We start from the raw sequence: 72089 nt of genomic DNA, 5'->3' as shown, positions 1-72089 counted from the left end.
ATTCTACTTTCTACTCTTATGAGTTTGACATTTTTAGATTTGATATGTAAGTGAACATCATGTGGCATTTGTCCTTCTGTGCCCGGCTTATTTAATTTATTAATAGTATAATGTCCTTTGGGTTCATCCATGTTGTCACAAATAACAGGACTTCCTTTTTAAAAAGGTTAAATAGTATTCCATTGTAATACATATCATATTTTCTTTATATATTCATACCATGATGGATACTTAGGTTAGATCCACATATTGGCTATTGTGAATAATGCTGCAATGAATCATGATGTCTCACATATTTCTCTAACATACTTACTTACTTAAATTCCTTTGGGTATGTACTTAGACATAAGATTCCAAGTTCACATGGTGGTTCTATGTTTAATTTTTTGAGGAAGCTGTATGCTATTTTGCATAATAGCTGTACTAATTTTTATTCTCACCAACACTGTACAAGGGTTTCCTTTTGTCCACATTCTTGCATTTGTTACTCTTTTTTTGTAAGAACCATTTCAATAGGTATGAGACAATATGTCTTTAGAATTTTAATTTGCATTCCTCTATTAATGATATTGTGTATTTTTTATATGCTTGGCCATTTGTATCTCTTTTTTTAAAAAAATGTCTCTTCAGGTCCTGTTTTTTATTAGTTTGGTTTACAGTTTGGGTTATTTGTTTTCTTGCTATTGACTTGCTAACGTTTCTTACATATGTTAGATATTAACCTCTTATGAGTTGTATGATTTGCATATGTTTTCTCCCAATATGTGGGTAATCTCTTCACTTTGTTAATTGTTTCTTTTGCTACGCAGAAACTTTTGAGTTTGATGCAATCTCATTTGTCTATTTCTGCTTTTGTCGCCTGTGCTTTTTGGTTCATATACAATAAATGGTTGCTAAAACAAGTTTAGTAGAGTTTTCCCTCATGTTTTCTTCTAGTAGTTTTACAATTTTAGGTCTTACATTTAAACCTTTAATCCATGTTTGAATTGATTTTAGCGTATGTTGTGAGATAAAGGTCCACTTTCATTCTTCTGCATGTGGACATATGCTCTCCAGATACCATTTATTGAAGAGGCAGTCCTTTCCCTATTGTGTTGTCTCAGAACCTTTTTCAAAAGTGAACTGACTGTGAATAGATAGGTGTATATGTGGGCTCCTTATCTTGTTCCATTGGTTGATGCAACTGTTCCAATATCATGCTGTTTTGATTATTAGAGCTTGGTAATATATCTTGAAATCAGGGAGTGTGATGCCTCCAGCTTGCACTTTTTCCTCAAGATTGCTGTGGCTATTCAATGTCTTTTGTAGTTTCACATGCATTTTAGGATTTTTTTCTATTGATGTAAAAAACAATATCAGAATTATATTGAATCTGTAGACAACTTTGAGTAGCATGGAAATCTTACCATAATTACTTCTTCTAATCTATGGAAACATTCTACCTTTTTTGTGTGTTTCTCAATTCCTTTTAATAACAGTTTATAGTTCACAGTAAACAGATCATTCACCCACTTAGTTAAATTTCTTCCTAAATGTTTTAATTTTTGATGTTATTTAAAAAGGTATATTTTTCATAATTTCCTTTTTTATTATTACTATACTTTAACTTCTGAGATACAAGTGCAGAACTTGCAGATTTGTTACACAGGTATACATGTGCCATGGTGGTTTTTGCACCCATCAACCCATCATCTACATTAAGTATTTCTCTTAATGCTATCCTTCCCCTAGTCTCCCACCTCCGAGAGGCCCTGGTGTGTGATGTTCCCCTCTCTCTGTCCTTGTGTTCTAATTGTTCAACTCCCACTTATGAGTGAGAACATGCAGTGTTTGGTTTTCTGTTCCTGTGTTATTTGCTGAGAATGATGGTTTCCAGTTTCATCCATGTCCCTGCAAAGGATATGAACTCATCCTTTTTATGGCTGCATAGTATTCCATGATGCATATGAGCCACATTTTCTTTATCCAGTCTATTGATGCTTGTCATTTGGGTTGTTTCCAAGTCTTTGCTATTGTGAATAGCGCTGCAATACACATACATGTGCATGTGTCTTATAATCCTTTGAGTATATACCCAGTAACGGGATTGCTGAGTCAAATAGTATTTCTGTTTCTAGATCCTTGAGCAATCACCACACTGTCTTCCACAATGGCTGAACTCACTTACACTCCCACTAACAGTATAAAAGTGTTCCTATTTCTCCACATCCTCTCCAGCATCTGTTGTTTCCTGCCTTTTTAATGCTCGTCATTCTAACTGATGTGAAATGGTATCTCATTGTGGTTTTGATTTGTGTTTCTCTAACGACAAGTGATGATTTGTTTTGGGCCTCATAAATGTCTTCTTTTGAGAAGTGTCTGTTCATATACTTCACCCACTTTTTGATGGGGTTGCTTTTTTTCTTGTAGATTTGTTTAAGTTCTTCATAGATTCTGGATATTAGCCCTTTCTCAGGTGGATAGATTGCAAAATTTTTCTCCCATTCTGTGGGTTTCCTGTTCACTATGATGATAGTTTCTTTTGCTGTGCAGAAGGCCTTTAATTTAATTAGATCCCATTTGTCCATTTTGGCTTTTTTTGCCACTGTGTTTGGTGTTTTAGTCATGAAGTCTTTACCCATCCCTATGTCCTGAATGGAACTGCCTAGGTTTTCTTCTGGGTTTTTTATGGTTCTATGTCTTGTTTAAATTTTTAATCATCTTGAGGTAACTTTTTTATACGGTGTAAGGAAGGTTCCAGTTTCAGTTTTCTGCATATGGCTAGCCAGTTTTCCCAACACCATTTATTAAATAGGGAATTCTTTCCCCACTGCTTGTTTTTGTCAGGTTTGTCAAAGATCAGATGGTTGTAGATGTGTGGTGTTATTTCTGAGGCCTCTGTTCTGTTCTAGTGGTCTATATATATGTTTTGGTACCAGTAACATGCTTTTAGTTACCTTGTTGTTAGTGTATAGAAATGCTTCTGATTTTTGTATGTTGATTTTGTTTCCTGCACCTTGACTGAGTTCCTTTATAAGCTCTAATATGTTTTTGGTGAAATCCTTAGGGTTTTTTTTTATATTTAGAATCATGATATCAACAAACGCAGACAACTTCACTTCCTTTCTTGTTTAGAAGGATACTTTGCATCCTTCAAACCATCCTTTAATCCTTTTAATTCTTTTTCATGTCTAGCTGCTCTGGTCAGAACTTCCAGTATTAAGTTGAATAGAAGGAGTAACAATGGGAACACTTGTCTTCTTCCTGACCTTAGAGGAAAAGCTTTCAAGAATTCTATCCTCTTCAGTTTTTTGAAAGATTTTGTGAAGGATTGGTGATAGTTTTTTGTTAAATGTTTGGTGGAATTCACCGTTGAAGACATAAAGTCCTGGAGTTTTATTTGATAAGAGACTTTCTATTACTGATCAATTCTTCTTAGTTACTGTCAGTCTGTTCAAATATTCCATTTCTTCATGATTCAGTCTTAGTATGTTATGTTATATGTTTCTAGGAATGTAAACATTCCTTCAAGATTATCCAATTTTTTGGCATATAGTTGTTTATAATATTCATTACTGATCTTTGATATTTCTATGGTATCAACTGTAATGTCTCCTCTTTCATTTCTGATTTTAGTTAGTTGAGTCTTCTGTCTTATTGTTAGTCTAGTTAACAATTTGACAATTTTGTTTATCTTTTAAAAATTCAAATTATATATTTTTTATTTTAATCTGGTTATATTTCATTTATTTCTCCAGTGATCTTTTATATTTCATTTATTTTTCCAGTGATCTTTTTTATTTCATTTTTTTTCTGGTAATTCTGGACTTACTTTGTTCTTTTCCTAGTTCTTTGAGGTTTAACATTGGGTTATTTATTTGATAACTTTTTTTAATGTATGTAGGAACTTATTACTCTAAACTTTCACCAGAGGATTCCTTTTGCTGCATCTCATAAGTTTCGGTATGTTGTGTTTCCATTTGCACTTGTCGCAAGTAATTTTTAAAATTTCCCTTTTCATTTCTACTTTGACTTATTGGTTATTCAGGTGCTTATTCATTTGCAACATGAGCATTTGAATTTTCCAAATTCTCCCAGTTATTGATTTCTAGCTTCACACCATTGTGTTAAGAAAAGATTCTTGGTATAATTTCAATCTTCTCAAATTACCTAAGATTTATTATTTATTTACCTATTTATTTTTGGCCTAACATGTGGTTTATTCTGGAGAATATTTTATATGCACTTGAGAAAGACATATCCTCTGCTGCTGTTGGATGGGATGGTCTATATATATGTTTCTTTTTTTTTTTTTTTTTTTTTTTGGTCTAAAATGTAGTTCAAGTTATTTTTCTTCATTGATTTTCTGCCTAGATGATCTGTCCATTGTTGAAAGTGAGGTATTAAAGTCCACTTGTATTATTGTTTTAGAGCATATCTCCTCTTTTATATCTATTGATACAGTTCTATGCTAAAAAACACTGTTTGGTCAACAATAGACTGCATATATGATGGTGGCCCCATAAGATAATAATACCATTCATTTATTGTACCTTTTCACTTAAACATGTTTAGATATACAAATGCATACAATGGTGTTATAGTTGCCTACAGTATTCAGTACAGTAATATACTGTACAGTCTGTAGCCTAGGAGCAATAGGCTATACTATATGGTCTCAGTGTGTGGTAGGCAATACCTCAGTGTGTGGTAAATTTGTGTACGTAAACTCTGATGTTCCCACAACCATGAAATCACCTAACGGTACATTGTTCAGAATGTATCCCCATCGTTAAGTGATAGATGAATGTATTTACTTTGTATGTTTAGGTGCTCCCATGTTGGGTGCATATATGTTTACAATTGTTATCACCTTTTATTAGCCCATTATCACACTGTTATAAAGAACTTCCTGACACTGGGAAATTTATAAAGAAAAGAGCTTAATTGACTCACAGTTCTGCATGGCTGGGAGGCCTCAGGAAACTTAAAATCATGGCAGAAAATGAAAGGGAGTCAAGGTATTTCTTATATGGTGGCAGGAGAGAGAGAGAGCAAGAGGTGAAGTGCCACATGTTTAAGCCAGCAGATCTCGTGAGAACTCACTGTCAGAAGAACAGCATGGGAAATATCCACCCCTATGATCCAATTACCTCCCTCCAGGTCCCTCCCCTGACACATGGGGATAACAATTTGACATGAGATTTGGTGGTGACACAGAACCAAACTGTATCACACCTATTGATAAATTGATCCCTTTATTATTATATAATAACATGTTTGTCTTATTTTTACAGTTTTGACTAAAGGCTACGCTGTCTGCTTGAACTGTAGTAACTCCTGCTTTCTGAATTTCCATTTGTGTGAAATATCTTTTTTCCATCCTTTCACTTGCAATTTATGTGGATCCTTAAAGGTGAAGTGAGTCAGTGAGTTTCTTGTAGTCAGTCCATAGTTGAGTCTTGTTTTTCTCTTTCAACCACTCTACTTTCAAAATAATTGATAGGTAAGGACTTACTACTGCCATGTTGCATTTTGTTAATTACTTTCTGGTTTTGTTTTTCCAAAATAAATATTTTGTTCCCTTTTTCCTGTCTTTCCATCTTCCTTTGTAGTTTGTTATATTTCTGTAGTGGTATGCTTTGACTCCAAAGGTTTTATCTTTTGTGTGTCTGCTATAGGTTTTCGCTTTGTAACAACCATGAGGCTTATATAAAACATCTTATACTTTTAACAGGCTATATTAAGCAGATAACATTGTAATTTTCATCACATACAAAAATCTTACGCTTCACCTTACACACACATTTTATGTCACAATTTGATGTCACAATTTACAGTTTAAAAATAATTTTTATTCCTTAACATATTATTACTGCTATAGTAACTTTTAAAAGTTTTATCTTTTAAACTGCAGACTGTGATTTAAATCCAAAATATGTTCCTTCTACAATGTATATAACTTTAATCTCTAAAGTAAATGTAAACTTTTTAACTCTTTCTCTTTAAAACCAAGACAAATAATAATGTATTAATCAGGGTTCCCTAGAGGGACAGAAGTAATAGAAGAGATGTATATATAAAAGGGAGTGTTTTAAGGAATATTAACTCACATGATCACAAGGCTCCACAGTAGGCCGTCTGCAAGCTGAGGAGCAAGGAAGTCAGTCTAAGTCCCAAGGTTGAAAACCTGGAGTGTGATGTTTGAAGGCAGGAAGCATCTGGTACAAAAGAAAGATGTAGGCTGGGAGGCTAAGCCAGTCTAGTCTTTCACGTTCTTTTGCCGCTTTTATTATGGTTGCAATGGCAGTTGATTAGATTGTCCCCACACAGATTAAGTGTGGGTCTGCCTTTCCCAGTCCACTGACTCAAATGTTAATCTCCTTTGGCAAAACCCTCACAGACACAATCAGGAACAATACTTTCCATCCTTCAATCCAATCAAGTTGACATTCAGTATTAACCATCACAAATGCAGATTAAAAGAAAGATACATGAAAATAACTTATCCATCTTACTGAGAATGATAAAAATTAGTAGAACATATTTTATACTAGGTTTCTACTTCCCATTTTGTATTGATTTTTTACATAGGTTGAATACTGTATTCTAATTTTAAGATAAAAAAAGAGTATTTTAAATCACCTTGCTCTCTCTGCTTGGCTCTTCAATGTGCTATATAGGAGAGATGTATTCTTTGATTAAAACTAAAAGAAGAAAGAGATAAGGCTATGAAAGAAAGACTCTCATTAATCTGGTAACCTCTCTACTTTTTAGTGTATCTCAATTAAAATCACCTTAATATAGGCCTAATTACCCTCTTTTTAGAGCAAGGAATTTTAAGTATAAGACGGGGCACAAGAGAAAGCCTTACTGCTAGATTTTGGCACCTACAGAACAGAAGAGTGTTTGACACCAATACTTCAAATTGTCTTCTTTTTTGGCATTCTGCAATTAATTTTGCATTGAAGACTACATATTGTAAACAGAGAATAGGTGAGAGGTAAGTCTTTCTATTGTTGTAATGGGGTTGTAGAAATGATCACATCTTCTCAAATGTGGGAGTCCTCAGCAAAACAAAATTATAAATGATTACCTATGAAAAAGAATAATCTCAACATTAATTATCTTGAAATTACTAGTACCAATGTATATCTGGGAACATTTTAATTTTCTGGGGTATATGTAAGCCAGTGCAAAGACTCTCCCAATTAGAGGGCTTGTTTGATGCACAAATGCCTAAGCAGATATCTTTACTCTAGAAATAAAGGAAATCATTAAAGGCTTTTGAATGTAGAAAAAAATGGAAGGTGAGAAAAAATAAACTAATTCATTTTAATAATTTAATAATAGCAATGTGTTTAATTCTCATTGTGCATTGATTCAATTTTATCTACATTTAAGACAACTTTGTGAATGAGGTATTTTGATCCTTATTTAGCAGATGAAGAAATTGAGACTTGGATAAACTAAGTTGTAAATCATATCACACTTAATGCTAGAGCTGGGATTAAAACTATGTGAGTCTAAAGTCAAAGCCTCTCTTCTTATTTACATAATCATATTCAATGATAACACAATGTTGCAGAATAACTTTCTATGGGTCTCTGATATTTCTGCATGTTGAGGAGTAATTCTTCATGGGTCTTTAATATTTCTGCATGTTTTTCAAGCAACAGAACTAGTTATCTTTTATCCAGACTGTCTTCTCAAGGTGGATTATATAAACAACAGTGCTGGAAGATAAAGATAATGTGTCTCTCTGAAGCAAAAACATATGTTGACTTTAACTTCCAATAAATGTCTTCATGCAAGGCAGGAATTTGTATTTAATAAGTTTTGAAGATTTAGCTAAGACCCCAATTCACTGGAGGCATAGAATTTACCTGGCCAAATGTTATGGTTTGTGTCTCCACCACAACATTTGGGAAGCATTGGGAACCTATGGAAGTGTGAGGATCACACTGCTTGCTGTGTTTTGAATAATAAAGCACTATGTTTCTGACCGAGGAGTCACTAGTCTTCTGCCTACCTCAAAGACAACGTGTCCGGCTATCTTCTTTGCTAGCAAATAGGATAAAATCTTAAACTCTCCATAGCCATTGACAGATATTTTTGGTAGGATTCACAGATCTTAATTGTACAAAAAGATAAACGCACCCCTGAGTGGTAAGCACCTCTCAGATAAAGATATAGATTAAGATATAGATATATATTATATATAAATTTATATATATTAATATCATATATTAATATATATTATTAATTATATAATTATATATACTACATATATACTATATATACATATACTATATATTATATAATATATATTTATATAATATAGTATTATATATACTATATATAAATATAGACATATATTAGGATATATATATAAAGATATAGATTAAGATATAGAATGCCACCTTTCTAGTTGCAGCCTCACAATTCAAAGCCCCAGGGGAACCCCACATGTTGCACTTTTCCTCTTATCAAAAAATAGGCAGATATTTTAAGTGTGTGCAGTGTAAATTTCCGAACAGCTACATTACATTTTGGAATAAACAGGAAAATCCAAGGAATGATATTATTTAGAGACCTAAACTTACGTGAGAGAAAAATAAAAGGTAATGTAATGATTAAAAGTTATTAAGAGTTTGACCTTGTTATTTAGATATATGATTGGTAGAAACAGGAAATCCAGTTTTTGATTACGATTTTAGATACAGATGTATTGTGTTAAAAGAATAAAAGTCAAGTACATGCAAGTATCCCGAAGATAAGTGGAAATATACACATTGCATTCATTCATCAGCAAAGAAATTAGAGACTGAGAGACTGAGAAATAAAATGTAACTCTGATACTTAATGAGTGAGAGAAGGAAAAGAACCTGCTTCAAGGAAGTTGAGGTAAATGCAGTCTTAGAAACAACTATTAGTTTTGTGATTTGATAGTTGAGAGTAAGGAATTTAGGGAATGAGAGGAAGTTAAGCATAGAATGGTAAGACAGTAACTATAAAATGTTAATTCTTAGATACAAGTCATTTAAAAGGAGGAATATAGTTTGGAGTTAAAACAGAAGTAGTATCATTAAGTGTTACAACTGTGCTTTCTTTTTTTTTTTCAAGAGGGAGTTTTGCTCTCTCACCCGGGCTGGAGTGCCGTGGTGAGATCTTGGCTCACTGCAACCTTGGCCTCCTGGGTTCAAGTGATTCTCTTGCCTCAGCCTCCTGAGTATCTGGGATTATGTGCACCCACCACCACGCCCAGCTAATTTTTGTATTTTTAGTAGAGACGGGGTTTCGTCATATTGGCCATTCTGGTCTCGAACTCCTGACCTCAGGTGATTCACCCATCTCGGCCTCCCAAAGTGCTAGAATTATGGTCCTGAGCCACTGTGCTTGGCCCCACTCTGTGCTTTTTTTTGACAAATCAGAACAAGAAGAATGAGAACCATAGCACACAGGAATCAGGGCGGAAGGTAACTGAATATTTAAGTTTGGCAGAATTGGTTTTCAGCAGTAGTAGAAATGCCTTTGGCCTGAGGCTGGAGGGTAGAAAGAGGAAGTAGGAAAATTAAAAATGGGGACAGATATCACTTCCAATAGATTTGATTTCTCAATAAATATTTTAGATTTATCTGTTGCATTGAGGTAAGTGAATATAAAACTGAGAAAAGTGGGAAAGTTTTGGAATAGATACTGTGGTAGTATAACCTAATATTGATGTAAATATTATCAAAATCTTTTAGGACCTAATCGATATTAGTACAGTATCTTCGATTAGTAAGAGCTCAAAATGTTGATACAGCCTATGATATTCATGAATAAACATTCTGTATAAGAACAAAATATGCCAGATAATGAACTATCTATATCCTAGAGGAGAGTCAATTTTCATCCTTTTTCTTCCTCCAACTTCATACTAATGACTTTTAAAAAATGCTTACACAAGCTCATCAATATCATCACTATAAGTTTTCAAACCATTTCACCTAAGAATAGTTCTTATAAAATATATTTTCTATAATTTCTCTACATTTTTATTTTTCTGACCATTATTATAATAAGCTTTATCATTGTTAGATTATTATTAAGATCTAAATATGTATACAGTATATAACGTAAGCAAAGCTTGAAAAAAATCACCATTCTTCTAAAGCATTCCTTTAAAATCTCACATCCACGGAAGGAGAATACTGATATATCATATTATGCATTCCAGTGATGATGAACTATGTATATAAGTTAAAGACCCTATACCAACAATCTAGACTTATACAATTAAAATGTTGTAAAATATTTTATACAGCCAAATTCTGTAGAATTTTTTCAAGTAAAGGTGTTAAAAAAGTTTACTTTCAACTAAAAGTGTTAGCGGTAATAACAGTCACCACTACTGTCCTCTGTATGTCACCACATGAAGATTTCTTAGAGTTGCTGTCAGTTTAGATGTATAGAACCTCTTTTCCTTTGAGTGTGCAAAGCTGAATATTGTAAAGTATTTCTCTTTTATTTAAAAAATAAGACCTTTTTTTTTTTTTTTTTTTTTTTTTTTTTTAGATGGAGTCTTGCTCTGTCACCAGGCTGGAGTGTAGTGGCATGGCCTCAGCTCACTGCAACCTCCGCCTCCCAGGTTCAAGTGATTCTCCTGCCTCAGCCTCCCGAGTAGCTGGGACTACAGGCGCTCACCACCGTGCCCGGCTAATTTTTGTATTTTTAGTTGAGATGGGGTTTCACCATGTTGGTCAAGATGGTTTCGAACTCTTGAACTCGTGATCCACGTGCCTCCGCTGGGATTACCACACCCGGCAAAAAATAAGACTCTTTGAGTGGTAACAGGACACATAAGTAAACATAGACAGCCATAAACGGGTGGAATTACCTACATATTTTTTTAGAACAAAGACCAAGTGATTGAATTTTTAAATACGATGTTAGTAAAAATCTTTAGAGTCAAAATAAAGAAAAAACTCAGATAATGTTACTGTTGACATCGTTCCCGTTAATTATTCGCATTGTTAACTGAGAACACTGAGTTATTTTAATTGAGCAAATCTGGACTTGCATTATATATTACTGTCATAATATGAAAAAGAAAATATGAGATTTCTATTTTTTCTAATTTGCTTTTTATTTTATCACTTTTTCTATACATTATTTTCTGCCACATTTTCTATTTCTAAGAAAAAAAGTCTGCTATCACATGCATTATGTTTTCATGTTTTTTAAGAGCACATTCTTTGTTTTCTGAATTTTCATTGTTTTTATCATTCTTTCTTTCCTCCTCCTTTTGTTTTCTTCCTCCTTTCTTCCTTCCATCCTTTGCATATCAAAATTGAGATTATCCATATACATATACTTTGCATATCTATTTATATATATTTAATTTACATTTTTCCACATTCAGGGTATATGTTACTTTTTAAAAATCTATTCTTAATTTTTGTGACCGCATAGTAGATGTATATATTTATGGAGTGCATGACATTTTTTGGTACAGGCACGCAATGTGAAATAATCACATCGTGGATAATGGGGAATCCATCTTCTCAAGAATGTACCCTGCTGCATCCATGTCTCTACAAAGGACACAAACTCATCCTTTTTTATGGCTGCATGGTATTCCATGGTATATATGTGTCACATTTTCTTAATCCAGTCTGTCACTGATGGACATTTGGGTTAGCAAACTATCACAAGAACAGAAAACCAAACACCGCATGTTCTCACTCATAGGTGGGAACTGAACAATGAGATCACTTGGACTCAGGAAGGGGAACATCACACACCGGGGCCTATCATGGGGAGGGAGGAGGGGGGAGGGATGGCATTGGGAGTTATACCTGATGTAAATGACGAGTTGATGGGTGCTGACGAGTTGATGGGTGCAGCACAGCACGATGGCACAAGTATACATATGTAACAAACCTGCACGTTATGCACATGTACCCTAGAACTTAAAGTATAATAATAATAAAAAACAAAAAAAAACAACAACAAAAAACCAAAATATGTGATAATAATTTTGAGGATACTAAAAGTCACGTGGAAAAATAAACCAAAATAATTAAAAAAAAAAAAAAAAAAAGAATGTACCCTTTGTGTTACACACCATCCAACACACAATTTAAGTTATTTTAAAATGTATCATTAAGTTGTTAGTTACCATAGTCAGCCTGTTGTGCTATCAAATAGAAGATCTTCTTCATTCTTTCTGAAGATTGTCTGTTGTAACCATTAACCATCTCCCTCTCTCCAACAGCCTCACACTACAGTTCTCAACCTTTGGTAACCATCCTTCTGCTCTCTGTCTCCATGAGTTCAATTGATTTGATTTTTAGATCTCACAAGTAAATGAGAATAGGCACTGTTTGTCTCTCTATACCCGCCTTATTTCACTTAGCATAATGAGTTCCAATTCCCTCCATGTTGTTTCAAATGACAGGATCTCATTCTTTTTTATGGCTAAATAGTGCTCCATTGTGTATATGTACCATATTATCTTTATCCATTCATCTGTTAAAGGACACTTAGATTGCTTCTAACTCTTAGCTATTAGAGTGCAGATATCTTTTTGATATATTGATGTATATTTTGGGGGTATATACCCAGCAATTGTATGTTGAATCATATGGTGGCTCAATTTTCAGATTTTGAGAAACCTAGGAACTGTTATCAATAGTGAGTGTACTAACTTACATTCCCACCAACAGTGTATGATGGTATTCTTTTCTCCACATCCTTCACAGTATTTTTTATTGCCTGTCATTTGGATAAAATCCATTTTAACTGGAGTGAGATGATATCACATTTTAGCTTTGATTCACATTTCTCTATGATCCATGTTGCCAAGCTCCTTTTCATATGCCTGTTTGCCATTTGTATATATTCTTTTGAAAATTCCTTATTCAAATCTTTTGCCCACTTTTGACCAAATTATGAGATTCTTTTTGTTATACAGTTGTTTGAACTCCTTATGTGTTCTGGATACCAATCCCTTGTGAGATGGATAGTTTGCAAATATTTGCTATCACTGTGAGGGCTGCCTTTTCACTCTGTAGATTGTTTCTTTTGCTGTGCAAAAGTTTTTAACTTGTGATAACATTTGTCCATTTTTGCTTTGGTTGTACCTGCTTGTAGGGTATTGCGCATTAAATTTGTGGTCAAATCAATGTCCTGAAGATTTTCTCCAATTTTTTTGGTAGTAGTTTCATAGCTTGAGGTCTCAGATTTAAGTCTTTAATCCATTTTAATTTGATTTTGTATATGGTGGCAGACAGGGGTCTAGTGTCATATTTCTGCGTATGAATATCTGCTTTTCCCAGCTTCATTTATTGAAGAGACTGTCTCCCCAGGGTATGTTCTTGGTACCTCTGTTGAAAATGAATCCACTGTGTAGATTTGTTTCCGGATTCTCTATTCTGTTTCATTGGTCTATGTATCTGTTTTATGCCAGTTCCATGCTGTTTTGGTTGGTATCACCTTGTAGTATAATTTGGAGTCAGGTAATGTAATTCCTCCAGTTTTTGTTTAGGATAGCTTTGGCTATTCTGGGTCCTTTGTGGTTCCTAAGATTTTTTTTTTTCTATTTATGTGACAAATGTCATTGGTATTTTCATAGTGATTGCATTGAATCTGTAGACATTGCATTAGTCTGTTCTCACAATGCTAATAAAGACATATCTGAGACTGGGTAATTGTAAAGGAAAAAAGGTTTAACTGACTCACAGTTCATCATGTCTGGGGAGGGCTCAGGAAACTTATAATCATGGCAGGAAAAAAAGCAAACATTTCCTTCTTCACAAAGAAGAAGCAAGGAAAAGTACAGAGCAAAGCAGGGGAAAAACCAGTTATAAAACCATTAGATCTTGTGAGAACTTACTATCATGAGAACAGGATGGAACTGACTGAACTCACAATTCAATTACCTCACACTTGGTCTTTCCCAAGACACGTGCGGGTTATGGGAAATACAATTCAAGATGAGATTTGGGTGGGGACAAAACCAAATTACATCATTCTGCCTCTGGCCCCTCCCAGATCTCATGTCTTCACGTTTCAAAACATAAGCATGCCTTTCCAACGGTCCTCCAAAATCTTAGCTCATTTCAGCATTAACTCAAAAGTCCAAGTCCAATGTCTCATTTGAGACTAGAAAAGTCCCTTCCACCTATGAGCCTGTAAAATCTAAAGCAAGTTAGTTACTTCCTAGATACGATGGGGGTACAGAAATTGGGTAAATATACCCATTCCAAAATGAAGAAATTAATGAAAACAAAGGGGCTACAGGCCACATGGAAGTCCAAAATCCGACAAGGGAGTAAGTGAATCTTAAAGTTACAAAACAATCTCCTTTGACTTCATGTCTCACATCCAAATTAGGCTGATGCAAGAAGTAAGCTCCCATGGCCCTCAGCAGTTCCACCCCTATGGCTTTGCAGGATACAGCCCACCTCCTGGCTGCTTTCACAGGCTGGTGTTGAGTGTCTGCTGCTTCTCCAGGAGCATGGTGCAATCTGTTGGTGTATCTACCTTTCTGGGGTCTGGAGGATGGTGGCCCTCTTGTCACATCTCCACTAGGCAGCACCTAAGTGGGAACTCTTTGTGGGGCTCTGACCCCACATTTCTCTTCCACACTGTCCTAGCAGAGGTTCTCCAAGAGGTTCTCTGCACCTGCAGCAAACTTCTGCCTGGACATCCAGGCATTTCCATACATCCTCTGAAATCTAGGTGGAGGTTCCCAGACTTCAATTCCTGACTTCTGTGCACATGCAGACCCAACACCACATGGAATCTACCAAGGCTTGGGGCTTGCATCCTCCAAAGCAACAACCTGAGCTGTACATTGTCCCCTTTTAGCCACAGTTAGAAGTGAAGCAGCTGGGATTCAGGATACTATGTATCAAAGATGCATAGAGCACAGGGTCCCTGGCCTATCTCATGAAACCATTTTTCCCTCCTAGACCTCCAGACCTGTGACGGGAAGGTCTGGTATGCCTAGAGACATTTTCTCCATTGTCTTTGTAATTAACATTTGGTTCCTTGTTATTTAGGCAAATTTCTGGAGCAGGCTTGAATTTCTCCCCAGAAAATGGGTTTTTCTTTACTTTCACATAATCAGGCTGCAAATATTCCGAACTTCCATTTTCTACTTTTTCTTGAATGCTTTGCCACTTAGAAATTTCTTCTGCCAGCTACCCTAAATCATCTCTCTCAGCTTCAAAGTTCCACAGATCTCTAGGGCAGAGGCAAAATGCCACCAGTTTCTCTGCATAGCAGGAGTAACTTTAGTTCTCAAAAAGCCCCTCATCTCCATCTGAGACCACCTCAGCCTGGACTTTATTGTCTATATTACTATCAGGATTTTGCTCAAAGCTACTCAACAAGTCTTAGGAAGTTCTATACTTTCCCACATCTTCCTGTTTTCTAAGCTCTAAAAGTCTCTAGAAAGTTCAAAACTTTCCTACATTTTTCTATCTTCTTCCAAGCCCTTCAAACTGTTCCAGCCTCTGTCTGTTACCTAGTTCCAAAGTCACCTCCACATTTTGGGGTATCTTTACAGCAGCACCCCACTCTCTCAATACCAATTTATTGTATTAGTGTGTTCTTACACTGCTAATAAAGACATACCCAAGAGTGAGTAATTTATAAAGGAAATAAGGTTAATTGACTCACATTTTAGCATGGCTCAAGAGGCCTTAGGAAACTTACAATCATGGCAGAAGGGGAAGCAAACATGTCCTTCTTCATATGGTGGCAGCAAGAAGTGTAGAGTGAGGTGGGGGAAAAGCTTCTTGTAAAACAATCAGACTAGTGAGAACTCACTCACTGTCATGAGAACAGCATGGAGGTAACATTCCGCAGGATTCAATTACCTCATACTGGGTCTCTCCCACAGCACGCGGGGATTATGGGAACTACATACAATTCAAAATGAAATTTGGGTGGGTACACAACCAAACCATATCAGACATTTTAACAATATTAATTCTTCTAATCTATGAACATGGCATATTTTTCCTTTTTTATTGGTGTCCTCTTCAATTTTTTAATCAGTGTTTCACAGTTTTCATTATAGAGCTCTTTCCCTTTGTTAGTTAATTCCCAGGCATTTAATATATATATTCCTTTTTTTTTTTTTGAGGCAGAGTCTCGCTCTGCTGCCCAGGTTGGAATACAGTGGCATAATCTTGGCTCACCACAACCTCTGCCTCTTTGGGTTCAAGTGCCTCTCCTGCCTCAGCCTCCTGAGTGGCTAGGATTACAGGCACATGCCACAATGCCTGGCTAATTTTTTGTATTTTTAGTAGAGATAGGGTTTCATCATGGTGGTCAGGTTGGTCTCGAACTCCTGACCTGACGATCCTCCACCTTGGCCTCCCAAAGTGCTGGGATTACAGACATGAGCCCGCCCATCCCTAGGCATTTGATTTTATGTGTGGCTATTGTAAATGGGATTACCTTTTTAAAAAATCTTTTTCCAAATTCCTCACTGTTGGCACATAGAAATGCTACTAATTTTTGTATGTCGAGTTTGTATTCTGCAAGTTTGCTGAATTTATCAATTCTAATAATCTTCTTATACAGTCTCCAAAATTTTCTAAATGTGGGGTCATATTATCTTGAATTAGGGATAGTTTGACTTCTTCCATTCCAATTTGGATGCCCGACATTTCTTCCTCTAGTCTAATTGCTTTAGCTAGGATTTCCAGTACCATGTTAAATAGCACTGGTGAAAGTAGGTATCCTTGTCATGTTCCAGATCTCAGAGGAAAAGCTTTCAGTTTTTCCCTATTTAGTCTGATACTAGCTGAACATGTTTTGTGTATTGCTCTTATTATGCTAAGGTATGTTCCCTCTATGCTTAGTTTTTTAAGGTTTTATCATGCAGAGATGTCAAATTTTATCAACTGCTTTTTCATCATAAATTGAAATTATCCCATGGTTTTATCCTTCATTCTGGTTTTATAATGTATCACATTGAGTGATTTGCATGTGTTGAACCATACTTGCATCCCAGGTATAAATCCCCCTCTGTCATAATGAATGATATTTCTAATGTTTGCTGAATTCAGTTTGCTAGTATCTTGTTGAGGATATTTGTGTTAATATTCACCACAGATATTGGCCTGTGGTTTTCTTTTTTTGATGTATTTTTGTCCGGTTTTGGTATCAGAGTAATACTGGCCTTGGAAAATGAGTTTGGAAGTATTCCCTCATCCTCTATTTTTTGGAATTGTTTGAGTAAGATTTGTATTCATTCCTTAGGTGCTTGGTAAAATTCAGCAGGAAACCCAGCAGTTTCTGGACTTTCTTTACTGGGAGACATTTTATTATGGCTTTAATCTTGTTACTTGTTATTGGTTTGTTCAGGTTTTGGGTTCCTTCCTGGTTTTTCTTTATAGTTCGTATATATTTAGGAAATTGTTCATATCCTCTAGATTTTCCAATTTATTGGCATATAGTTGCTGATAGTAGACGCTAATGATCATTTAAATAACTGAAGTATCAGTTGTAATGTCTCCTTTTTCCCTTCTGATTTTATTTATTTGAATCTTCCTTTTTTCTTAGTTCAACTAAAGGTTTGTCATTTTGTTTAACTTTTCAAAAAACCAACTTTTTGTTTCATTGGTCTTTTGTATTCTTTTCTTCGTTTCAATTTCATTTATTTTTCCTCTGATCTTTTTCTTCTACTAATCGTGGGTTTGGTTTGCTCTTGCTTTTCTAGTTCTTTGAGATGCATATTAGATTCTTTATCAGGTGTTTTTCCTCTTTTTTTTTAATGTAAGCACTTATAACTGTGAGTTCTCCTTTTAGTAGTGTTTCTGCTATATCCAAAATGTTCTGGCATATTGTGTTTCCATTATCATTCGTTTCAAGACCTTTTTCAACCTCCTTCTTAATTTCTTCATAAACCCACCGGTCATTCAGAACATACTGTTTAATTTTTGTTTCTTTGTATAGTTTCCATAATTCCGCTGGTTATTGATTTCTAGTTTTATTCATTTGTGGTCAGAGAAGATACTTGATATTACATCAATTTTTTGAATGTTTTAAAACTTGTTTTGTGACCTAACATACAGCCTACCATTGAGAATGATCCATGTGCTGAGGAAAAGAATGTTCACTCTTTAGTCATTGGATGAAATGTTCTAAATATTCTGTAAATATCTATTAGATCCATTTGGTCAATAGTGCAAATTAAGTCTGATGTTTCTTTGTTGATTTTCTGTCTGGAAGATTTGTCCAAAGCTGAAAGTAGGATCTTGAAGTCTCCATCTATTATTGTAATAGGGCCTCTCTCTCTCTCTCTTTCTCTCTCTCTCTCTGTCTTTAGATCCAGTAATAATTTCTTTATACATCTGGGTACTCCAGTGTTGGGTGCAAGCATATTTAAAACTGTTATATTTTCTTGCTGAATTGACCCCTTTATCATTGCATAATGATCACCTTTGTCATTTCTTATATTTTTATCTTGAAATATATTATGTCTGATTTAAGTAGAGTTACTCCTGCTTTTTTTTTCTTTTCTTTTTTTTTTTTTTTTTTTTGTGGTTTCCACTGACATGGAATCTTTTTCTATCTCTGTATTTTTAGTCTACTTCTGTCTTTATATGGGAAATATGTTTGTTGTAGGCAACAGACCAATATGTCTTGTTTTTTAATCCATTCAACTACATATTAAAATAATTCATTTAACTACTTACTATTAGATTAGAAAGTTTAGTCCACTTAAATTCAATGTTATTATTGGTAAGTAAGGACTTAATCCTGCCATTGCCATTTTGTTATTTGTTTTCTGGTTGTTTTCTAGTATCTTGTTTTTTGTTTTTCATTCCTGTCTTTCTTTAGTGAAGGTAATTTTCTATAATAAGATGACTTAGTTTCTTGCTTTTAAATTTTTGTGTGTGCATTCATTGTGTTTTTTGGTTTGAAGTTACGATAAGACTTTCAAGTATTTTATGTTTCCATTTTATCAAATAGGCTTTGGGCTTTGTTATCTTTTTATATTAAATGATTATCTCAAAAGCCAGGTGCTCCTGGGCAATTTATATTGAAGAATGAAGCACTATAATTCTGCTTAGAATCTCTGTTAATCACACATCAGGCCCACTGCCATATCTGAACAGGTCAGGACCAATCAGTACCATTGGAGAATTCTTTGACTGTAGTTACTTTTCAAAGAATAATAACTTCATCATTGGTTCCATCATAATATGCTTTGCTATTATCTATGTAAGTATTGAAAAGGGGAATGAGTGCTAGGTATCAAACCATTTGGATCAAACCATCTTAGCATTTATCTTCTTTTAAGTGGAATTATCTTATTTTATCTTATTTTATATGGAATTAGGAAAGTCCAGGCGTTGTGGACCTTTTCCAATACTAGAGAATGTATTCTATTATTTTCAATGGACAAAAAATAAAGTCAATGAAAAGAACTTGCATATTGCATATTTTCTTCATTATTGGACAAAAGTAAAGCTTTTGTAGGCTTTCTCTACCTTATAAACCTTTACATGATAATAAATAATTTAGTTGCATATAAATTGGCACATGGAATAAATCATACAATGCAAAAGGGAAGTTAACAGAGTATAAATAATGTGTATGATTAATATATAAATAAAAAGAAATAAGAGACTGTATTATAATCGAAAGAAGTCACTTTTCTTCTCTCTTTTTAGTTCTGTATTTTAAATGGTAGAATTAAGCTGCCTCACTCATTTCTTTAATATGCATTCACCCATATTAAACTGAAGGACTTTGAGACTACAGAAATGGATTTCTTCAAAAAGACTCCTCCAATTTACATCAGATAGTCAGAGTTCAGTTGAGGATCAATGCTTTTATTACTGGAGAGGCTCTATCACTTTCTGGAAATAATAGTTCCTGGAATGGTGAAACAATTCCCATTTGATATTGGTGGTAAACTAGAATTTATGACTTATCCTTGTTGGCACTGAGAGCCCATTTTTCCTCTCCAGCGTGACCACTGTCTTGACCAGAAAGAATAAGTTTTCACTATTTAGCCAAGTGCATTTGAGAAGGTTGCCAGGGTTTAGGAGGCTCTTATGTAGCCCTTCTTTAGTTTCACACACAAGGAAGGAGCAGATAACATTTAATATGAATAAATCAATAAGACTGATGCACTAGAAATGTAGTTTGAAAGGGCAACAGCCTTCTAAAAGCTTTGAAAGCTAACTTTTAACTTTCAAGAGAGGGTTGAAAGTTGAAATTCACATAGTGGTATTATAGCCATTATCTTTTTTCATGTTATAAAAGAACTATAACTCACTAGGACTTGCAGCAACAGAAAGAGCCTTTCCAAGAGATGAAGAAACATAACAATTGTTCTGTAGCACTTCAAGATATTTTGTTTCTTCTGTAAAAACAAAAACTACTTATTTTATGAACTGTCCATATATTGGTCTGGTATTAGAACAAGCCTTAACATATGACAATAATTGTAACGGAAGTAGGAAAGCAGAATCATTATATTTAAAATGCAATTCTGTACAACATAGAATTCCCTTTATAAAATAAGAAAATAGGTAATTCATATTGCTACACAATAACACATTATTTTCTGATAAAATAATAATCACAAGATGCACTTTGTTGAGACTATTTATAAAGCAATAATCTGTGGCAGTGATTGTGTTATTTGGTTTGCAGCCCTTATATGGGAATACTGGAATTCTACCTTCAAACAAATTTCCTGGGATGAAATATTTGCGACTTTGGTAGCTATAAATAAAAGCTAAGTGAACAGCAGTAGAAATCAGACTGCTTCATTTTTTTTATACAGATGAAATGTGTATTTGAGGTTTTTCTGTGGTTAGTAGATTGATTTTAACCACAAGATAATTCCAACAGATTGTAATATTCTGCTTATTTTCTGGCTTATTTCATAAAGAAGGAGTAATAATAATAGTTCACGTAGAGAGAAAGTGCAAGTAGAGAGTGTGAATAGAGAGTTGAATTGAAAAGCCAAGATGTTTGTGGGTTTTTTTAATCTTTTGAAAATTATGTTTAAAAATTGCTGCCATACTATTTATAATATATAAAATATTTAAATCAATATTTTAGATTTTGGAGAGATGAAACAAGTGGGGAGGTTGTGGAAAGTATGATACAGATTAAAGATATGACTTCTTTCTTCTAAGAATCTTACAACGTAATGGAAAAATGAGAGAAGTGCACACATCAGATAAGAATAATTAATATAGAGAACTACAAAGCATGGATTGAGAATGGAGAAAGCCAGGTTTTATGTTGCCATGTTGAATGCATTTATAAGGCACAGATATTTCCACTACACCTTGAAAACACCTACAACTAATTGGAAGTGATAAGATCAAACAATAAGAGCCTGAGTGTTGTGTTATGACAACAGCAATTTGTTTGGAGGAAAGAAAAAGCAATGATTCAGGGGAAATTCAGATGTACATCAATCAGGAACAATTTTATGACATTTCCAGTTAAAAATCTCCATGCTGTCACCAAAGTTTACTTCCCCTGCTATATAATTTATCTTTCCCTTTTTTCTTCACTTAAGGAGCTGTGAAATTTTTTTCTGTATTCTCCTTAACAACCCAGTTTTTATTCCCAGTGACATGGGAATAAGTAGCTGAGCAAACAGGAACTTGAGGATTAGTAGAACAATGAACATTTACTAAAGTAAGCTATCTGGGCACCTTATGCCCCCCAAGAACTGATCCTAAGGAGCTCATAAATTTATTCATTCCAGCAAAATATATATCTCCCTAGGGTTCACATTTGCTACTAATATTTGAAGAACTTCTCCATATATTACATAGACATTAAAAATCCCTAACATTCAAATTCATATGTGTATTTATCAGGAGTGGGGGATGCTAGTTAGAAACGTTCTGGCACATTTTTCTAGGATGTAAAAGTTATTCATATAATGGTTGTTGGTAAGCCAAGGTCTCTTGGAAATGAAATTACTGTGCTACAGGAAAAAAATCTCTTTATCTCTTTCTGAAAGCAAAATTATTCTAGCTGTTGAATATAATATAGATAGTGAAAATCCATATTCAAAATAGTGAGTCTATTAAGAGCTTTTAGAGAAAGGATGATAGGTGGAAGAAAACATTGACAAGGGTATTCTAAGTGTGGAATTTGAGTAGCTGTCATATACTTAAAATCTATAGAACTCTGTGACTTGGCTAAATGTCTTCGTCTGTTTAAGACTGTTGCTGCCAGTAATATTTGAGATTGGGTAATATATAAAGAAAAGGAGCTTATTTGGCTCAAAATTCAGGTGTCCGGAATGTCCAAGATTGGGCAGCTGCATTTAGTGAGGGCCTCAAGCTGCTTCAACTCGTGGCAGAAAGCAGAAGGGAAGCAGTTGTGTGTGAAGAGATCAGATGGTAAGAAAGGAAACGAGAGGAAAGCTGAGGAAGCAGACTCTTTTTAACAACCTGCTCTCTCAAGAAATACTACATCATTCTTGTGAGAGCAAGAACTTGCTCCCCTCCGTGGGAATGAGGGCATTAATCTATACATGAGAAAATTGTCTGTATGACTCAAACACTTAAAATGAGTCTCTATCTCCCAATAACCCCATATAGAGGATCAAATTTCAACATGTGTTTTGGAAGAGAAAATTCATATTCAAACCATATAATTCTGCCCTTGGGTCCCCAAAACTGATGTCCTTCTCACATGCAAAATGCAATCAGTCATATCTTCTCAATAGTACCAGAAGTCTTAACTTGTTCTAGCACCAACTTAAAAGCCTCAAAGTTGAGCTCTGACCTTATAAAATCAAAAATAAGCTATTTACTTTCAAGATACAATGGTGGAATAGACAGAGGGTAGACATTCCTATTCAAGAGGAGAGAAAGAAACTGAAAGGAGATAGAAGTAATAGACCCCTAATGCAAGCAAGTCTGAAACTCAGCAGTGTAAACATTAAATATGAAAGTTCCAGAATAATATCCTTTGACTTCATGTTCCACATCCTGGTCACACTGGTGCAAGGGGTAGTCTCCCAGGGCCTCTGGCGGCCTCATCTCTTGACTTTGCTCAGAGGAATCCGTTTGGCTGTTTTCATGGGTTCCACCTACATACCGACAGCTTTTCCATGCTGAGGTCAGATGCTTCCAGTTACTACAATTCTAGGGTTCCAGCAGCATCCCCACCCTGAGCACTGTCCTGGTGGGGACTCTCTGCAGTGTCTCCTACCCTAAATTTCCTCTCAGTATTGCCCTAACAGAGATTTTCTGTACTGGCTCAGTCCCTGTGACAAGTCTCTACCTGGGCCTGCAGGTTTCTCTGTACATTTTTTGAAACCTCAGTGGAGGAAGCCATCTCTCCATAGTTCCTGCATTTCATGTGTCTGCAGAATTAAGACTATCTAGACTCCAAAGCTTCCTACTTGTGCCCTTGCAAGTGGTGACATGAGCCTCACCTGGGGCAACATGAGCCATAGCTGCTCCATCTGGAGTGGCCAGGTTGCAGAGAGTGGTGTCCTAAGACATCTCAAGGCAATGGTGCCCTGTGACAGTCCCCTAAAAACATTATGTTCTCCTAGTCTTCTGGGCCTGTGATGCAAGGTGTGGTCTGGAATATTTTCGAAATATCTTTAGGGCTTTTTTCCTACAGTTTTGACTATTAGCACTTGGATTCCTTTTATCTGTGCTAATTCCTTTAGCAAAAAGTCCTAGTCATACACCCTTGCCTTCCTCTTTTGAAAATGCTCTTCCATTCTCTACCAAATGCCCAAGCTGTGAATTTCACAAATGTTTACACTCTTCTTCCCTTTTAATTGTAAATGCTGCCTTCAGTTTATCCCTTTGTTGTTGTAACTCAATGTAAGCTGTTAAAAGTAGCCACACAGCTTCTTGATCGCTTTGATGCTTAGAAATTTCTTCTATTAGGTATACTAGTTCGCAACTCTTAGGTTCTGCCTTCCATAAACTCTTGGAGCATGAACACAAGGCATCCAAGTTCTTTGCTGTGGGCCTGTGATTGGAGGACCCACAGCAAAGAACTTGGCTGCATTGTGTTTACGCCCTAACACTGCATTGTAACAAAGATGATCTTTTCTGCGGTACCCAATATGATGTTGTTCCTCATTTCCACCCAAGATTTCATCAAAATGGCCTTTACTCTCCATATTTCTATCAGCATTTTGGCCATAACCATATAACCAATGGTTAAGAAGTTCCTTACTTTCCCTTATGTTTTTGAGTTTTTCTGAGCCCTCAGCAGAATTACCCTTAATGCTCCATTTATGGCAATATAAACTTGTTTAGACTGCTTCTTACATTTCTTCCAGCCACTACTTATTACCCAGTTTCAAAGCTGCTTTCACATTTCAGGTATCTGTATAGCAACACCCCACTCTTTAGTACCAATTTTCTGCCTTAATCCATTTAGTGTTACTATAACAGAATACCTGGGACTAGGGAATTTGCAACGAAAAGAGAATTGGCTCACAATTCTCATGGCTAGAAAGGTCAAGATTGGGTAGCTGAATCTGGTGAGGGCCTCAAATTGTTTCAATACTTGGCAGAAAATCAATACTTGGTGTGGGCATATTCAAAGAGATTACATGGTGAGAAAGAAAGTAGAAGAGTAAAACCAAGGATGTCAGGCTTTTTATAGCAATCTTCTTTTTCAAGAATTACTAAGTTGGTGCAAAAGTAATTGTGGTTTTTACCATTTAAAAATAATGGCTCAAACTGCGATTACTTTTGCACTTACCAAATAATTCACTCCTGCAAGAGCAAGAACTCACTCACCCCTGTGAGAGGACATTAATCTGTTCATGAAGGATCCCCCTGCATGAGCCAAACATCTCTCACTAGACCCCACCTCCAAACTCTGTCATTAAGAATCAAATTTGGGCCTGAGTTTTGGGAGGACAAACCGCACCCCTAGATATCACTCAGGGTCAATGAGAAGGATGTTTCTGGTTTGGTTATTTAGAACGTTCACTGAATGAGCTTCATTTCAATATACTAAAGATTGCTGAAAAGAAGATCATTCACAGAGGACAAATAAATTGATTATTAGAAAAGTTGTGATTGGGGTAATGAGACAATCCCCAAGCATTTGTGAAGCAGAGGTTCAATGTGGTGGCTCTCAGATTAGAAGACCAGGTATTAGGCTGTTTATGCATATTTGGATTTGCCTGAGTTTGGTAATAAGTGAAAGAAGGTAAATGAGTATGGGTCCATGGAACAGACATGCAGATTGACAGAGAAGAAGGTTCTTCATAGAGAACCAGGGGACAACATTTAAATGGGAGATGTAAGAAGAGAAGATAATAAAATTAAAAGTCTTGGAATTAATTATGAGAAGCATTGGAAACCCAATTCAGTGTTTTTCAAGGAATTCATTGGGAAGGCTCTTTTGAAAGTAGGGATTATTCAGTGGAGAGAGATGTTGCCCAAAAATTAAGGAAAATCAACACTGAAGTTTGCATTGGTTTTGAAGCTAGGAAAATTTCAGAATTAGTGACACAGTTCTTGTGGAGACTTTGATAAAAATAAGCTAGATTGCAAAGATGAAGCCAGATTGAGTAGTGAAAAATAATGAGGAAAAAGCAACAGACAAATGTACTAGAATAGTACATTTGTCTGTGAAAGGAAGGATGAGTTAACATAATAAGTAGAAGAGGATCAAGGCTGAAAAAACTTTTGGGTGTGGATAAATGACGAGTAAAATGGGATCCTTGACATTTAGTAAGGGATAACAAAAATACTAATTTATGTTTATAAGTTTGCATTAAAAATTATAACATATAAGAGTCGGAAATAAGATACTATTTAGCACTAACTAGCTGATATTAAATATGCATTTCTTAAATCTGTCTTTAAAATCACAGTTTGTTAAAGCCACAGCCAATTCTTTTAGAACGAATTTAAAATTCTTTAACAATGTTAACGAAGAGAAATTCCTATTTAACCATAATAGTTAAATTTTGAAAACTGCATAATACATATTTATTGATGTTCTCTAATAATGTTTTCTAGTATACACTGTGTGTGTGTGTGTGTGTGGGTAGGTGTCCTTAGTATCGTTATAAACTCTGCCTTTTGAATATTGGGAACTATACACCAGTGCCCCTGCTTCAGTGTGCTGAGTACTAATTTTGTACTTAGCCACATAATGCAAGCATAAAAAGTGCTACTTTTACTGTCTAAAGACAGGAAATATAAGGCTTAAACATCATCTGAATCAGGCAAACCTGCAGGCATTCTTTTCCTTTGCATTTCAAATCCGTGCTGTCTTGGTAAATACCCAATTACTATGATTTTCTAGAATATAATCCTGATAATTCTAAAGACATATAAAATAAATTAAACATATTATTAAACTTATTATTCAGCATTCTTTTTTGAAAACAGAATGGTGATTCACATATCCTTGAATTTTACATGGACAGATTTTGATCTACATGATATTTGTATTTTATTTTCTCCTCTGGAAACAATGAAAACAAAATGTATCAATATATTTTATTCTATTTATCTAATTTTACTCCACCACATTAAGATGCATCTTTTCATTACTTCCCCAGTATTTAGAGCATCTTTCAAATTATCGCCAGAATCATCTAGATACTCACTTCAAGCATATCGATTTAGGATAGGATTTGAAACTTTTGAGAGCAGAAATGTTACTTACTCTCTCAGGAAATAAAATAACTGCCATGTCTTCATGCTCCACAGAACAGTAAGGAGAATTCACAGCAGTGTTCTCTTTCTGAAAGAACTACTCTCACAGGCTGTAAAAGAAAAAAATTATTGGCAACTCTGTTGATTTATTTCGCTCAGTAGCATGGCATTATTTGTTCCTTGCTTTCCTTATGTTATTGTTATGGAAATGATCATTCCCCTTGCAATACGTGGGCTACCCAGGCACTGGAGAGTCCAATGTAACGAAATATTTATTTAAAATTATAGTACAGCTAGGGCTTTTACCAGTGTCACAGTTTTGTCAAAACCAAAGCCAGTGCTTCTAACCATAACACTTGGTCTCAAGGTCCTCTTCCTGATGTCTTTCAGAACTCCAGGAAAGAAACTTGCACTCACTGCACAAAGGCTAACAGAGTCATCGCCATGCGCATCAGACACACAGGATGCACAGGTACAAACCCGAACTAAGGCACACCTGGATTCAAATTTACTTAGTATGTGACTGGACAATTTTTAAATCTTCTATTTAAACCAACACATTATCTTTTTTTTTTTTTTCTGATTTATTGCACTAGCTGCTTCACTGATATCTAAATCTCCACATTTGCCTTTCTATAGCATATTCCCTAGAGAGTAACAGAGAATATTTTTTTTAAACCCACAGATGAGCTTTCATTAGCCCCATGCTCAAAGGTATATATGAGACTACAATTTCCCCACTCCTTCTGTTTCTGACCTTGCCTGCTTTTACCATCCCCCTTGTTCACTCCATTCCAGACATAACAGCTTCCATGATGGTCTTCAAATATCAGACAAGCTCTACGTCATGGCTTTTCTGCTGGTTATTCCTCTACCTGAGATAATTTTTGTCTCTCTTCATTAAACTTTTTATCAATAGCCACTTTCTTTATGAACCCAAACCTAATTAACTACAATGGATAACACTCGTATGCCTTTTCTTCACTCGTATGCCCCCCTTACCTGCTTTACATTTCATAGCCCTAATCATCTTCTAACATCCTATGTAAATTAGTAGCTTTAATTTTGCTTGCTGCATACTTCCTCATACCAGAATATGAACAACACAAAACTAGGCCAGTTTACGTGTTTTGTTCACTTTTGTACCCCACTGCCTGCCTTGGAGCTTGGCACATAGTGAGCACTCAATAAATACTTAATCGAGGTATGACTAATTACAACATTTCAAACAATAATCCCCTTCTCAGAAAGACATTTTAAAAATATGGGAAGATAGGCTATATTTTGCACTGTACTGGACACACAGAGCTCTGTGACGTCCGTCATTATCGTGCTGCTGTTATAGATGCTAATGTTATCAGCAGAGGATTCATAAGCAGCATTGTTTGAGGAAATGAACTGGGCAAGCTGTTAACCAATTATGCACACACATCTATGAATATACATACACAGAGTTTACACACTCACTCACATGATCTTGGAAAGGCATGCCAAAGCTTGAATTCAAAGCGAAGTGACTTATTCTTGTCTTTGGTCAAATGCTGGCAAACAATGACTTACCTAGTGCTTAACAACCCGCAAAGTGGTCACTTTGAAAAAGACTTCAGGCAGAATCTCACATTAGGATGCTGTGAGCAGAACCAAACTCCAAAATAGTGAACACACCTGGAAATCAAAGTCTGATCAGAGGGAATTCCAGATGAATGTCTTTCGTTCAGACACACACACACACACATGCACACACACACACACAACTGTCTATCAGTAAGACATTGTTAAGTATCTAGAAGGTAATATATTAATGCATTTTAGAAAACCTAGTGTTCTCCCTTTAGAAGCACTTTATGCACTACCAGTGATTTTTTTTTTCAGGTTGTAATTGTAACATTTCTTTTCATTTATTTCTCAGCCCCTTATAAAATTCCTGGATATTTTCCCATTTGTGATGATAGTCACTGATGTATCTTGCTACTCACAAAAATTTATGTGTGTAGTAAGAGAAAGTAGGATTAAGTTACAGTAGCAATGACCATCTCTTCACAGCTACTATTTAGATTGCTTAAGCATCCAATTATTTAATCAAAAAAGATTAATTTTACTTTCATTTTAGTGCCAAAGATCTACTAATGACATGGAAGGAAGTTTTCATTTGGTTAATCACTTGAATGAGAGTAATTCATATCTATCGTCAGAAGCAGACAGCTGAAGCTAAGTCATGAAAACAAATGTTCTCTCTCTCGGCTGTAAGTGTGGATCAGCTTGGAAGGACTAGACTAGGTACTGGGACATAACATGGATTGAAATATAGACACTACATGGAATATGATAAGAAAGTAGCTAATTCTCATATACAGGATAACATTTGTATGTTCAACATTTCAATATTTTGTCAGTGTTCTCCAGTTCTGGGTCTTACCTAAAAATGAACAGTAAATTGTAGTTTCCCCTCATTCTAAATATAAATATTTTCCACTGATATATACATTCACAATTCTTTTCTTAACAATCTTTGTAATGTGTGAAGTCTTTTAAGTTTGCTTTAACTCAACTAAGAAGGAAAATGCAGTCATTGATTATAGCTTGTCCAAATATTTTACACAAATCTCCTTTAAGTGTTAATTCTCCTTTTCTCTGCATGAGATCTGAATAGTTAATGAGACAAATGGTGATAAACTGGTGTGCACCATGGAAATTTTGCATCTCAGTGACTCCAGACTAGCTTTTGTAATGAGACCATTTAATAAATTGTTTCAGATACTGTTCCAAACTTAATAAGTTAGCTTTAATATGGATTATATACACACATGAAGCAAACACCAACATACTACACATGTGTTCTCATTTTTGCATACAGCACTTTTGTAAATAGCATATAAAAATAAACAAAAATGACTCTGGTCTTATAAAAATCTATTTTTGGAAGTATTTGTAAAAATTTTCAAATGTTCTATCAAGTAATGTAAAGTAATGAGCCCTCTATAGCAGTCACTGTTTCTTTTCTGCAATTGCACTCAGAGGGAACATAGCAAAGAAAAGTTTTGCTTTCATTTTCCCCTTCTTCTCCAAAGTTAGACTGTTCAACCAGTTTCTTCAAGAGCAACTATAATCATTTTCCTGCCCTCTTCAAAATCGTACAATGAATGGCTTCATATTGCCTTTCAAGGAAAGCATAATTTTCTTATCCTGGAATTCAAAATATCTATAATTTTTAAAAATCTGTTCTAACTACCAGAAGATCATCAACCGAACTATTGGACAACGTGACCCATTGGGACATTTAGGCACAACTAATGCCAGAAATATCATTATGAGTAAACATTGGCCTCTCAAAGAAAATTTTCATTTTTTCCAATCCCAAGGAATATAGTAAACTGGGTCTTGATATATGTCAATGACAATATAAAATGACATCTGGTCTAGTAATGGTGCCTAGGGTATGTTAACCTGTGTCATCAAACATAATGGAAACACAAGCACATTATAGAGCAGGCCAGAGCCTACAAGTGGGGATAAAGGTAAATGTTCCATTTTGAGGTGAGAGGCATCTGCCCATGACATGGTAAGGGGTAGGATCTAAGACAGGAGGTGAAAGTAGAGACTGTGTTATTCAGAAATGGAGAGTGGTGGCAGGGGGTGAGTGGGTACGCCATATTTTATGGACTGAGAATCTCCCTAATTATAATTAATAACTTCAACTTAAAAAACTTGAAGATGCCCAGGATTCATTCCAGAATCCTGCAAATCAGTATTCTTGATCACCCTTTACATAAAAACTGCCACCACACTGCCGTAAATAATTTTGTTCCTGATTTGCTCAAATTGAATAAGATTAAGAATACTGATCAGTGGTTGGTGGAGAAAACCATAAAGCAAAATTCTGTTTTTGTGCTCCTTGAAACCAGGCTGAAATCAGGGGTATGGGAAGGGTTTCCTGGAGGTTGTCAAGTTGAATAAGATCTTTTGAAAATCCAGGACCAAGTCTTTCTTTTAGCAAAAAGAAAAAAAAAAAAAAGAAAGAGAAGGAAGGAAGGAAGGAAGGAAGGTAGGAAGGAAGGGAGGGAGGAAGGAAGGAAGGAAGGAAGGAAGGAAGGGAGGAAGGAAGGAAGGGAAGAAGGGAGGGAGGGAAGGGAGGGAAGGGAGGGAAGGGAGGGAAGGAAGGGAAGGAAGGGAAGGAAGGGAAGGAAAGGAAGGAAGAAAGGAAGAAAGGAAGAAAGAGCAAGAAAAGAAAAGGAAAGAGAAGAAAAAAATTCAGGTAAGTAAATAAATTGTGCTTTATCATATGCAGATTCAGAGCCTACCTATGTTCTAGTGGGTCTGGTGATGCACATTATGTTATATAAGTGATTAGAAGAGCGAAGTCACCAGCTTCATTTCTTATTATAAAAACCAAATGAAGCACGTTTTGTTTTTTTAAAAGACCCAGCCTTAGAACGGAATCAAGCTCTTGCTATAATCATCATGTCAATGGTGCTATGTGTGGAACTAAAGGGTTAGTCAAAAAGCGTGTGTAGGTTTTTGTTTTGTCATTTTTAACTTTTCAATACTGTCAAGCTGAAGAGGAGAATGATAAGTACTTTTGTGCATGATTAAATAATGATTTATTTATTGACCACATGGAAGATAAAGAAACTTTGCAAAATATAGAAGAGGAGATAATTCCCTTCTTAGTAAGGGTTTTAATTTTTGGATTCAAAAACCTAAATACCTATAGGAATTTGCCAAGCATGTAATACAAATACATGTAAGAAAATCTCATTGCCAAATCATAATCACACCTTCTCCATTTCACTAAACTAAGTCATAAGCATATTACTTTATCCAGTTGTGTATAGAAAAGGGGATTATATTTTAAATTAGAAATCTTAGCAATTGAAAATAGAAATGCTCATTTATGTTCCTTTTAATTCTATAACATTTTAATTAGTGAAAGACAACTTAATCTTTTTTTATTACTTACACATGTTAACGTCAGATCTTGTATTTTGTGCTGTACAAAATTTGCACTTGAATCTTTTAGCTGACAATAATGCATATTTTAATTAAGTCTTAAAATTGAAAAAAAAAACACTCTTTGTATAATAGAGTTATTTGAAGAGAGTTAATAGAGGTATAACACTGCACAACAGTGTTTTTCTTTTTATTTTAGGTTGTTTTTAAAATCCTGACACTCCAACATCATCACACATAGTTATAAAAGTCTTTCCCAATCTTCTACAATGAATACATATGTAATTGTTCATTTACTTGATCAGTAGTTAAGAAAAAATATCTGATCAATGTTACTTTGTTATTTTATAAACTGTTTTTGAAATTCAGATTTCAGTTCTACACATGTCATTCAGATTATTCATTCATTTACTAAATCAATGTTGAGCAGATATTTTGTCCCAAATATCATTCCACTCAGGTACTGAAGGTACCACATGAATATGAAAATATTCCTGCTCTCACAAAACTTAAATTCTAATGAAGAAACCAAAATTGGAGATGATGAGTTGTAAAGAAAGTCCTCTTTAAAGGGATAACATTTAGGCTGATGAGTCAATGATAACCAAATGTTGATTGCATACATAGATATGAGAATAGAAGTCCAATCTGAGGAGACAGCACATTTATTTCTACATAGAGGTGTGAGACTAAAACAATCAAAACTACATAGAGTTTTTCAATTTACAATAACACCAGAAAAGAGTGAATCACAGCAGGACAATATGGAAAGTGTTGATAAAGGCTGTAATTTCAAACATAAGAGGTCAACACACTCTTTGCGGGTGAATCAAAGTGGGACTTTACTGTTAAGTAACATTATTACGGTAGAATCTTAGGAAAATTCCCCAAATCCTGCTTGAGACATCTGATACTAACATACAATAATTTTTCCTACACTATGGAACAGATGGGACAACATATTATTGCCAATTTTCTGAAGAAAATTGTGCTAAGTTCACATCATACTCTCTAGAAGATGGTTCACAGGTCTTTACTAAAGGAAGAATGCATATTTTTAGAGAGCCAAAGGTTAAAATTCCTCTGGTTGGGAAGTCACTTTGTTTGTGGTTTATTAGTGTGACTCCATAGATAGGTTGTATCTGCTTAGCCAAATAAGGCAAATTTTATTTGTCTGGGAAAACTAATAAAGCCTATTAGAATATGTGGCCATTTGCTGAAAGGCACTCAGTGTTTGTTCAGCAGATACTGAATGCCTAGTGAACTTGCCCTGGTTAGTTGACTGAAAAATACTAAACAGGTGAAAAAACTTGCTACCCTTAGATAGAGTAGAAAGTGAGGTAGGAGAATAGGGTCTGAAGACAGAACACCTAAGGCCAGTTTGTGCGGAGTCCCTAGAACTGGATCAGAGGGAAAACCCCACCTCTCCATGTCCAAGTAACAAAAGACCAGAAGCCACTTCCCCTACAAACCCCCACTTCACTGCCAACACAAATGTAAAGTGCCTATGACAGGCCTTAGGCCACTCCTTCAATTGTATAAGGCACCAATTCACTCTAGCTTCTGAGTGGGTGGGCCACTCCTTTGCTTAGGCTTCTGATTGGCCGTGGGCCACTCCTTCATTTGCATAGGATGACAACTCATCACGGCCTCCAGTTGATTGGGGCCAATTCACTTCAACCTCTAATTGGCCACAGGCCAAATCCTTCATTCGCCTGGGGGTAACCAATAGGAAACCTCTAAAGAGTACTTAAACCCCAGAAAACTTTGCAACTGGGGCTCTTGAGCCACTTGCTCTAGCCACTCCCACTCTATGGAGTGTACTCTGGCTTCAATAAATCCCTGCTTTCACTGCTTTTTTTTCCTTTTTTTGTGCATTTTATACAATTCTTTGTTCAACATGCCAAAAACCTGGACAACTCACCCTCAAGACCTTCCTTCCATTAACAGAAGTAATGTGGATAATATCTGGATATTATTTAGAATTACAATGAAATATTCCTCAACTACAAAGTTCTCTGAAATGTAGTGTACATCCTACTGATGCACACTGAGACAAGATTCCAGAAAGACCCAGATCTTGTAAACTGTAGTAATGGGAGAAAATGTAATGGCCTTAGTGTGAGATCACTACTAGAAGAATGAAAAGGGGATATTTTTAAGCTCCTGTTCAGGTCAAAAATAAAGCAAAGGCAAGGGAACCAGTTAGAATCTCAGGAATGACCCTTCAGTGTAACACGGCAATGTAGTCATTTTTACAAAAATTGTTAAGACCATCCTGGCCAATATGGTGAAACCCCGTCTCTACTAAAAATACAAAAATTAGCTGGGCATGGTGGCATGTGCTTGTAGTCCCAGCTATTTGGGAGCCTGAGGCAGGAAAATACCTGGAACCCGGGAGGCAGAGGTTGCAGTGAGCCAAGATTGTGCCAATACACTCCAGCCTGGCAACAGAGCGAGACTCTGTCTTAAAAAAAAAAAAAAAAAAAAAGTATACGTATATGGAGATTTTAGAAAATGCACATCACAAAAAAAGAATATCATTGTTCCTGTGAGTCCTGACCAAATGTAACATCCTCCCTATTTAAAGGATAACATGATATATTATTTCATTAATGTATGCAGTAAGATGTAGTGTGACCTAACGGTTAATGTATTAGTCCATTTTCACGCACCTGATAAAGACATACCTGACACTGCGCAATTTACAAAAGAGAGGTTTAATTGGACTTACAGTTCCACATGGCTAGGGAAACCTCATAATCATGACTGAAGACAAGGAGAAGCAAGTCATGTCTTATAAGTGGATGGCAGCAGGCAAAGAGAGAGATTGGGCAGGGAAACTCCCCATTACAATACCGTCAAATCTCCTGAGACTTATTCACTATCACGAGGACAGCAAGGAGGGAAATACCTGCCCCCATGATTCAATTACCTCCCAGCAGCTTTCTCCCACAACACGTGGGAATTCAAGATGAGATTTGGGTGGGAACACAGCCGGCGCATATCAGTTAAGGTGCTGAATTCTCGTATTAACCATTTGAAATTAAAATTCTGTTCATTTACCTATTGACTGTGTGACTTTGGGCAAGGTATTTAAAAACTCTCCGTGGCTTAGTTTCTAAATCTGAAAATTAAAAATATAATAGCATTTACCTCTTACAGCTGTTGGGTAGAAGATTCAAAAAATGTAAATATGTAATGTGCTTAAAGGGTGTCCGGAATATTGTAAGTACTCACTACATTATTAGGAAGAGGAGCTGGAAAGGTCATGGTGCTTGAAGAAGATGATTTTTCCCTGAAGCCCAGCAGGGTCCAATGGGGCTTCCCTCTGAAGCTGTACCATCTGAAGTTAGTCTCGAGCATTCAGTTGCTTCTTCTCTCAACATTCAACTGCTTATCTCTCTGCCAGCTGAAGCCTGGGTTTTATATGGGCACAGGATGGTGGGGGGTGGGGAGGTGGGCAGGGTAGGCCAAAAAGTAACATTTGAGCAGAAAAACAGGGATAACTGTTCTTAATTATGGCCATGTTTTCCAGGCTTCAGGGTGGGGCCCTTGCCAGGGAACTGCCCTTTTCTGCTCAGTGTTTCCCTACCTCCTGTTCATATTATAATGATTAAATTGTTGGCAATATTTGATGCTGTAGAAACAGTAAGGAGGGATTTTTACCTTCATATTAAATGCCCATGGGAGAAATTCTTTATGATTTCATGACTTTTGATATCCTGCAGCCAGTGACCACGAGGAATTCACCAGTAGTTCATCAGCTGGGTTTGTCAGTTTTTTAATTATTGTGCTGGAGAGAACTACAGGGCATCTCAGGAAAGGTGTATTAAAAGAGGCTTAATACATGGTTTGGATTTGTACCAGGGGATTTGGAGGACAATTTAAGAAAATGTCAGTTTGTTCTGGATTGGGTGTTGTCAAAAGCAAGGGCAGTTCTCACTGGTTGTGGATAAATACATGTTTGATAACAGTCATCCTAACGGGTATGGAGTGGTATCATATTGTGGTTTTGATTTACGCTTTCCTAATGATTAGTGATGTCAGTCATCTGTTTATGTGCTTATTTGCCATTGTATATCTTCTTGGAAAAAAATGTTTATTTTGGTTCTTTGTCCATTTCTGAATAGTGATACGGTTTGGCTTTGTGTCCCCCTCCCGCTCCCCCACATCTCGAATTATAATCCCCAAGTGTTGGGGTAGGGGCCTGGTGGGAGGTGATTGTATCATAGGCGTATACTTTCCCCTTGCTGTTCTCGTGATAGCAAGCGAGTTCTCACAAGATGAGGTTGTTTGAAAATATGTGGCACTGTCCACTTCACTCACAGTCTCCCTCCTGCTCCACCATGGTAAGACGTGCTTGCTTCCCCTTCACCTTCTACAATGATTGTAAGTTTCCTGAGGCCTCCCATTCATGCTTCGTATTAAGCCTGTGGAACTGTGAGTCGATTAAACTTGTTTTATTCGTAAATTACCCAGTCTCCAGTAATTCTTTATAGCAGTATGAGAGCAGACTAATACAAATAGATGATTTGTTTTTTAGTTGTTAAGCCATACAAGGTTTTTATATATTCTAGATATCAACTCCTCGTCAGATATATGATTTGCAAAAGTTTCTCTTATCATGTGGCTGGCTTTTTTACTCTGTTGATAATGTGCTTTTATCTAAAAATTTTTAGTTTTGGTGAGATCCAACTCCCTTTTTTTTTTTTTTTCCTTTCATAGTCTGTGCTTTTGGTGTGATATTCAAAAACTCATTTCCAGAAAGCTATTTATTTCAGGCCGTAATAGTCATTCTAGTCCCCCTACTGAATTATCTTCTTTATAGTTATTTGATTGGTTATCTTGGAGTTCCTATTTAGATCATCACTGTAGACAGTCAGTTCTTTCTCAACATTTATCATTGATTTTTTTCTTTCCTTTCTGCAGTGATAAAGTCGAGGGATTTTCAAGGTAAATTATTGGAAAGCTTATTTTATCTTAATAAATTTTTGAAATTTACATTTGATTTTGGCAGGATTTGCGTAACACTGAAGGGTATGGAGCAGGTCCTAAATGTATTATAAATAATGTCAGTGCAGTTTCAGAGAGGAAAGCAAAAATATATTGAGAAATAAAGGAGAAAGATTAGTTACATAATTTAGGTGATAATAAGGAGCATGCCAATAAGAAATGAGAGTTTAGGTGACAATATATTACAATGTTGCAAATAGAGATAGAGAAATGCTTGTCTTTTGGGGGCCATCAAGGTTTATAAGAATGATAGATGAGAAGAGACTAATCTCAAGTATTTCTACAATTTATTGTACCAGGTATTATAGTGCCCAAACTGCCCAAAGTTTCCAGACAGTATCTAGCCTGGTTGCAGAGAGGTGGTACAGACTGACAATGGTATTACGTACTTCTATGATAGTGGCAGTGGTGTGGTGTTGATGAGTGAGGCAGCTGGTTCTTCGCTTTCTGAGAAATATTAGAGAAATGATATAGAAAATGAACTTATTCATCTAGCTATATCTATTAATACTTTAATAGCTAAACAATACATCAGTACATGCAGTGAAGAAAAAGTTTAATCCCTGAAAATAATTGAGAATAAGAAGTGAAAAACTCTGCTGATCACCACCACAATGCCACCTTATGGCATTGTCCCAATTCTCACTTCAGAGCTAACAACACCAAGCAAGTTGTGGTATATCTTTCCAGAGTTTTAAAAATGAATTTTAGAATCCATATGTACATAAACAGATATAGTAATTTAGCTTACTTTCTACCTACTTGAAATTACACTATGCATACTGTTCAGAAATCTTCTTTATTCCATCTAATAATGTATCACAGATATATCTTCCTATTTCAAATTGTATCTCTAATTTATTTGTTCTATAATATAGTTATATTAATTTATCCAGTCTTTTCCGGTTGAACATTTATATCATTTCAAACTTTATATTTTATGCATATGTTAATGATCCTATTAATATATCTTTGTACATATTTAGAGGATAGATATATCTAAATTTAGAAATAATTATTGAATGAGTATACAGATTTTCATATAAGACATAATATATCCTTTGAAAAAAGATTGTATACATTTATAATATTGACTTTTGAAATTTAATTAATCAATTAAAGTAAAAGTTAATGCTATGTTTCCTTTCTATTATGTGAGATCTCATTTACTTATTTTAAAAATCTATGTGATTGTTTTACAATTTTAGTATACTTATAAAATTGAATTAACCTTTTCATTACATAGTAACATGTTAACATTACAATACTATATTCATGCATTATGAGGAAAACAACATTAGAGAAAGGAAGCATAGCCTTTGTAGTCATATGGCTCTGCCTACATTCCAGTCCCACTTTCATGATTTGCCACTTGTCTGATCTGGGTAAATAACCTAATCATATGAAGCTTTAGGTTTCCACTCTGTGAAATAGAATGAGTAATGCAAACCTAAAATTTCATACCAGAATTCACCAAAAAAATGTTTAATCTCATCAATTATATTTACAAGTGGCTGAAGTCATTAAGCTTACTTAATTTAAATAATATCAGTATTTTTTAATCTGGAATAAAAACAAGACCTGTGCATTCAAGGAGCCCTTGATGAAATATTCAATTTTTTGTTAAAATAGAATTTATTTTTTATTTCTATAGGTTTTGGGGAACAGGTGGTGTTTGGTTACATAAATAAGTTATTTAGGGGTGATTTCTGAGATTTTGGTGCACCCATCACCCAAGCAGTGTAAATTGTACCAAACATGTAGTCTTTTATCCCTCACCCTCTACCCACCCTTTCTCCTGGTTCCCAAAGTCCATTATATTATTCTTATGCCTTTACATCCTCATAGTTTAACTCCCACATATGAGTGAGAACATACAGTGTTAGTTTTTCATTCCTGAGTTACTTACTTTAGAATAATCATCTCCAAATCCATTCAGAGTTGCTGCAAAGGCCATTATTTTGTTCTTTTATACGGCTGAGTAGTATTTCATGGTGTGTATATATACCATGTATATATAGTTGTGATATATATATTACATTTTCTTTATCCACTAATTGATTGATGGACATTTGGGCTGGTTCCCTATTTTTGCAATTGCATATTGTGCTGCTATAAATATGTGTGTGCAAATATTCCTTTTTTATTATATAATGACTTCTTTTCCTCTGGGTAGAGACCTAGTAGTAGGATTGCTAAATCAAATGGTAGATCTACTTTTAATTTTTAAAAAAAATCTCCACACTGTTTTCCATAGTGGTTGTACTAATTTACATTCCCATCAATAGTGTGAAAGCTCTCCCTTTTCACTGCATCCATGACAGCATCTACTATTTTTTTATTTTTTGATTATGGCCATTATTGCAGGAGTAAGGTGATATCGCATTGTGGTTTGGATTTGCATTCCCCGATAATTACTGATGTTCAGCCTTTTTTCCATATGCTTATTGGCTATTTGTATATCTTCTTTTGAAAATTGTTTATTCATGTTCTTAGCCCATTTTATTGATGAGACTTTTTGTTTCCTTGCTCATATGTTTGAGTTCCTTGCAGGTTCTGGATATTAGTCCTTTGTAGGATGTATAGATTGTGAAGACTTTCTCCCACTCTGTGGGGTGTCTGTTTACTCTGCTGAATTTTTTTTTTTTTTTTTTGGCTGTGCAGAAGCTTTTCATTTTAATTAGGTCCCATTTACTTATCTTCGCTTTTGTTCCATTTCCTTTTGAGTTCTTGGTCATGAAGTCTTTGTCTAAACCAATGTCTAGAAGGGTTTTTTAAGTCCTTGATTCATCTTGAGTTGATTTTTGTAGAAAGTGAGAGATGAGGATTCAGTTTCATTCTGCTACATGTGGCTCGTGAATTATCCCAGGACCACTTGTTGAATAGGGTGTATTTCCCCCACCTTATGTTTTTGTTTACTTTGTCAAGGATCCATTGACTGTAAGTATTTGGGTTTATTTCTGGGTTCTCTATTCTGTTTCATTGTTCTATGTTCTTATTTTTATACCAGAACCATACTGTTTTGGTGACTATGGCCTTGTAGTATAGTTTAAAGTTGGGTAATGTGATGCTTCCATTCAAGGCTACTATGAACATCTTTGCATGCATACACTAGAAAACCTAGAGGAGATGGAGAAATCCTTGGAAATATACAACCCTCTTAGATTAAACCAGGATGAAATAGAAACTCTGAACTGACCAGTAACAATCAGTAAGATTGAAATGGTAATTTAAAAATTGCCCACAACAAAAAATGTCCAGGATCAGATGGATCCACAGCTGAATTATATCGGACAATCAAGGAAGAATTGGTACCAATCTTATTGACACTATTCCACAAGATAGAGAAAGAGGGAATTCTCCTTCAATCTTTCTATGAAGCCCATGTCACCCTAGTAGCAAAATCAGGAAAGGACATAGCAAGGAAAGAAAACTACAGACCGATATCTCTGATAAATATAGATGCAATAATCCTTAATAAAATACTAGCTAACTGAATCCAACATCATATCAAAGATACAATCCACCATGTTCAAGTGAGTTTAATACAAATGATACATGGATGGTTTAACATATGCAAGTCAATAAATGTGATATACCACATAAACAGAATTAAAAACAAAAATTATAAGATCATCTCAGTAGATGCAGGGAAAGCATTTGACAAAATCCAGCATCCTCTATGTTTAAAACCTTCTGCAAAATCGGCATAGAAGGGAGATACCTTCAGGTAATAAAAGTCATCTATGACACACCCACCCACAGCCAACATAATACTATATGGGGAAAAGTTGAAAGCATTTCCCCTGAGATGTGGAAAAAGACAAGAATGGCCACTCTCACCACTTCTGTTCAACGTAGTACTGGACATCCTAGCCAGTGCAATCAAACAGAAAGAATTAAAGGGCATCCAAATCAGTAAAGAAGAAGTCAAACTGTGGCTTTTCACTATGTATGTAATCTTATACCTAAAACATACTAAAGAATCCTCCAAAAAGCTCCTAGAACTGATACATGAATTCAACAAAGTTTCAGGATACAAAATTAATGTACACGATCAGTAACTCTGCTATACACCAACTGCGACCAGCCTAATGATCAAATCAAGAATTCAACCCCTTTTACAATAGCTGCAAAAAAATTAAAATACTTAGGAATATATCTAACCAAGGACATGAAAGACCTCTACAAATAAAACTACAAAACACTACTGAAAGAAACCGTGACACAAACAAATGAAAACATATCTCATGCTCATGGTTGGGTAGAATTCATACTGTTAAAATGACCACACTGCCAAAAGCAGTCTACAAATTCAGTGCAATTCCCATCAAAATACCACCATCATTCTTCACAGAACTAGAAAAAACAACCTACAATTCATATAGAACAAAAAAGAGCCTTTATAACCAAAGCAAGACTAAGCAAAAAGAATAAAATTAAAAATTTTAACAAAGTACCCATAGAATTCTGAGCTTTAAGCAACAGGTTTATTAATATGCTGTATAAGATATACTCAGATATGGCCAAGAGCAGTGGCTGATTCCTATAATCCCAGCACTTTGGGAGGCTGAGGTGGATGGATCACCTGAGGTCAGGGGTTCAAGACCAGCCTGGCCAACATGGTGAAAATGCAAAATTACTACTAAAAATACAAAAATTTGCTGGTTGTGTTGGTGGATGCCTGTAATTCCAGATACTCAAGACACTGAGGCAGGAGAATCACTTGAACCTAGGAAGTGGAGGTTTCAGTGAGCCGATATGGCGCCATTGCACTCCAGCCTGGGCAACAAGAGTGAAACTCCATCTAAAAAACCAAATATATATATATATATACACACACACACACACACACACACACATACACACACATACTCAGATATTTGTTCAGATATATTTGCATTTTAGCTGTTATTGGTTTTTTTTGGAATTGTAATTGTGTCTACTGAAGAACAGAACCTATAAATAGTAGAATATATATAAATCAAAGTCATAGTTTTGAACATCTAATATATTATATCTTCTGTTTCATTAAAGAAGATTAGTTGGTGAATAAGAGAAAATGGAGAAAAATAATGTGACATGCGCATGGATAAACTTTTGAAAGCACTTTTATTGGAAATGTTTATTTCATATTTATTCACGAATCCATGTACACAAATCCTATACAAGTGCTCTTGTCGGTCATATATATATACATAGAGACAGAGAGAGAGCAAATATTTACAACACGGGTAAAAAAGGGTAACAAAATAATTAAAACATAGAAAATAAGTGGAGATACTTAATTTGTGAAAGCAGTGCATAAATACAAATCATTCTTTCAGAAACTTAAGTCAGGTTAAATTAGTGGTATAAATGCATAATCATGATGTGATTAAAATGTATGTTACCCTTACAGTAAGCTAATAGTAATAAACGCCTTATGAAATAAAATCACAATATCTTAGTAAGTACGTAATTATGAGCAATTTTTATAAACATTCTGCTCGTATTATTTGGTTGAATCATTAAGATTTTTACAGAAGAAAAGTATATGTTAGAATGGATTTGTCATGGCTTATCATTTACAGAGAACATTTCTTTTTAAATGTGTTGGGTTCAACCACAGTATTTTAACAGTATAAGGAGTGTCTGATGGTTTCCCTTGAGCAGAATCAGAGACAAGGTTTCTTGTAGAAGTGATTTATTAAGAAAATGATCCCAGGAGAATCTGGTAAGGGACTAGGGGAAGCCTGTTGGAAAAGGAGAAAGAAGTCAACCAGGTGAATATTGGCCTCAGCCTTATTCAGCAACGCTCAGGATCACGAAAATGACTGCGGAGTTTGTTCTTCATTGATATGAGAGTGCTACACCTTCATAATCCTACACGAGTCAATTGTTGGGGTTGGCATGTTGAAATTCTAGCATATTTGGTTCTTGGGCCATCTGAAGATCTGGGCATGTGGTACAGTTTAGAACCATTAAGGGAACCCTGGATGATCTGGACAAGATCACTGACTGTAGTTGCTGCAAAGAATTAAAATAAGTTTGGTGGACAGAATTGTAAAAGAAATTTCACTTAAATTCTCTAACATTCCTAGTAACTGAGCTCTTTTAACATCATATTTCATAATTACGAATCACTGGGAGAAAAGATAACAAATTCATTGATAGAATAGTCAATGAATAACGATGATAATTCCAATATTAAGTCAGCAGAAGTTGTGGGGAAATGTGGGGATTTATAAATGATTATATAAATGGAGATTCTTCTTATGTGACTTGAAATGCTGTGTTGTGAAGAGGAATCATAACATAAACTTGATATTAACATTAATATGCTGATATTAACATTAACATCCATGAAGCAACCACCATACGCTAGGTATGTTATAATCCATATGTAATTTCACTTTTTATATAACCTGTTTTGTAGGTATTACTTTTCCATTTTAGAAATGAAGATACTGAGAGTATAGAAAATTTAATAATTTGTCTAAGCCTACAGTTATTGACTGAATTTTGAACTCGTCAGTTCTGTCAGTGCTAAGATTTGTACTATTTTCAAAAGCATTCTATATATTTCCTAGAGTCTGCTTTTGATGATTCGATTTTTTAGATTAGAATTAAAAAGTTGATTTAAGCCTATGAATAGAAATTTTCCTCTTGGGATTTTGATCATTTCCTTAAATAATAAGAATGATGCTTTTACACTGTTGTGGGAGTGCAAATTAGTTCAACCATTGTGGAAGACAGTGTGGCGATTCATCAAGGATCTAGACCTAGAAGTACTATTTGACTCAGCAATCACATTACAGGGTATATACCCAAAGGATTATAAATCATTCTACCATAAAGACACACGCACACATTTGTTTATTGAGGCACCATTCACAATAGCAAAGACTACTGGAACCAACCCAAATGTCCATCAATAATAGACTGGATTAAGAAAATGTGGCACATATATAGTATGGAATACTATGCAGCCATAAAAAAAGTATTAGTGCATGTCCTTTACAGGGACATAGATGAAGCTGGAAGCCATCATTTTCAGCAAACTAACACAGGGACAGAAAACCAAACACTGCCTGTTCTCACTTATAAGTGGAAGTTGAACAATGAGAACACATGGACACAGGGAGGGGAACATCACACACCAGGGCCTTCATGGGGCAGGGGGCTAGGGGAGGGATAACATTAGAAGAAATACCTAATGTAGGTGATGGGTTGATGGGTGTAGAAAACCACCATGGCACATGTATAACTATATATCAAAACTGCATATTCTGCACATGTAACCCAGAACTTAAAGTATAATTTTAAAAAAAGAATAATGCCACTGCTAGATGTTAAAATTTACATAGTAAATCTGAGTAAAGAATCAAGAAGTAATATTTTACTAGTCTGTAAGAAACAGCCATGTACATGGCATAATCTAATAAACTTTTATCTCTGAGCAGGATAGTAGGCAAACCTATCTTCTGCCTGGGCCTTAAACAAATGACAAAATAAATTTTTTCTCCTGTTCTTCTTCCCCATCTGATTTAATATTGCTTATTTTAATAAATACTCAATTTTATAAACAACTAAATTAGTTGACCCACGTGGACATGAACAGAGTAGGAAAAAAAAAAAAAAAAAAAAAACTAGTAACAGGCTCTGCCAACGTTTGCTGCACTTAATCCATAGATTTAATTATGTGTCAAGTATTTGTGTGTGTGTGTACATTTGTGGTGTTAATTCATTGTCATAGAGAAAATATTCATCTACACTTAGGCTCTGCATATTCAATCTACTGAAAGACTTTTAGTGATGACTTTCAACAGTAGTTTGGAGAAGGTTTAAATAAGAGTAAGAAATATGTAACCTCTATAATCACATCCTGTGTAATCACCATATTAGTTTTTTTAAATCTCATTATCAGAGGTTGTTTTTAACAGAATTTTATGACCCCACAATGGAAGAGACAAACATAGAGTTTCAGGCGAACAATTACATTTTTCAGGATGCAAAGGAGACCTGACTTTCAAGAAAACCTGGGATATGCATTTTCTGACTGATACCAACTTCAGGTCCAGAAGAAGAAGAGAGTTTTATTTTCAAAGTGTATTCATTTCCTAGGTCTGCTATAACAAAGTACCACAAACTGGGTGGCTTTAAACAACAGACGTCTGTTGTTTCACAGTCCTGGAGGCTAAACAGTTCAACATCAGGGTATCCATCGGGCTATACTTCCTCTGAAACATGTAGGGAAGAATCCTTCCTCTCCTGTTCCTAACTTCTGGTGATAGCCATCAATCATCGGCATTCCATGCTTTGTAGATGAATCATTTCAATCTCTGCCTCCATCTTCTCATGGAGTTCTCCCTGTGTGTCTGTCTTCACATGATTATCTTCACATGGCCATCACGCATATTGGATTAGGAGCACATCCGAGTGCAACATGAACTAATCTTAACTTGTGGCATTTGCAATGTCCCTATTTCCAAAGAAAGTCACCCTTGGAAGAACGGCAGATTTGGACTTAACTTTCTTAAGAGGAACATAATTCAGCCTATTCCATAAGGGGAACATAAGCAATAGGCATACTGGTAGGAAATCACAACCTCTGCTGTAGTCCTGAGACCCAAGGAGACCTGCAATTATTGACGATGCTTCCTTTTGTTTTTTGATTGGAAGTAGGTCTCAAGTTCTGAAGGAGTAGAGAGAAAAGATCTAGCGACGATTAGCCAGACAAAACAATCAATTCTTCTTTAAATACAATGTGATATTTAGCCCATAATCTAGTAATAAAATGATAAATGCATTATATTTACTGAAGTTTCTATTCTGGAAACATTTCTCACACTTTATTTATGCTGATAAGTTCCATGTTAAAAATAAATATGTAGTTATTAATTTACCATTTATAAATTCTCAAGAGGTAATAGATTTTTCAATTAGGAATGGTTCTGCTTTGAAATTATTAAGATAATTAGGACAGTCTGACACATAAAAAATAAATTGATTAATCATCCAAACTTTTCTTGAGAATCTAATAATTTCATTAAGTTTCTTGTGCCCAGTTTGCAAGACAATTGTCTTTTACCTTTCTTCTGCTGAGAACGTTTTTTTTAGAAAAGAGGATATTTTAAAGTTTGATCTGAAAAGCTTTTTCGTGAAAACAGTTGTGCCTTGTCAAATATTAAGAAGAAAAGATGAGAAGTGATTCATTTAGGCAATAACACCAGTGACAAGAGTTGTGAAAGGTTTTATTTTTGTAATAGAACTAATTCAAGAAGCAACTATGGAAAAGTTGAAACCCCATGAGCTTGTAAAGCACACTGCTGTAATTATCTCTGCTTTCTGCTTCTTTCACAGGAATGAAATCACTTCAAACAAAACTACTTTAAAAAGAGGCAAAGAAAGCCCCCATAACTAATATCCTCATGCCCAGGAAAAGTCAGTGATTTTAATGACTGCAAAACAAAGTCCAATAAAATGAATGACATTGAGTAGTGTGAGCATAATTTCCATTTTTTGCCTTCCTTTTAGGAAAATGTCTTTAGGCTTTAAAAAGAAAAATCTAAAAATAAAACAAACCTTTACAATGGCAACTGGCACTGTTAGTAAATTGCAGACTTTTGTTTCCACACAAGAAAGTTCTGAAAAGAAAACTTGCTTTTTTATTAGTATAATGTAGTAAAATACAACCCTTATTTCTAACACTTTGCTTTCAATCATTCAAACATTAACTTTGAACATAATTAAAATAGTCTTTAAATGGCATTATGTTTTGATCTAATTACCAAGAATGCTTGCAAAATAACTATTTATTTGTTAACTGGATTAAAGCAATAGAAACCACTCCAACAAATAAAGCAAATAATAGGAGTTAAAAAGGATAATTGATGATTAAATTATGTATTTGTATTAGGTGTTGTTTAGCTATGTGGAGCTTGTGGAAAAATCACTTTTTTATTGTGCAGTTTTATGCTTTGATCGTTTGAGCCCATATAGTAACCATCACAATCAAAATATAGAAAGATTCCATCACCCCAAAACATTCCCTGATGCTATCATTTTACAGTCATTCCATCTCACTCCCTACAGCTTCACGACATCACTGAGTTTCCTATATGTATACTTTTCTAAAATGTCATGTGAATGAAATTATATAGAGTAAAACTTTTTGACTCAGGCTTCTTTCATTTGAAATTCATTCATATTATTGCACGTGGCAGTGGTTATTCCTTTTAACTGTTGAGGAGTATAGTGCTTCTGTTTTCTTGCCAGTTTTGATCTGCACATTTTCAGTTGCCCAAGGTCAATTGCACTCCAAAATTTTTAAATGGAGAATTTCAGAATTACACAATTCGTAGGTTTTGAATTACGCACATGCCTTTCTGAGTAGCATGATGCAATCTTGTTTCATCTCACTGTCTCACCTGGGATGTGACTCTTCACTTTGTCCAGCAGATCCACACTGTGGACCCTTTGGCTCATCAATCACTTAATAGTTGTCTAGGTTTTTAGACCGACTGTTGTGGCATCTAAGTACTTGTGCAACAAGGAACCCTTATTTCATCTCATAATGGCTCCAAAACACAAGAGTAGTGATCCCAGTCATTCAGATATGCCAAAGAGAAGCCGTAAAGTGTTATCTTTAAGGGAAAAGGTGAAAGTCCTCAACTTAAGGAAAGAAAACAAAATCTGCTGCTGTCCAGAAAAAATCTACCCATAAAACTGTGCAGAAAGAAAAACTCATGCTAGTATTGCTGTGGCATCAAACTGCAAAAGTTGTCACTATAATGTGTGATAAGTGCTTAGCTATAATGGAAAAGGCATTAAAATTTGGTGTGGAAGGCATGAACTGAAATGTGTACTGATTGACAGCAACATGTTGCACCACAAACCATTAAGCCTACACAAAGATTTCAGCAAGGGATCCCCTGGAAAATGTCACACCGAGGTGTTTACTGCAAATAAGAGATGGTTACACAGATTCAGGAATAGGATTGGACTGCTAAATATGAAGATTACTGAAGAGGCTGTGTCTGCTCATGAAGAAGCTACTCCTTCATGAGTACAGTAAAATATTTTGAAAGAAAGGGAAGACACATTCATGTAAGTTTTATTACAGTATATTGTTACAATTGTTCTATTTTATTATTATTGTTTTTAATCTCTTGCTATATCTAATTTATTAGTTAGACTTTATTATAGTTCTGTATGTAAAGGGAAAAGAATACACAGTATATATAGGGGTTGGTACTATCTGAGGTTTCAGGCATCTACTGGAGGTCTTGAAACACACTCCCCCAAGGACAAAGGAGGACTACCATATCTGATCATAGTATTATAAGGCAGTTTGTTTATTCATTTATCAGATGAAGGACGTTTGAATTGTTCTAGTTTTTGGTGACTAGGAATAAAGCTGTTATAAACATTCATATATGGGTTTTTGCATGAACGTAGCTTTCAAGTCGTTCGAGTAATTATCTATAAATGAGATAGCTGTATAGTGCAAAGGACTAGGGGAAACCTGTTTAGCTTTATAAGAAACTGCCAATCTGTTTTCCAAACTGGCTGTGTCGCCAGAAATATATAGGAGTACCAGTTGGTTTGTGTTCTGTACCAGCATTTATAATTGCCATTTTATTTTAATTTTGCTATTCTAGTAGGTGTGCAGGAAATGCTCTTTACAAAATAAAAGGTAGCAAGAGCAAATTGATCATTTAAGTGAGGTCATTTAGTTGAGCATGAAAAATAATGTCTAGAAGGGAATGTCTCTTGTGTTCTCACAAGTAAAGCCTAATTCTCTTCAGAATGAATTCATAGATCGGGTGCGGTGGCTCACGCCTATAATCCCAGCACTTTGGGAGGTCGAGGTGGGTGGATCACGAGGTCAGGAGTTCGAGACCAGCCTGGCCAACGCAGTGAAACCCCGTCTCTACTAAAAGTACTAAAATTGACCAGACGTGGTGGTGAGCGCCTGTAATCCCAGCTACTCTGGAGGCTGAGGCAGGAGAATCGCTTGAACCTGGGAGGCGGAGATTGCTTTGAGCGGAGACTGCGCCACTGAACTCCAGCCTAGATGACAGAGCTAGACTCCATCTCAAAAAAAAAAAAAAAGAATGAATTCATAGGTATTGTCACTTCAAGATATTTTATAGTTTCATGAATTGACAAATTTTGTGTTATACTATACCAGTGTACATCTTCAGCAGATATCTCCGTAGCTATCAGCAATTAACTATTCTAATTTTGGCCACTAGATATATGCATAAAACATAAAATTATTAATTTTTTAGATGAAAAATAGATTGAGTACCCAAATTTTTTCTGAATTAAATTTCAATAAGCAATTTAAATGGAATTAAATTGAAAAGAAGCAAATACATTTCCTAAGCACTATTAATACTTGGAGCAAGAAGTGTACAGTTTAATTATAATATATTATAGGATTTAGGTTATAAACAAAATTATCACAAGTTTTAAGCTTCAAGAAGTATAAAAACTCTAGAATTTAAGAAAAGTAAAAATACCCCAATCAATAGCTTTCATTTTAATATCAATAATAAGCAGAAGGCAACATCTCTGAAAACCATTGTCTAATTCCAATTTTTGTAAAGTTTTATCCTCTTAATCTCATTAGTGATGGACTCAGTTGTAGATGAAAATTTTACTTATTTAGCAGATATTTTATAAATGCATTGTAGCACTCAGAGTTAACTTTAGTAATTAAAAGTTGACAAGCTACTTTCTCAAGGTCATTCAAGGAATTCAGGAATCTGACACTGCAAAAGGTCCTAAAAATTGGGGTGATTCCATACAGCTAGTGTTTAAATTTTGATTGCATATGCACAAGAAAAGAGAAATATAAATATAAATAGAGCACCATATTGGGGAAACACACTTAACAAAGTTCTTCAATTTGTGTCATCCATTATTCTACTTGAGCTTTATGCTGTATGATTTCAGGAGCATTTTACTTAATATTTTCTTTGCCAAAATGTGCTTATTAAATATAAAAATGTATTTAAAATTTGAAAAATATTAATTACTCCTATTTTATATAAATATTAAAATATATTTACAATTAAAATAATTTAGAATTGTAACTTATTATATTGATACTCTGTCTATACAAAGAATGCATAGAATTGGGTGTCATGATGGTGCTTGTTTCTTCCTTTTTTCGACTTCAACTAATCAAACTATGTTAGCATTATATTGAAATTATAAGAAAACTGTTGTCCTCAAAGTTACTGAAGAGGTTGGTCATGCAAAAATATTTAATGGAAACTGGATAAATTTTCATACCGTTATCCTCTCAGTATCTTCTTAATGAAGGAGATTGCAACTGTCATTTCCGTGCTCCAAAGAGGCTCTGGTTTACCAGAGACATTGCGGCATATTTTTTGTATGTTTTAAGACTAAATTTAATGTGCCAGAATATAACAAGGGCACAAAGACAATAGATGCTGATACCTGTCAAACTCCACCAAGCTAATTAGGATAAACTGACATGCAGGCAGTTAATTGTGTCAGATGAAATATCACACTTTAATTATGTGTTTAAGAGATCTGGTACTAGCTTCAACCCAATCATTTTTTATTGCAAAAGTTCTAGCTACTTCCATACATGGATTTTTTTTGTTTGGTTTTTGGTATTTTTTTAGGAGAGGTGTAAAATTCAAAAATTACATTTTTATACATTAGACTTGGGATTTCCACCACTGCTCATAAACTAGATAGGCTAACAAGAAAAAAAGAGACCTGTGAACTCCCAGAAATAAATCTTCATCCTAAGATTTACCTTAGAGAGGAACCAAATGGAGATTTGATTTTCTGTAGTTTAAAAAGACAAAGCAGAAATAATAAACACTCAAAATTATACTATCAGTTTTGCCTTTAATAGGCATTTAATACAATTATGTTAAATAATTGTTTATTATTTCCCTATGAAATCTGAACTGAAAAATGTAGCATATTGAGATTTACAGAATTGACTGAATTCAAAGTTAAATGTAAAAAAAGCATTCACTGAGAAATCTTTATCTAAAAATTAACTCTCAGAGATAGGTTCCCATTGGAAAAATCTTTCTCAATAAATAAAAAACTACTGAGGTGAGTTTAGTTTATATTTTGCTAATGTGACTAATACGGTATGTAGAAATGACAAAGGTCTAAAAGAACTATTAACATTGAAACTAACATATTTTAACCCTTTTATCTTGTAGTTACAGAGTTGGCTAGACAGATTAATTAATGAGCCAAGGTTGCGGTTTTTTTTGTTTTGTTTTGTTTTGTTTTGTTTTAACTTAAAACAACATTTTAAGTTAGATCTGAGTCTGAAACCTGATTTGCCATCTAAATATTAGCTATAGACATTGGTTGGACAAGATACTTGGACTATGTATCTTATCCTAAAAAATATAAGTATTTCTGACTGTAAAACCAGGCAATATAATTATCACAGAACAGTGGCAGGGACCAGGACTATCCCAGGTAAACTGGCAATTAATGATCACTTGCTTATAACTTCTCAGCTTCACTTTCTCCATCTGATACAGTTCCCATCTATTAGTCTGACAAGTCACTCAAAACAAAAATAGATAAATAAAGTAAAAACTACTTCTAGAACTTGTACCTACTTCAGTCCTTTTGCCATCTGTGGCAGATATGATAGGGGTTAGGGTTAGAAATTTACAGATATAGAATATAGCAGATTATTTACTTATCAGGGCCTATAGTAAGATCATAAAAGAGAAAATCATTTTAGTAAACTAGGCAATCAGAAAGCTCAGAGGTGGCTTTAGATAAGGTACACAACTCAGTTGCTTTTTCTGCCAGTAGCTGTGTACACAGTGAAAATCAGATAACCATGCGCCTTGGCAAACTGAAGAATCTGAAGTTTCTGGTACCCCATAATAACTGTGCAGTTTAGGAAACTGGGATAAGAATAACAGATAGCAGCAAGAGTAGTTAAGAAAACCTGATGCCTACAACTGACTACCCATACATACCTCCTGCTAATGGTGTCTCAGTTGAATTCGTCCTGGCTCTCATTGACTTCTTGGTTGAAGAAATTCATGAAGAAAATGCATTTATCCTTTCTATTACCTTTCCCTGATACTTATAAATATATGTCAGAATAGACACTTAATATCATCCTGCTCATTTGCCATGCTTGGATTTGGTGAATTACCATACCTACCTAGGTGAGTGAACACTAATCATGGGATACTGACCAGCTGAGAAGACGGAGTGAGACAGCCCAAGTCACTCAGATACTACCAACAATGAGTTGATAAAACAGCCTTTGAAAACAAAATAGCCTGGTGTGTCAGCAGCAGCCTGTCTCCACATGACTGACGATGGGAACTTTGAATTGTTTTTTACAGTGAACACATCCCTGGAAGAAGGATGAAGACTGGCAGGTGACTTGTTGAGACAGCTTCTCCCTTCCATGAAGATGCACAACATTGTATCGGGAGGCTGTCTGTCTTCTCCAAACGCCAAGCCTTCCATATGCCATGAACAGCACTTACCCCAGAATATATTAACTCATCCACACCCACAATATGGTTTTGCTCTTGTTTTTTAAAAAAGGGATGTCCCTGCTTGCTCAAGACAAGGATGAGTCAACTTGCGACTGTGTGTTTTTAAGACCTTCACTACTCTCACTGATATCATTAATTTATCTCTACCATTTGGAATATTTAGATCAACATACAAATATAGCCTGTTCTATTGTGTCTCATTATTTTAAAAATGATATTTTGCTTAACTCCAATTTTCCTTGCAGTGTCTGTTACCCTTCTCTATATCATTTCTCTGAAAATTTGTTTGCAGAGATTGTCTTCCTCTCCTCACTTGCATTCAGTTTTCAATACCCTTAACCATCTTTCACCTAAACAACTGCAGCATTCTCCTTGCTTACTCCTATTACCCCAAATGTCTTTTCCACTAAAGAGCAAGAGTAACTAAAAAAAAAGAAGAAGAAGAATTGAATTACATTATCACTACCCTGCTATGACTCCACTCAATATCTTCTCATTAAGCTTTCAGTATACCTTTGGATACTCTGTAATAAGACTCTGTCTTCTCCATCAGTGCCTCCCTCATATTCTCCAGATAAAGTGATATATGTATCAGTGTATATCATATCTGAGAATTATGATACACTGCTCTTTATATATCACATATAAATATGTATATCATGAATATATATATCACATGTAGCTGTATATATCATGAATATATATCACATATCACATATAAATATTATATGTATATCATATATATAAAGTATTTTACCTCCTATATGTACTCTTTAAGCTTAAACATACCAAACTTGTCCTAATTTAAGAATGTTGCACTGGCTGTCTCCGCTACTTAAGACCTCTCTACTTAACTCTCAGCATCAATCTCTTTCACCATTCAAATCTCAATGTTTCTTTTCAAAGAATTTCCTTGATGAGTCTAAAGAACTACCCACTACCAGTTTCTCCTTATCATATTATTTGTTTAATTTTGATGCCATTTTGCATTAAAATTATTATGTTTATTGATTCACTTTAATATTTTGTCTACATCTATGGAATAATCTCCAAGGGAAGAAAAGGAAGCATGTCTTTCTTGTTCACAATTACCTCCCAGTGTTTGGAACAGAGCCTGACATCTTATATATGCCAATAAATTATTTTTTGGAAAAATTTAGTGTTATATATACATGTCAGAATATATTACACAATTACATTAAGATCACACTTGAAGAAATGTAGCCAAGGTAAATATATTGTGTAATTTCCTTATCCAAAATAAAACACTGGGAAGGAAACATCATCTAATCTGTTAACAAATTATAAGAACTATGGGTTTATAAAGAGATTTCTCTCTAAAACCTGGAACACATATTTCAAAGAAAACATAAAATCATAACATAAAATCTCCTAGGAAATCAAAGCCAAGCAAACAAGCAAAATACTGAAAAACAAAGCTACTATTTCTTGTCAAGTAGTGTATAATTTGCCTTTATTTTGATGACACACTGCCAATAAATTCCCAAGTAAATTCTTATATGTGGTGAGATTTAGAAAAGACAAACTTGTTCCAAGGTGTACCATGGTGCAGATACAATTCCTTGTCTACAGAATTTAGCTGTAGATTAATCTTTTAATGAGTTTTCTTTTTTTTTTTTTTTTTTTTAAGTCATGGAGCAAATGATAAATAAGGTAATTGAACATTACAAAATCAGCGTGCATTTTTAAAGATACACTAAGTGCTTCTCTTGGGGGCATCTCATGGATCCACGCATGTCCCTTTGGTTAAAGGATGGGGAAATATTTAACTCTCAAGTTCATACGCAAATTAGTGTCAACCCAAACATTTTGGGGAAAGTTAATTGAGATTCAATAATTCAGAAAGCTGAGCACAGGGTAGGCTTTACAATGCCTAAAGTTAGCTATTTGTAATTACAATGAAAACAAACACAACAAACCTAATGGCTATTAAATAGCTGGTTTCACAGGGAAAAGAAAATACATTATCAAACAACAACTTTTAACAGAGGATAATTTATAATCGAAAGTTGTCAGTTTGTTACTTCCAAAATACTGAGTGAGATGTATGAACTATTAGTTATAAAACCTACTTTTATTTTTAAGCATCTAGAGAAAGTAATCTGAAATTCTGAAAAAGAATGTTTTAAAAGTATTAACTATAACAAATTAAAATATTTAGTATTCTGCTTTCTCTTGCCATCAACAGTTGTAATACAAAGTGGAAACATAATAATGCTATAGGGTATGATGGAAATGCTTCAGAGAATTATAGAGACAGGATTAATTTAATATTGGGCTATTCATCACGTATGTTAACAAATCCGTACTGTAGATGTCAATTAATTAACAAGGAAAAATTGAGACTTTAAGTGTTTTATCATAAAAATGTTCTCCTTTGGTCTTTATTGTCTTAAATTAATCACAGTGACATCTGAGTTTACTAGAAAGAAATGACATTGGTAGTTTTCCACCATATGGATCTCTGGTGCTATACATAAGTGGTCTACACAGAAGTGAAAGAGCTGACATCCTAAAATAGTGATGTTTGCTATAGCAGTATTTAGTGGTGAAGATTTCATCACAGATGATGTACATACGTGTACAAGTTTACAAAAAGAATATTTTTAAAAATTAAATATAAAAGTGATTAGTTTACCTTGTTTGAGGAAGGAACAGAAAGAGTGTTAAGATAAAGTGAAAAGTCACTGTGTTCCAGTTACACTGAAAGACGTATTAGGCTGTTTTTCTCAAGGAATTTTCTTCACAACCTTGTGCATTACATTTTATATTCATCTCATGGTTGATAAAAAGTTAAAAATCCATGTAAGTTGTCTGAATGTCCAGCAATGGTGTCTGAGCCATTGTCCTGAATGGTAAGTACACAATGTGGCTTCCTCAAGACCTTGTGGTCTCACTCTCTGGAAAGAGGGAAAGGGACAAATAGCCAGGAGGAACACAGTGAGGTCATTGTTGAATGGAGGAAGATAACAAGAAATCTCAAACTCAAAATCTCTTTTTTTTATATCTCAAATTCTTCTGATAGGCTAGCCCTATTACACAATGCCATAGAAAATAAGTTATACGAGGAATCTAGTATTTCAAATGACCTATATGTAATCTTTCATGATGCCTGATAAAAGGCAAATAGCACGATCTCCCACATGAGACACAATTTGTTTAAATTTTTTTTTTTTTTTTTTTTTTTTTTTTTTTTTTTTTTTTTTTGGTGAGACGGAGTCTCACTCTGTCACCAGGCTGGAGTGCAATGGTGTGATCTGGGCTCACATCAATCTCCACCTCCCTGGTTCAAGCCATTCTCCTGCCTTAGCCTCCCAGGTAGCTGGGACTACAGGCGCCCGCCACCACACTCAGCTATTTTTTGTAATTTTAGTAAACACAGGACTTCACCACGTCGGCCAGTATGGTCTTGATGTCCTGACCTTGTGATCCACCTGCTTCGGCCTCCCACAGTACTGGGATTACAGGTCTGAGCCACCACACCCAGCCTAAAGTTCTTTTTAAAAGTCACTTTTTAAAACATCACTTTTTAAAGAATTTTGCAAGTAGTATCTTATTTATCTTCATGACACAGCTAAGAGTGAGGCAACAGTGTTTTCACTCTGTTAATGGATGTGGTGCACAGTTCATTAATCAGAGGCCTCAGTGTCCTCATCTATAAGATGAGAACAATCCCACTCTCAAAGAGGGTTTGATGGATAAGGAATGGAATATATATAATGTACCTGGTACATAGTGTTCGCACAATAAATGTATTTTTTTTCCATTTTCTCCAATGAAGTAAAGCTCTGACTTTTCAGTGCAATGCAAATCTCTTTGATACCAGACTAATATTCATCCCAGCCACCCAACTATTTGAACTTCCTCTGACCTCTGAGATAAAGATTAAATAGACTAAATTGGCTGGACTATCTATAGAGGAATCAGTTTGCATTTCTATGAAAACGAAAACTTTTCGTCACCAAATGGTGCCATAAAGCTGCAATTAGCATCAGAAACATTGCATTAAACTAGATGGCAGACTAGCAAACATAAATCACAAGCAGATTACTTAAGGCTATTAAAGGCAGGCATTTATACCTCCCATTAACAAACCACGATAAAAATGGCTTATACGAAGAGAGATGAGAAAATGTATCTATATAGATTCTATTAGCTTGATAATCTATTGATTTTTACTGTTACACATATGGGTACTGGATGCATAATTTACTCCATTATTACTAAACATGTGTTGACTTACTTCAGATGCCATTATTATGCAAATTATATGTCAAGATACTAAAGAACATTTTTATGTTTGTGTTTCTCTTCAGAAGATTTTCTAGTTACACTAAATTTGATGCTTGGAAGTTGTTTTTAGATTTATGCCTAATAGATAACTACTGTGGATTTGGTTACATTGGTGGCTGGACCAAACTAGAGAAAAATCTATCTATGTTTGTAATTCAAATTCAACTTTTGAACCTATTCTTTGGAGATTTGGTTATTTTATGTGCTAATATCCTACCACATCAAAGATGAATTGTAGTTGTCAATAGTGTTAACTACCTGGCATGTACTTTAAATTGCTGGATTATTTTCAATAGTGAAATATCTAACTTTTAAGGGTCTCATTATTTTGTACATATGTAAAAATAAAATATGTTACATGAAAGCTTTCTATGATCTTCATTTTTCAATTCTGGATGCACATTGCAAACATATACACAGGGGATAATTTATGACTCTCATTCAAATTATGCATTCTAATTCCTTGTTTCCCCTATGTGAATATCTACCATTCTGACACTTACTAACCCTCTACTCCACTCTTATTTGATATACTCAATTTTCCTGATGCTCTTCTACTTCTCAAGTTTCTCCTTGATCATTTCCACATTGATTATACTATCAATCATGTATTTACTTCAAATTAGACTTTCATTTGTGGCTTTCCCTGTTTATTATGCTTGCAATTTGACATCTTCAATATTCCACAACTTTCTTCCAACATAAAGTGTAGACTCATGAAATGCATGTGTCTGTACACAAACTGTTTAGCTCTTGATATGGTTTGTATATGATCTGTTTGTTCCTACTAACACTCATATTGAAATCTGATCCCCTCTTGTGACCATGCTGGGAAGGCAGTGGAGGAGGGGCTTAGTGGGAGGTGTTTGGGTTATGGGGAAAGATCCCTCATGTATGGCTTGGTGCTGTTCTGGAAGCAGTGAGTGAGCTCTCATTCTATAGAGACTGGATTCGTTCTTGCAGGAATGGACAGTTACCAAAAGGGTGGGTTCTTATAAAACCAGGACACCCTTCATGTTTCTTAGCCTTTGCACATGTCTGCTCCCTCTCTGACCTTCTCTGCCATGTTCTCAGGCAGCACAGAAGCCCTAATTAGAAGCCAGACATGCCCTTGAACTTCTCAACCTGCATAACCATGAGCCAAATAAACCTCTTTACTTTAGAAATTATCCAGTCTCAGGTACTTTTTTATAGCAACACAAAATGTACTAAGACAGCTCTCCTCCCCCAATCTTGTAAAAAATGATAATCAAAATATCATCTAGTTTACCAGTTTTAGGACTTAATGTATAAGACTAAAAACCTCACCAGCTTTTTAGGACAGTAAAACTAGTGTGTATGATACAATGTGATGCATATATGTCATTATACATTAGCCCAAACCCATAGAATGTACAATACCAAGAGGGAACCCTTATGTGAACTATGAGTGATTAGTATGTATCAATGTAGGCTCATCAGTTGTGACAGATGTCTCCTATGGTGAGAAATGTTGATTATAGGGGAGTCTATGCATGTGTGGGGGCAGAAGTTATATAGGAAACTTCTGTACCTTTTCCTCAGTTGTGTTATGTACCTAAAAGTGCTCGAAAAAGTTTTAAAAATAACAACAACAAAACCTCACTAGGGGGCTTTCGTCTCCTAAATCTAGCAATTATGTTAGGAAAACACACACACACACATGCACGCACACACACACACAGCCCAAAGCCCTTCATTTCTTTCATAAGGAAAATAATTCTTTATACAGAAAGGTGAATGCTAATGGCTAATGATTATATCCTTCACACAAAACACACACACGCACAAAAACAAATGAAGCTCATTTAGATTAGAGGCAATTTTTAACCACCTACCTATTCATGTAAAATATGCCAGAGAATAATATTACTACAATAGTTTACACTTCTAATTGCAGTTTGTTTACAAGGAAATCAGTTATCTAGAAAATTTAGCCAAATAAAAATAGCCCAGTAGAATAAATAACCCAGTCTCATTGGTAATAAACTGAGTCTGAAATTAAGAGGAGTGGGGATAGGAGGTAGGTGGAACATTTTGTTTTACCTAATGGAGACAGTTAATTAAAGAAAAAGTTGACTCAGTCTGTGACATTTATTCCAGGTGCTTTGTCTTTCAATTACAGGTGAACAGGAGGTTTTGAAACTCTGCTTGCTTATTGATTGCTTCACCTTAAGGCCCTCACCTAGGATGTGTGACTACAACTTAGTATTCATAGGCAGCAAGAAAGCAACACCATCATCTGTAAGTATAGAGGGATGTATTTTGTGATTTCTCTCCCACCATCTGGTGATATTTGTTCTGATTACAAACTTGTTATTCAATTATTTCATTATTTATTTATTCAAACAGCCCTATAGACTTAGAAGAAAACAGAAACATTAATGAACGTTAATTAAACTGCATAAATGGTAACATAAATGTTCATAAGAATATACTTTTAAAATACACTGCGGTGGGGAGGGAGAAAATGGGGAAATGTAGGTCGAAGGATACAAAGTAGGAGATATGTGTGATGAACAAGTCTACAGATAGAATGTTCAATATGAGTTCTCTAGTCAATAAAGGTTAATTAGAGATTTTTGTTAAATGAGATTTCAGTTGTTCTTGTCACATACCAAAAAGTAACTATGTGAGAGGTAGATATGTTAATTTGCTTTACTACTATTATTGTGGTTAAAGTAAAAAAGTATATAAAAGTAAGCGGTAGTTGAATGTTGAGAAACTGAAGACACACTCATACGTTGCTTATGGAAATGCTACTTTGTCCACCCAGGTTAGAAAGCAGTTTGGCATTTTCTTATAAGTTCGGCACATACTTATGATTAGGACACTTATCAAAGTAGACTTGTAAGTGAGGAAAATTATCAAAGTTTAAAAGGGATACTTTATAATGATAAAGATCAATTTATTAAGAGGACATCGTGCTTAAGAATGGGAATCATTTAAATAAATAAAGCAAAATTTCACAAAACTGAGAAGAGAAATAGACAAATGCAACAAATGAATAATACAAGGGGATCTTCTCAATTTTATAAAGGTTATCTGTTGGAAACCTACAGTTAACATCACACTAATGGTGAAAGTTTGAATGCTTTCACTGTAAGAGGAAGAAAAAAACAAGAATTTTTTTTCTTACTTATTTTCAATTTTAAACTAGAGATTTTAGCTAGTTCAATATGGAAACAAATATGGAAAGAAAAAACACAGCCTTTATTTGCAGATGGTATGATTGTGTATATAGGAAATCTGAATAAATATACGTATCTTCTGATATGGTTGGACTGTGTCACCACACAAACCTCATCTTGAATTGTAGATCACATAATTCCCACATGTCGTCGGGGGACACAGTGGAAGGTAATTGAATCATGGAGATGGGTCTTTCCTGTGCTATTCTCGTGATAGTGAATACGTCTCACGAGATCTCATGGTTTTAAAAAGGGGAGTTCCTCTGCACACAATCTCTTGCCTGTCACCATGTAAAAACATGCTTTGCTCTTCCTCCACCTTCTGCAATGACTGTGAGTCCTCCCCAGTCGTGTGGAACTGTGAGTACATTAAACTTGCTTTTTTTTTTTATAAGTTACCAACTCTCAGTTATATCTTTATTAGCAGCAAGAGAATGGGCTAATATACCATGAGAACTAATAAGTGAATTTAGCAAGGTCTGTATGCAAGCATCAGTTATACATCTATGTATTTCCAATGAGTACATAAAAAATAAAATATTACATGTCATTTACAATATCATCAGAAAAGATTACTTAAGAATAAATTGAACAAAATATGTGCAAGACTGGTACAGTGAAACATTGACTATAAAAACATTGATGATAGTGATTAACACCTAAAGTTATGTATGTTTTAGAAGACTCAGTATTAGTGTTCATTTTCTCCAAGATATAGATTTAATATAATTTCCATTGAAATTCTAGCATGATATTTTGGGTATTCTCAAGCTGATTGTAAAAATGTGCAAGAAGACCTAAACTAATTTTGAATGAAATGGGAGAACTTACAGTACCTTACTTCAAAATACACAATAAAGCTACAGCAATTAAAGCAGTGTAGTATTAGCATAAGTATAAACATATAGATCAATGGTACAAAATAGAGTGTCTACAAAGAGACCTAATATACATATATAAGATTTTTTTCAGAAATGGTAATTTAGTGGGAGAGAGAAATAATTTCTTTCCTTCAGCAGTGTCTAATTTGTTTTATATCCCATTATAAATTTTTTTAATTATATTTTTTGCTCTAGAATTTCACTATGGTTCTATACGTTATATTACATTTACTTCTGCCTTACATAGATCTTTTCCTTTAAATTCTTAAACCTATTTATAATACATATGTTAAAGTATTCATCTGCTAATTCTTCCACATTGTCGTAGTGCCTCCATGTAGAAATCTGTGGGTGAATATAGGACTCACATAATGTTTTCCTATTCTCAGTGATCATAATTCTGTACTATATGTTATACAATGTTTAACAACTTTTCTTTTAGAAGTGTTATCTCATTTCTTAAAGCTCTTTTGGGCAGAACAAACTTACCCAAGTTACTTCTTCAAGCAGGCATACCTATTTCTGTCTGTGTATATCTAGATCTAGATACAGATAGAAGATATACAGATATAGATAAAATGAAAATATTTCTTTGCTGCATATTTCATACCTTAAAGTATTTGGTCATTATATTATAATAAAAATGTTTTCACTTGGGCAGTATAATCTAAACATGAAAAGAAGAAATTTAAGTAATGAGTCTCTTTCATATGATATGAATAACCAGTGATACCTACATGGTGCCCATATGCACTATCCACTGAACAAAGAAATCCGGGTAATACTAAATGCTCACAGGAAAATAAGAGAGAAAATTCTATGCATGCTAACTTTATTTTCATACTCAAGAAATGGTATAATGAGAAGCAAACTATATGTGATACTTGGCACAACTAATTAGAATAAATCTGTATGATTCATCATGTAGGTTAATAATTTTCTTGTAGAAGTGTACTTGTAGCTAAATGTCTTACTGTAGTTTACAAATATAAGTTTTAACACATATAATAATAAAAATTATACACAAGAGCATACTGAGTGGTTGCTCAATTTGTTAGGCTCAAATGCTAAATAAATCCTGTCGTTTCTTCATTTTTCTCTAATAGGATTAGGTCTGATTACATATGAGGACACACACACACACAAGTGTGGCTAAAACAAGATATAAGCTTATCTCAAAAAATTAATTTGGAGTTAAATACCTTGGACATTATAGAATCTCGCTAATATATTCAGGCATTCTAACTCTATCTTGCTGCTCTGGGATCCTAAAGTACACTTCCTTATTCAAAATGACTGCTAAAACTGCAACAATTACTGCAGAATTCTTAGGCAGAGGAAAGGAAGATTCATTTTCTCTTATATAGATTGCCTGAAGGCCCTTACATCACTTTTTCTGATATTTCATCATTGAAATATTAATGCATAATCATACTGACCTGTAAAAGATGCTGGACAATGTAGAATTTTTAAATATCTAGGTAAAAGTGTGCTAGGTTAAAAGTTTGGACTTCTATGACTAAGGAAAGCGGACAATAGATATTGAAAAGTCATCAACAATGATTGCCACATTTATCCATTAATTTATTTCTCTTTATTTTTTTTTTCTAATCTTCAAAAGAGCACACAATTTAATGGAAGAATTGAATGAGCAATGCTAATTTTACGATATTATCCAGAAACGTTAACAAATGTATAAGTGCAATGCTGTTGCAATCTGAAGAAATCCAGACAAGCTTACTGAAGTGGATATATGTTCAGCTAAGTATTGAAGAATGGATTAAAGCCAAAGAATTTCTTCATTCAGTATTATTAAACAATAGTTCAGGAACAAGAAAGTGAAGTCTAATCTAAATGAGACCATTTTGTGAGGAAAATAAGACCAGTTTGTGAGGAAATAGTATTCATATTATGGAAAGAATTAAACTTTTAAAAAATCATTTTTTTAATTTTATGGTTATAACATGTCTACACTAAATTTCACTCCATAGGAAAACTTGAATATGTGTTTTAACTAAAAAATAAACAGGTAATAATTTACCTGTTACCATGTTTTATAAGTTTTACCACTCTTAAAGAAATTGCAAATAAAAGAAAATAATTTCTATGATGATACCCAAAATTTACTTTGTTGCTAGCAAGGAGCAGGTACCCCTTATGAAACAGGGTCTAAAAGGAACTGAGGACCACAAGTTTCCAGCCACAGTTTTAATTGTACTGGTCTTTGGACTTGTGTTCGTATATGAATAAATGATGGCCTCTAATTACATGTTTGATAGAAAGCTTATGGCAGTTGTTTCAATACGCTAAAGCCCTGAAGTATCAGAATATATTAAATCCAGAAATAAAAGACAAATCATTTGCATTTCACCTGCTTCTTAAAATACTGTATTCTGTTCTTTTCAGGGTATTTTGTCTTTCATCTCAGGAGCCCAAGTGACAATGTCACTGACAGTTAGAGCACGTTGACATACCTGACATCCAATTTAGTTAATGCTAGGTCAGTCTAGGAGATGTAGAAGCACTACTATGTATGCAGCAGAGAAGACTGTGTCACTACTGAGGAATACCCTCTAATTCCCAAGATACTTGTTAAACAATTCTAATGTTGCAATACAAGCAAGAGAACTCAAACAAAGAGTGTCACAATAAAATACAGAGGTAACAGATTGTTTTGAGATGTAATGTCTTAAAATGTATTGTCTTTCTTTATAAAATTTTTGAAATGGTTACTTTGCATAGCTCTTATGGTTAGTTTAAAATTCATAGATGACAACCGATGTTACATAGTATTATTGGAATAATCATTACAGTTGTGATATTTTTAATGCAGTAAAGTGTTTATTAAAGGTTTTTAGTGTAGTTGAATTTATCTGATGTCTATCAACTTTCAGAAGGACTAATCAGCAAAGTGCAGTTAGTTGTTACATTATCAAAGCTATAAACACACAATGATACATGTGCCAATGTGAATTAATATCAAGAGTTTTCTATATTGCATTCCACATATTAACATTTGAATATACTGATAAAACAGACTCCACTGTTGATTTTATTCATGTTATGTTTTATGTATTTGCTTTTTAGTTTTTATGTAAAGTCATTTCTGTAGATATATCCATTTTTTATATGGAGTCTTGTTCTGTCGCCCAGGCTGGAGTGCAGGCGCACAATCTCAGCTCACTGCAACCTCCGTCTCCCAGCTTCATGTGATTCTCATGCCTCAGCCTCCCGAGTAGCTGGAATTACAGGCACCTGCCACCACGCTCAGCTAACATTTTTAGTAGAGCCAGGGTTTCACCATGTTGGCTAGGCTGACCTCGAACTCCTGACCTCAGGTGATCCACCGGCCTTGGCCTCCCAAGGTGCTGGAATTATAGGTGCGAGCCACCATGCCCAGCCATAAATATTTTTTATAATTGCTATTGAATTAGTAGGCAAATTGTCTTACATTAGAAACTTTAATCTTGAATATCAGGAAAGTTAGATCTCTTTTCAAAATGACTTATTTCAAATTACAAATTTATTCTTGATATTTCCACACTTAAAGGATTTTTTAATTTGATTTCCAACAATGTGCCAGGCACTGTGTTAGGTGTTGGGAATAGAACAAAAACTACCTCAATCATCTGATTTTCCTGAGAATCATTTAAATTTTGAGGTACATTTATCCTTTGAAGTGGTTTGGTACTTATAAATGGAATGAGGGGTGCATTTCATTCAAAGCTGGGTCATGTTACCATCAGAAACACTAAAATCAAAACTTTTAATAATGTTTTTAATAAACTTTTATTTTAGAACAATTTTAGATTTATAGAAAATGGCAAAGATAATACTTGAAGTTCCTGTGTAGCCACATAGTTTTCCTGCTTAGTAACATCTTTCATTACTATGGCACATATTTTATAATCAGCAAAATTACACTGATATATTGTAATCAACTAATACCCAAACTTTAAACACATTTCCTCAGTTTTTACCTCATATCCTTTTCCTATTCCGAGACTGAATCCAGAATATCACATTACATTTAGTCACAATGTTTCCTTAGGCTCTTCTTGGCTGTGATAAGTTCCTCATTTTCGTTGGTTTTGAGAGCCTTACTGGATTTGAAGAGTAGTGGTCAGTTATTTCATAGAATGTCCCTTAATTGGTATTTGTCTGGTTTTTCTCATGTTTAGACCAAATAGGTTACATCTTTATTTGCTGGCTTCCAGCTGATTTGGCCAATGGAGGATCCTAGCAGGGAATCAAATGGGAATTACGTTTTATTTTTCCATGGGTCTCTGTAATGTAAGGAATTTGAGCCGGCTGTATGCCGCAAATACAGGGCACAAAACCGCGGAAAGTGTCTCTACAGTTCTCAGGTTCTTGAAGTCACTCTCTCCTTGTTACTTCTGGTACTAAAGCAGTCGCAGCTTCAGTCATTATTCCTAGATTACTTTCTTACCCCTTCTGATTTCCGGGCACCTCAAACACCTGTTTGTGAATAATCCTCTTATTAAACCCTCTTTGAATTGTCCTAATGAAGCTGTGTTACTCCCACTGCCCTCCAATGGAAGACTGAGCAATAAACTATGAACGAAAAGTTGGCTTCTCCTGACATTAAGGTAGAACTAACTGCTTTTAAAAGGTACTTCTATGGTACCATCATATTTGATATGAGAAACTATTTGTTGGTAATTATTGCTGTCCTTGGAGTAACACTCATCTCTTTGGAATCATTCTACCTCTGCTTCCAGTGTGACAGGGATTCATTTATTTATTTATTTTTCTTTCACTTTTCTCTTTACAACTGACTCCAGTTGTTCATTTTGATTGCCCCACTTCCCCACGGGTTAACTAAATACCTGTTTACCATTACAGAATTGACTACACCTATGATTATAGTCACAGGGAATAGCCGCAGGCCATTTGTAACCTTTTCCTTTGATTCCTGAGCTCCCACTTAAGAAATCCAACCACTCTGTGCATGCTGACCTTATGGAGGTGCCTCTGACAATAACAGATGAGTCCAGACTTCCATCCAACCTCTCCAAGCCTCTATACATGTTAGTGAAGGAATCACGTATCTTGCTACTGAGCCCATCAGCTAGATGGAAACCACAGAGTTTTCTCATGTGATGTCACATGGTGCAGAATTAACCAGCCAAGATCTACCCAAATAGATGCCCTATAAAATAATAAGAAATAATTTAAAAAGTTGTTATTTAAATCCAGGTTATGTCGTTTGTTGTGTAGAAATAGAAAACCAGAACAGAATCCAGTATTTGAAATGAGGTTCCTCTGTAATACCTTGAACATATGACATACATTGGGGAATGAAGAAGATGGCAGAAGCTGCATGGGCCTTCAGGAAACTGACAGTAAAAGCTAATAAAACCTCAAGAATACTTGATAAGGGCCTTAAGGATAATAAATAAAATATTATGAGGGCCTGGAAAAGAGGGAACTTTTGTTACGTGGCCAAAGGTTTGTTAGCACTGTCACCTGTGAAATGTAGAAAAATGTAGCAGTATACTCAAGCTTGGGTTAGAAGGCTTTGAACAGCTTGTGTTTTGACACAATACAAGACACACTAAAAGCAATAGAATTATTCTATTTGTAGGATTTTATGATAAGTGTTTAATAATAAAAAATATATGCACACGTGTGAATTTAAAAACAATGGGAATATGTATCATGATGGTATTTCATTAATCCAACAAGAAAGTTTTTGACTTCCTATGGAGTTGGGCAGTGCTAATCTCCATGTGACTTGAAATATTCCCATTCTTCGTATTAATATTTCATTTCTGCATTTAAATTATATTCTAGTGAAAACACTTCATTATATCACTTAGATATTCACATCAGTAACCACAATTATCAAAGATTGTAATTGTGCATTAAATCTAAACAATACTTTTCTCTCCTGCTTTTACACATTTCTAGAGTTGCAAACATGACTATTAATTGTAATATAATTGTAGATTCAGGGTTTTAAGAATCTTTGAAGATTTTTATGCATTGGCTTTAAATTATATTTGTAGGTCAGTATGGTGGATGTGAGAAAAAGAAATGTGCTTAAAATTGTATTAACTCTTCCAATAGTGAGACGGTGCCTAAATCAATCTTAAAAATGTTCAATTTAGCTGAAATCTTCTTTGTCAAGTAATCAATGTGTTTACTGAATGATAAACATGGTGTCAAGGAGCTAGCAAGACTCAAAGTTATTTGGAAGATATAATGCAGGCCAGGGAAGATTTGCCAACTTGAACTTTACCGTCATTAGTTAGATCTGATGATAGGCAAGAGAGAAGTGGAACATCTGTTTGCATTTTTCCAAAAGATATGAGTGAGGTAAGTAGTTGACCTCATGAGTCAACACTGAAAAACGATTCAGTAAAAATAGGTATGCACAACAGATGGTGTCATCTTCATTGATGACTTTGATTCTGATTTCAGAGAGAGTAAATATTTTTGTAGCTGAATTCAAATAAAACACGAAGAATGTAACTAATGGGTGACATCTGAGTAAATGTAATCTGTTCTTGTTTTTAGGCTCTTGCCTTTCATTTATTATCTTTTATACAAAGGAAAATATGAAATACATAAGGTATATATTACTATGGCTTAACTATCACCTGTAGTACAGCAGAGGTAGATGATTTATGCTTTTTCTTTCTTGTTTTGTTAGGGTAATCACATTAATCATTATTTAAATGTGAAAAATAGATATCAAGGTATGAAAAGAAGGAAGCCTTGAAGAAATGTCCTTGATGCTGAACAAGGCTTACACGAATAAGAACCTATTGAGTGCAAAATAAATGAGGTAATTACAATTCAGTTTTACAGATGGAAAAGCTGAGTCACCAGGAGGTTAAGTGACTTGCCCAAGGTCACAGAAGAAGCCATTAGCGCTATTATGTAGTTTCCCTTATTCTTATTTCTTCTCTTATGTTTTATCTAATACAGCAAGAAGCGTTGAAAGATAAATATTCTCTACATATGCAGCAAGTTCGCTCTTACAATTCGATACTGATGCAAAATCAGGGAAAGCAAGTTTCAGTTTTTGTTTTGTTTTACTTTTTTTCCATGTGAATATATTTAATTCTTTATTTCTTTTTTTCTTGTAACTGCAGAAATTTGTTTGTTCCCTCATGTCACTAAGACAGCAGATACCAGCTAGAGTACAGGGAGTTTTCTACATTAGTGTGCTGGAAAGTGAACATACGTAAATTGAAACCCCTCTCTGAACTAAATCCTATTTGTCCTCTGCTTATAGAAAATCATGTTGTAATATATAAACTACAGAGAAGTCAGTAAACTAACACAAAAATAATATTGTTGTTATGTTACACAAAACTACTACAGCATGTGTATAAATGGTAAGTATTCTGAGATTTATAAATTAGAAAAAATGTAGCAAAAATAAGGATATAAAGTGGCATATATGGTGCATATAATACTCAGATAGCACTTAGTTTTTTACAGAACCTGTAATTGGTGTGTGTGTGTGTTTGTGTGTGTGTCTTCATTTTATTTTATATTTCTAATTAAGACTTTATTTTTGAGTAGTTTTAGAGTTATAGGAAAAATGAGCTAAATTTAGAGAATTCCCACATCCCCCTTTATCATCCCAAACATCTTTATCTCATATCTCCTTTTAATGTATACAACTCAATGAATTTGGATACAAATACACACTCGTGAAACCATTTTAACTTGAAGTAAATGACAGTTTCACATAATGTTATATTTATGGGTGCCATGGGAACCAGTTTGTTCTGTTGAATATGAGCTCACTTCATAAAGGAGGATGAAGCTATAGTTTTTAAATAGAAGCTGATAACATCTTTCCATCTCTAGCGAATGATATACACATACATTTTTACCCCTTCTCACATGGTTTTGACCCAGAACATGTCAAAAAGTATCTTCTTGCTATATTCATCCAACTAGATACATAACTCTGTAAAGTTCTCATCTGTGAGTGCTGCAAAATATATCTGTAGAAAATATATTTTTGTGTGTGTGTGTGTATATATATATATTCATCAATTTGTCACTCTTGTCTTTCTCAAGGGCAGATGGTTTCTTCTGAATGACATGTCAACACATACCCAGAGGGTCTAGTCATATATGTCAAAGACACAATAGTTTTATAATAGCAGTGAAGTTTCTAGTTTAAGAATCTGGTCTATAGCCAAGTAGTAGATACAACTCAACAACACTCAAGCTTACTATGAAACCCTGGTCAAAGCCAGGGCTATGCTATATGTATAGAGGACGAATTATCAGAAGACAGTAATTGGTAATTAAAATTAACTTTAACTTTTCAGATCTTTTTCTCCTTAATAACTACAACTTTCCTCTCTCACTTCTTGAAATACATTTTCTCTTTTCTTGGCTTAATCTTCAATTCCTTGTATCACAGTTTTCTTTCTACCTCATGTCTAACAATTCTCATTTTGTTGTTGTCTTGTTTTTCTGTTTTGCTTTTCCCCCCATCTGCTTCTCTTCTGATTACTGAACTTTAAGTATCAGGATCTTTCTTTTCCCTTCTCTTCCTTCTCAGGACAATGTTAACAAACAAAACTATCAAGGATCTTTTGATACTCCTAAAACTATAGCTCCATGAAAATTGGGCTGCATAATAATTCTTGGGCACTTTATAATTTCTCAAACTCAAAATGGCCAAGATTTAACTTAATATATGTCAACCAAAATATTTTCCCTTTCCTATGTGATTTATCTGAGTGAATGGGGCCAGTCACATTCATATTAGTCAACTTTCACTAGATTATGCTATGCAAAAACAAAACAACAACAACAAAAAACCTTCAAACGTTATTCAGATTCGGTAACTCTGTTCAGTTACCCAAACTGAAGACCTGGGTGTTATCATTGAACCCTTCCTCTCATATGTAACCCATAACCAATTGGTCAAAAAGCTTTGTTTATTTTTTCCCTTATTTTCTCATTTTTTTCTACTATTACTACCATTACTTAATTTATCGGTAAACATTTCTTGTCTAAATTACTGCAGTAGCTTTCTAAACTGGTCCCCTCTCACTAGTTATGACTGGCTTTATATAATTATATTCCCCCTGCTATAGGAATAACATTTCCATAATATGAATGCATTAAAACATGTATGTTTGGTATAGATGGAATTGCTGTTTCACAGTATTTTCTCTTCCTGAAGAAAAATTATAGTTTCCCAGCTCTGTAAATTCTGATTTGATTGTATGATTTGCTTTAGCGAATGACATTTGTAAAGGAATCTGGTAGGGAGGATTGTTTGAGAGTTAAAACATATTTACTACAGTCTCTCTTACCTCTGCTACTGTTGAGGCGTGAAGCCAGCTAGACATCCTGGTTTGAGTGGAGACTTGTAGAATTTTTCTGTCTTACAAGAGGATTGTAAAATGCACCAATCAGCACTCTGTAGCTAGGATTGCAAAATGCCCCAATCAGTGCTCTGTGGCTAACTAGAGGTTTGTAAAATGGACCAATCAGCACTCTGTAAAATGGACCAATCAGCAGGATGTAGGTGGAGACATATAAGGGAATAAAAGCTGGCCGCCCCAGCCAGCAGCAGCAACCAACTTGGATCCCCTTTCACGCTGTGGAAGCTTTGTTCTTTTGCTCTTCACGATAAATCTTGCTGCTGCTCACTCTTTGGGTCTGTGGCATCTTTAAGAACTGTAACACTCACCACGAAGGTCTGCAGCTCCATTCATTAAGTCAGCCGGACCATGAACCCACCAGAAGGAACAAACTCTGGACACATCTTGGTGACTATAAAGGGACTATTGCCAAGCAGTGAGTATCATTGGACCCCTTTCACTTGCTATTCTGTCCTATTATTCCCCAGAATTAGGGAACTAAACACCAGGCACCTGTCAGCCAGTTAAAAACAACTAGCATGACCACCGGAATAAAGACACCGGTGTCGGGCTTTCTGGGAAAGGTCTCTCTAACAACTCCCAGCTCTTTGGAGTTGGTAGCATTGGTTTGCCTGGAACCAGCTTCTGCTTTTCCTGTACTTCTGGGCTGAGCCAAGGGTCAACAGAGAGAAAAGCCTTTCAGCTCCAGGATCCTGACAAAAAGTTGGTTGACCCTGTATCCACGAGCGGAACTCTCAAAGTCATGTTGCCCAAAGTGAGACTTGCCCATCTATCTTGTCTATCCTCACCCTTGTCTCCTGGGTCCTAATGCCTGTCAGACAAACCCTCCCACATCTCTTCCCGAGGCTAGTCCGTCTTCTAAAAACCACTCCCTGTCTCTGGTGTTTTTCTAGTTTGTCCTATAGAAATGATTTCTGGTATAAATTTCAGGACTCTGTTCCGTTCCTTAGGCACCCATGCTCACCAATCAGAAAGACAGGAGTGGGGTGTGGGGGTTATTGTCTGGAATTTTAGGATCCCTTCTCAGACTAGCAGGCCTAACAAAGACTATTCCTAAAGGTAGGATATGGGGAGCCTTAGAAATTATATCTTTCCTATCCATATCTTGAGAAGTGAGAACAAAAGGCATCACTCTTCCAAATTGGAGATCCCTTCCCTACCTCAGGGTATGGCCCTCCAAATTTGAGGCACAACATCTTCATAGGACAGGGGTAAGGTCCCAATATTAACAGGAGAAGACGCTTAGGACTCTAACAGGTTTACGAGAATGCATCAGTAAGGGCCACTAAATCTGATTTTTCTCGGTCCTCTTTGTGGTCTAAAAGGAAAGGCAAGGGTGCAGTTTTCGAGGATGCATCAGTAAGGGCCACTAAATCTGACTTTCCTTGGTCCTCCTTGTGGTCTAGGAGGAAAACTAGTGTTTCTGCTGCTGTGCTGGTGAGCGCAACTATTCCAATCAGCAGGGTCCAGGGACTGTTGAGGGTTCTTGGGCAGGGGGTGGGAAACTAACAAACCAAAACAGCGGACAGTTTTTTCTTTCACATGGGAAACACTGAGGCCTCAACAGGCTCACCCTTGAAATGCATCCTAAGCCATTGGGACCAATTTGACCCATGAACCCTGACAAAGAGGCGGCTCATTTTTTTCTGCCCTGCTACCTGGCCCCAGTATTCTCTCTCTGATGGGGAAAAATGGCTACCTGAGGGAAGCATAAATTATAATACTATCCTGCAGCTTGACCTTTTCTGTAAGAGAGAAGGCAAATGGAGTGAAATACCCTATGCCCAATCTTTCTTTTCATTGAAGGATAATCCACAACTATGCAAAGCTTGCAATTTACATCTTACAGGGGGACCTGTCAGCTTACCTCCATATCCTAGCCTTCCTATAGTTCCCCTTCCTATTAATGATAAGTATCCTCTAATCTCACCCACCCAGAAGGAAACAAGCAAAGAAACCTCCAAAGGACCACAAAAACCCCCAGACTATCAGTTATGTGCCCTTCAAGTTGTAGGGAGAGGGGAATTTGGCCCAACCCGGGTAAGTGTCCCCTTCTCCCTCTCTGATTTAAAGGAGATCAAGGTAGACCTGGGGAAGTTTTCAGATATCCTACAGGGTATAGGGCAAACCTTTGACCTCACTAGGAGACATGTCA

This window comes from Chlorocebus sabaeus, chromosome 4, assembly GCF_047675955.1.
Source record: "Chlorocebus sabaeus isolate Y175 chromosome 4, mChlSab1.0.hap1, whole genome shotgun sequence".
Taxonomy (NCBI): domain Eukaryota; kingdom Metazoa; phylum Chordata; class Mammalia; order Primates; family Cercopithecidae; genus Chlorocebus; species Chlorocebus sabaeus.
Note: the sequence above shows the minus strand (reverse complement) of the source record.